We start from the raw sequence: 72,089 nt of genomic DNA on the forward strand, positions 1-72,089 counted from the left end.
TTGATTATTATATCGGGTATTAAGCTGAAACAGTATCTCTCTCACTTTATTTTAACCCTTTGAAACAAAACCTTTGCAGCATAGCCCAACAACCAAAAGTGGGATAACTTTGATGTAAAGAAACAGGAACAAATGGGCACATGCAACTAATTAACAGACTTAACAGATAACATGTTGATTCGTGTTGTTTTAATGATCTTCAAAAAAACTATTTTCATAAAAGTAGGCTGGCAAGCAGTTGTCCTCCACTACTCATCTTCATTATAACTGAAGAGATCTTCAAAGTCTATTTCTTCCATATCCAGCTCTTCATCCTCATCATTTGGTTCATACTCTCCCTCTTCATTGACAGACAAGTTGTTGCTCTTGGAATCAACTACCTTGTCGACTACCTGCTCTTCTGACACTGCTCTCTGAGCCAGTACCTCAACAAGAGAAGGAGGGAGGATGGGTCCAACCGTCCAGATGGGTTCCAACACCTCCTCCTCTCATGTCTTCTCCCAGCCTATGCCTGGGTCATATGGTTTGGGGCTCTCGATTATTGCTTCGTCTGCTCTCTTGTAGCAAGCAACTCTGTAATTGACTCGCTGTACATGTGGGATGAGACATACTTTGGGGGGAGGCAGGTGTTCCAGGTCTACTTTTGACTTTGAGTCCAGGACTTTGTCAGCACCAACCATGTTTCTCAGCATCTTGGCCTGTACGGCATCAACTGATGTCTTCCGTGCTTCGCCATACATGATGCATGTGAAGCACTCCATCTCCTGATGAAGCTCACTGGTGACCAGCCAGTCTCCACCAAGCTTCTTGAAAGCATTGTGCAGTTTAGGATTCTTCTGTAGCTTCTTCAGAGGATTGACCTTTCCTTTGCCTTTAAAAGCACTGGTACAGTCTTCCCCAGTAAAGACATAGAATCCCAGCAGTGTGCTACAGTAGTCAGGGCCCAGTGATTCAGACAGTTCTGTCACATTTACCTGTACGCGATGTTTGCCAGAGCCATGGTCAAGATAGATTGAGAGGTTGATCTTGCTGGCATGGTAGAGGAGGATCATCAAAATGTCTGTGTCAGGTGTCCTCACCACACATGACTTGTACCCCCATTTGACAGCCTGGTGGAGGTAGAGCACAATGCGACTGTCTGTCTCCTCCTGGTTGGACCGCAGTGCATAGATTTCGGAAGTCTGGACCTATAACACATAAAGAAACTAAGTAACTATATTATTACAATATAACATTCACAATTCCAGAGCATTTGGTTTACTTATCAATCCTCCAGTATTGTTAGGGTGACTGCTTATGTCTCCGGTCAACTTACTTTTCCATTGGTTGATGTTATGTCATAGGATTTCCCCTCAACACACACCACTGCTCTCATACTCCTCCCAATCCGAGATGCTGCCTCATTGCTCCCCCAGACCTTACTGTTTTTTTTTTTTCAAAAGAGAGACTTGTTGAGAACTGTGAGATGTCTCCAGGTACCAACTGATGGCCACCAGCTGCCACAGTGCCAATATTAAAAAACTGGCATTCCAACATTCCAAAGCTGTGGTGTTCTTTTTTCCTGTAGGTTACTCTTTTTTATTCATAAAATGTGCTCAAATGAGCTTTTCTTGGTATTTTTGACACTATGGTCCAGATGTCAAATATTCCCCTTGGTCATAGTTGTATAGAAAAATGTGTCTGTTTGTCCCCTTTTGTTTACATCAAAGCAATGCCACTTTATACTCTATTTTGAGTTTTCAGGTTTGATGCAAAGGGTTAAAATAAAGTGAGAGAGATACTGTTTCAGCTTAATACCCAATATAATAATCAAAGTGATGCTGTAAATGATAAATGAAGAGCCAGAGGTGGTGAAAACACACAATAACATTTGAAAGAATGAAAAGACAGTTGTTTTTCTACACATTTTAGGCCATTTATTGCCGTTTTTGTCCAGAAATGCAGTTAAAATGTTGTCAAAAGTCAAAAACAACCACTTCATTTCATTCCTTGGGTCAGTGTTGTATGGGAAAATGTGTTCATTTGTCTCTGTATGTGGTTTACTTCAAAAGTTACCCTACATTCTGACAGTTTTATAATTTTCCGGGTTCCAGTCTAGGGCATTAAAGGGTTAAAAATGTTGACTTTGGGGCATTATTTCAGCTTAATACCCAATATAATAATCAAATGGATACTGTAAATGATAAATGAAGAGCAAGTGGTGAAAAAAGTACACAATAAAACTTCAAAGAATGAAAAGAAAGTTGAATTTCTACACATTTTAGGCCATTTTTTTTTTGCCGTTTTTGACCAAAAAGGCGGTTTAAATGTTGTCAAATGTCAAAAACAACCACTTAATGTCATTCACTGGGTCAGTATTGTATGGGAAAATGTGTTAATTTGTCTCTGTATGTAGTTTACTTCAAAAGTTATGACCCATTCTGTATCCTTTTTTCAATCTGTCGGGTTCCGGTCAGGTGCATTAAAGGGTTAAAGATGAAGCCCTTGGGACATTATTTCAGCTTGGTACCTGTCAGATTCTGAAAGTAAACACTTTAAAGATACAAAAAAATCAGGTGTCATAAAAAAAGCCGGGGGGTGCGCGGACCCCTATTTCCATCTAGACTAGTAAGAATATAACGGACTTGACAATAAACTCGATTCTGATTCTGAATTCCGGAACCGCAGTGTGACAGCGCACGGTTTTACCCGGAGGTATTATAAGTGAGCCCCAACCGGAAGTCGGCAGAAAGCAAGCGGAAGTGTATTTATCGTGCCGGTGTGAAACTCGTTGCTGTTTCGCTAGTTGTGTCGGGAAAATGTCTGACAACGAAGATAAGTAAGTGAAGTTTATAGAGTGATTACAGAGTGAATACAGTGAAGAGTAAATAAACCGAATCCGCTGAATAACTGAGATGAGAGGGTGAATGGCGGTTAGTTTCTGTGAGCTCGGAGCTGGAGTGTGTGGAGTCTCTCTCTCTCTCTCTCTCTCCGGAGGGGGAATCAGGAGAGACTGAGCCTAGGGCTGTGCGATATGGGAAAAACTGAATATCCCGATACATTTTCTCCATTTCACGATATACGATATATATCTCGATATATTTAAATCTCCTCTAAAGGACCCCATGAAATCTAACTTTTACTCTTTACTGTTTTCACTACAATCCCTGCAGATTAAATAACATTCTTGGTTAACTTTACAGGTGGTTTTCAACAACACATTTTACATTGTCATGTTGGTGATTAATCACAATTGAATTGAAATAAGACTATTTTTATTCAACAAAGATGTGGCACAAACTGCAAAAACAATCTTGAAAATTGCAACAAAGGGGCAACACAATACAGAGCTGCTCAGAGCTCAAACCAATAAAGTGCAGCTCAACACTGAGAGAGACATTTAGCCTAAATAAGAAAAGTGCTCATTCATTAAATTATTTTAAAAAATAGATCTCCAAGCTATTAACCTGACTACTGAGAACCACTGGAACATTCACAATAGAGATCTTGCATGTGACGTCACAGCCGATCCAGATTGTGACAGACGCCATCGTGTCGGTCAAACGCCATATTCCGCCTTCTACTTCTACTTCTGGTTCTACTTCTGCTTTTACTTCTACCTTTTCTTCTGGAAAACCCTACTATATACAATTCTACTACAACGGCTGCGGCTACAAGCTCTCCCTACCTGTGCACAGTTTTTATGTTTTTTGTGTGTATTTTTGCGTGTTGTTCGTCTGTACCGGACTTCAATATCCACTACAACCGTATGGACTTACTGGACATTGGTTTCCAGCAGAAAATGACGGTTTGTAGCGATTTCCATCGCATGCACAACATTCCGGACGAGAAAAAAAAAAAAAAACATTCCGGACGAGATAGCGGGGTCTCCGTGGATTGTTATCAGAAGCAAAGCGAAGGAGGCGGCGCCGGGAGCAAAAGCGAGGCTGCAGGCAGCAAAAGCGAGGCTGCAGGCAGAGCCGGCCTGTTGACTAAACTCAGAAAACAGCCACTCAAACCTCCACTGCTAAGCCTCTACCTCTCCAACGCCAGATCCATGTAAACAACACGGACGATTTGGAATTACCTTATTCTATTCTATAATCGGCTGGTCAGTGCTATACTCAATACTTAAGTGACTTACCCATCCAATGAGGATTGTTATTTTCTTGTTACAAGATGCCACATCTGAGTCGCTGACAAATCCTGAATTTCTGTAGAGATAACTGTCCAGAGATTTATAAGCACGCAGTGCTTCAGCACTGAACAGCGAGAGAAAGTTGATGAGGTAATCATACACGTCCGGGTATTCCGCTGGCAGTTCAAAATCCGGTGGTGAAAACTCCGTCCGGTAAGCCATAAGGGTCACAAATCTGCAGATCGTTTATTTTAGACATATATCTAGTTATCTGTGCATTAGAAAAATGAGCTGTGTAGTCCGTCGGTTGAAATTGATCCATTCTGTACACGAGTGCAGCAGTATTCAGCTGTGTTGTTGCCCGACACGATGGCGGTTGTGTACTTTCCGGTCACGTGACTGCAAGATCTCTATAGAGAGAGAGATTGAGGGAGAGAAGAGAGAGATCTGCAAAACATCATTTTTCTCTTTGCACACTTTTGAACTGAATGTTTTCTGGCTCTGCCTCTCAGATGTGTAGAATTCCGGTATTGCCTTCACTGTAAAATGTCTGCGACCAGGCAACTCATATTTGGGATAGTGTGTTTAGTAATTTTTGGAAGCCTGGTTTTTCCACTAGAGGGCAATTCCGTGTAAATGTCAACCTCACCATGCAAAAATAAAGCAACATGTAATACATCAAAACCACTCCCAGAGATCTCACCTAGGCCTGTATTTTACAGATGTGAATAAGTTGAACCAATTTGTAACCAACCTAATATGTCACAGTCAGTCTTTCTTTCTTATAATGTAAACCCCAAGCTAAAATCAACTTTGATCATGTACAATTCTATATTATTGCCACAAGCCACAGAAATGTATGCTAAAATCCACAAAACAGCAAAACAATAGCCATCCTAAATATTATTTAAGAACTTTGATAGTTTTAGCTGATATTTAGAGAGTTTTTCAAAGGGTTATGGTGGTTAAATTGCTGATTTTCTAAACATATGCCATGTCTATTTCAGACGCGTCACATCCATAACGGAATTTCGTCACATCCATAACGCTGACTTTTCCTTCCGAAACTCTGCATGAAATACAAAATATTTTAAACAAAGATTTTTTAATATTCACCTTGGACCCCTCTATCAAACGGATATCTCCATTTTGACATTAGGTTTACAATTTCACAGAGTTTGATAAAAATGTACAGTCACCCAAGAAAAGTGATACTTTTTCTGTCACATCCATAACGCATCTTTTATTGGCGTTTCCTGGCATGCCCTAGATGTACTATGGGAATTGTTCTTGTTCTATCACTTCTCCAGTATGGTACAGCCTTAAAATATGCAACACCTGTTTAAATACTGGGAGACAATAAAACATGCACTGGGTCATTTGTTGCCATTTTGAGTTCAAGTGTCACGTCCATAACGCTGGAATTGCTCTATACTAACTGGGATCATGTCTTCGGCAATGAAGTTAGTGATTGCATCTGTTATAGCTCTCCATCTCTGACTCGTTTTCTCATATGGGGGGCTTTGGAGAACGAGGCCACTCGGGTCATTTGTTTAGCTTGTGGGGGGTTTAGCACGTGGGCAAGTGGTTCGGAATTTAAGAGACTCTTCATACTGTACCGGGTGAGTTTCAGGTGATGGAACATATTTGTCGTGCTGCTGCCTTTCGTGATGACAGGTTTTTTTGCACACTTTACAAACTGGCATTTGCTGTTCCACGTCGTCCTCGCGATATCCAAAAAAATGCCAGATGACTGACTCCTTACTAGTTCTTTCAGGAACCAATTCGTCCGCTTCCATTTTTAATTTGTCGCTGAAATTGACAGAGCTTACACGGTAGCCTATGCAGCACCAGCGATTGCACAAACTGAGTCAGCGCTGTAAACCGGAACCAGGAAATCTTCCCGCAGTGTTGCCAAATACTGCTGACGTTTTCCAGCCCAAAATATGTTCAAAACCCGCCAAAACGCACTTAAATCCACCCAATCTGGCAACACAACCGAAACTAGGAAATCTTCCCGGAAGTTCCTTTCAGCACCGAGATGTCGCCCGGGATTGGTTGGCGAGTGTGTGACGTTATTGTTTTTTTTACCCTTAGGCAGCCTCTCACATTACTGCCTGAGGGACAGGGAGAAAACCACCGGAAAAGGTTTTAAACAAACGCAACAAACACGAAACAAATGCAAGTCGGCAGATGACCATAAAATACTCGATAGTTACGATATAATAATTTTATGTATCTCACACAGAATTTTCGGCGATATATTGAGTATATTCGATATATCGCACAGCCCTAACTGATAGCCCGTTTACACGCAGCCGGGTATCTGTAAAAACAGAAGTTTATTTATGCGGCTGCGCCCATCATTTACCTGTAAACGGAGGTTTCAGTCACTGAAATCGGCTGCTTTCGAAAACTCTGGGCAGAGTGGAGATCTGTGGAAACTCCGTTTTCATGCTGCGTGTAAACAGTGGGAGGAGTTTCAGCATTGTGATCTGACGGTCCCTCCTCCTTGGCTTTTAGATCTCTGGTTGGCTTTCTATTTGTTTGACATGTTTCTGACAGCCTTCCCTGGCTGCTTTTCAGCATTGTGTAAACGGAATTATTTTCTAGTCCGGGGAGGAGAAGATACCCGTTTTCATAAATACCTGGCTACGTGTAAACGAAGTATAATCCTCTCAGGGACACCGTGTCCGCTCCCCTCAGGGACACTGTGCTCGCTCCTCTCGGGGACACCCTGCCCGCTCCTCTCGGGGACACCGTGCCCGCTCCTCTCAAGAAATGAGCTGGAAGTTTTACTGAACAGCTTCCAGAACCAGTCTCAGTTCTAATGGACCCTTTAAGTCTCTCACTTGCTTGTGATTGGTGCAGAAACCCAGCAGCTTTCACCGTGAGTTTATCCGGAGAGTCTCTGACACAACATGCTGCTTTCTGTTCTGACAGACAAACATTTCCCTCTACATTTCACTTTCTGCCTAAAAACTGGTGATTGGAATCGAAAATGTTTTTATACTGAATTCATTATGTAGAAGTACTAAAAAGGGGTGCCAAGACTTGTGTACAGTACCAGTCAAAAGTTTGTACATCCCTAGTCTACAAATTCAGAAGGGTTTCTATATTGTGACTTTTCTCGAGAGATGCTCCGATTGATCGGATGCCGATCATGATCGGCCAATATTGCCTAAAAATTGTTTGATCGGAGGACCCTAAAAGCGCCGATCAAAAAAGTTGATTAAACCACGTGACGTAGGCTACTCGTGCGACGTTTTTTTTTTTTTCGACTGCGCATCGCATGGACTCAGCAGAATGGAGCTCTTACAAGCAGTGTTGCCAGATTGGGTGGTTTTGAATTCTACTTTGCGGGCAAAAAATGGCTTGGGCTGGTTGACAAAAATTGGGCGGGTTTGACATTAGTTCGGTGGGTTTTTATCATTGGCCTAAATTAATCATTAACAATAAACATTAATCTCATTAAGTATTATTTAAACAAAAAAAGTCACTGTAACTGTAAGACTAATATGAATGTGTGTAATGTAGTGCAGAAACTGAACTCATAAACTAGTAAATAAGAATGACGCAATTAGAGGTCGACCGATATGGGTTTTTCTAAAGCCGATACCGATATTTAGAGGTCAGAGTCAGCCGATGGCCGATATGAGCTGCCGATTTTTTTGGGCCAATTTTTAGGGCCGATATGCTATCGTATTGTCCTTAATTGGCATGCTAAAATATCATACTAGTAAGAGGACGCACAACACTTATAAACTTAACACGATTTATTGAAAATTGAACACTCTGAAAAAATCAACATATGAAATAAATATAAAATAAATAAATACCAGTTAAGTCAAAGGCTACTAATGAAATACTACTGAACTCTGAGTCTGAAATAGAGCCCTGCACTCCTGCGGGAGTCCCGCGGGACCCACCGCAAAGCAATGCGGCGTGGGACAAATTTTGAAAGCTCATTGCGGGCGCGGGCGGGACCGGAAGTGCACATATGCGTGCGCGGGCAGGAGCGGGAGTGCACATATGTGGCGCGGGCGGTAGCGGTGATAAGCTGCAGTCCCGCTAACTAAAAACGTGTTTGAAATAAAATTTATAAATTATTAATGTATGTCTATCATATATAATTTGTGCTGGATATTTTATTTGGCATTAATAAAAACATTTTAAGATGCCTAAATTTGCAGAGAGAGTCAGATTGCCAGACTGAGTGAGGAATGGCATCTTAAATTTGCCATTGATCACCCTAACGGGAAATCCTTTGATCACTCTAATGACTTGCCGTTCACACCCAGCCTCCAGTGACCCACACTAACATGATGCCTCAATGACACCTTAGATGAGCTGGTCATCAGAATTCTGATTCTGATCCAGGAGAGGATAAATAACTCTCGTTCGTTTCTCGATTCTTTTTCTCTTCCGTGTTTGAGATCTCCGATCATGGCAGAAGAGCAGAGCTCCTTTACTGAAGCTCACAGTGTACAAAAGTAAGTGCTGCTTTAAAAAGAGGTACATTTACCGTTAAAAAGTCAAGAGTCCTGAAATCAGACATTTGGAAGTCGTTCTCACTCGTGTACGACGCGGATGGAAATCAGCTGCCCTTTGCTTGCTGTGATAAGTGCCAAAAGGTTCTGACATACAACGGCCATAAATCAGGTAGTTAGAAATGCTTAACAAATGTAAACTGGGTTAGCCTAATGTTTTGTATGGCTGAACAAATATACCAAATTTCCACTTGGAATTATGTGCTCGCCTGTCTTTTATTATTATTATTATTAGTGCTGTAAAAAGTGTCGCGTTATCGCGTTAACTTGACTCAATTTTAATGGCGATAATTTTTTTTATCGCGAGATTAACGCTCTGTGACATGATGTAGGTTTTTCATAAGCTTTTGAAACTAGTAGAGATGGGATTTATGGCTCTTTGATGGGATCCGCATCTTTGTGATCCGTTCTTTGAAAAGAGCCGTTCAAAAGACTGGCTCATTTGGCTCTTTTTAAATATTTATTCAGTTTTAAGAAGACAGCGTCTGTAAACTCAATGCTATCCCAGAAATCCTTCCTGTAATATGCAAATTTGGCTGCCTCTGATTGGACAGCGCGACGCATCAACGGGCAGAAAAAGTGTAAAAGTATGAAATGTGTTAAGTGAGATGAAACAGTAAAGATCAGATTCAATGCAATATTTATCAACGAACAACTTAAAGTTAATTTAATAGTGTACTTTATATTATAATCAAGCATGTCAAGCCTACCGTCACTGTGTAACCTATCTCTCTGATTAAAATTGTAGACTAACTCAAGCAGTAAATCACTTCACTGAGTGAAGTGGAAGAAGAGTGAAGTTCACTCCTCTTGCTAGCTCTGCTTTGCAATTAAAAAAAAAACAACACCACCATTGGTACAAAGCAAGCCCATTCGCTTTTTGATACTGATCAGAGAATTACAATGGTTTCTCATGTGATAAAAATGTGCGATTCGCGATTAATCGCTTGACAGCACTAATTATTATTATTAGAGACACTACATGTTGAATTCAGAAACGAGGTAAATAATAAACATGAAGTTCACGTTTGTTATTATTTACCTTGTTTCTGAATTCAGCATGTAGTGTCTCTAATAATAATAATGAACGTGAGCTGTAGATATTTATGCTCAAATCCACTCAAAGTAGGGGGCGGGGCACCATCACGCTGTGTCAAGACAAGAACTTTCCTGAGAAATAACGCGAACGTCTGCGTCATGCGGGATTTGCGGGCGGGAGCGGGACAAAATATGGCAAGTGCGGGCGGGAGCGGGACTGAAAATCATAATTTTTTTGTGTGTGCAGGCGGGAGCGGGACTGAAAATCATAATTTTTTGCGGGCGCGGGCGGGAGTGTGACTGCACAATGCGGGCGTGGGACTGAAAAATCCGACCCGCGCAGACCTCTAGTCTGAAATATTCAATATATAATCAACATAAAAATAAATATGAAATAAAAATATATTAGTGCTGCAAACACACTAGTAACACAGGACGTACTAGCAACATAAAATAGTTAAAGTTGAAGCACACTGTAATGTTTACATTATTTCACAGTTTGGCATGTTTTACTCTTCTCAATACTGCCAGTTCAAGAAACGCAGGTTGTCATGCAGGAAACGGCAAAATACATGTTCAAGTTATACAGTTTCACTGTGGAACTTCCATGCCTTGAACTTTCACACGTTTCCATTTCAACAATATAAAACTCCGTCTCCCAGCATGCTGTGCAGGAAACCGGAAATAGGAACTGCAGAGGTCTAGCATCGGTCTCTGGTTCACAATCAAATCAAACATGTATACATCGCGAAAACGAATGGACATGGGATGGCAATGTTATAATACGTTCACAGGTTAGTTTTGCGTCCTCTTTTTGTTAACTTTTCACTTAGCTTGTCCGTTACTACAGTTTAGATCGGAACATAGCGGTCACCAGCGTTAAGGGGGCTTATATAGTCGACGCATTCCCGACGCACTCGTGGCCACAAGGCTACGCATCGCAACGTTTGGTTTTGAGAGGAATTCTACAACTCCGATGCAGTTGAAATGCTATTCGTTTTTCCTTTCGCTAAATGAAGCAACACATCACAGATTACAACTATCATGAGAGCAAATATACGACTTTAGGACATTGAAATGTAAGAATTGAAGCCTTACCTGTAGGCTATCTCTGCTGACTCCTGAAACGTTTGTTGGCTTGGGTCTTTTGCACGCCACGTTCTACGTAGCTGTCGTGCCTGACTTTAAATCGGGGCGACCAAATAAGAAAATCGGCCAATGCCGATTCATTAAAAATGGCAAAAATCAGCTGATTAAATCGGCCGGCCGATAGATCGGTCGACCTCTAGACGCAATCCATTCTCCATTTTCTCTTCTCATGTTACATTCAGCCATGCATCGGAGCCTTACTTTTTTTTTTTTAATTGAAGTATATAAAACAGGTACAATCTAACAAATACACAAAAATCAGGGTGACAGATGAAGAAAATACATGGATGCAGACAAAAATAAATTAAGCAGAATAACTAGGCCTATAAAATTAATAAAACAGGATAAATAAAAAGATAAATAAATAAAAGACAAATAAAAAATAAATAACCTCAGCAATGCAGATGTTAGATATGCATCGTAGCCTAACATAGCCTACATAATATTATACCTGTGCGCCACCTACTGGTCAACCACTATCTAGCAGAACCCGTAATGCTACGCAGTGGACAGCCACTTGCCTCTTGGCAGGTGAATAAAGGCCGCTTCCAGCACTTGCACAGGCAGCAAGAGCATATCTTTGTTCACCGTGCAGAAGTGTGGATAGTGAGAGACTATTTAGCACAGCTGCAAACGTTATTGATGACGAAAGAAAACGGCTCACCTCAAAAAATGCAGAGATGCTCATAGTAATCAAGAGAAACTTGCCATTTATGATTGGAATCTAAAGGATTTTGTCCTCTGTGGTAGTAGGCCTAGCACATTTTGTTTTTAAACATTTTAATTTAATCAATATATTAAAAAGGCTAAGTTTCCAAGTAGCCTGGGCCTAAATGTGACTAATTGATTGATCCCATCCCAAGTTGATCTAATGTGTGTTGGTAACTATCTGCTTGGCCTTCTTATGTTCTTTATTAATATCATGAAGGATGGCATTGGCATTATTATTTATTTTTTGGTTAAACAGTTGGTTGTTCCTCAACATCAGACATTCATAATGATTGCAGAAAAGTTTGCCATAATTTTCAGTGGCCAGTTTTGGTGTTTACATTTTGCTGCCAATTATTTAATTGTATTCAGTGAGAGGCCACAATTTTCAAGTAGGCCTTAGTGTAACTTCATCCCATCCCATTAAGCTGATCTAATGTGTGTTGGTCTTCCTGACCCCTCTTTGTTTTATGTTTCTCTGCCTTATTTGGGAAAGATGGCCTAGAGTAGCCTTAAGTTGTCTAATTTTCTATAAGAAAATAAAAGCAGTTGGTAGTTCTTCAAGATCTTGACTGTATTTCTACTGGGTTTTTTCCAATACAGTTACTTCATAGTTTCATTTCTACACATTGTGCACACACTGCTAGATTATATATAAAAGATATGGAAGATTCAGATTCGCCTGCCATTCTATGATCGGCCGTGATCGGCAATCGGCAGATCATGATTTTGGTGATCGGAGCATCACTACTTTTTTCTACATTTTTGAACAAAACTGAAGACATCAAAACTATGAAATAACATCTGGAACAATTTTGGAATTATGTGGTAAACAAAAAAAGTGTTTAAAAAACCAAAATATATGATCGTATAAAATATCAAACAGTAAATAATAAAATGCAGTAAACAGTCCGATTCCACAGCTGCAGTAATCCATATTATGTCAAGAACTGAACAACCAAGTAAAGAGAAACGACATCCATCATTACTTTGACAGGAAGGGACTTTTAATTCATAAAAATAAAGAAAAAAGTATGGAATTATAAGGCGTGTCCAAACTTTAGAATTTTGAATGGTATTTGCATATAAAACACGCTGCTGAGTTTTAATTGTTCACGCTGGAGACGTGGATGTGGCCGTGTTTGTGTGAGAGTGCTACAGATTTATAATAACACTGATAAAAAACTGAAAGTGGCTCAGACAGACCTGACGATGTGGAAATGTCATTACACATGATCACACAATCAAATCTGTGTGTGTGTGTGTGTGTGTGTCACAGTTTTGACGATGGAGATTTTGATGATGTGGAGGAGGACGAGGGGCTGGACGACCTGGAAAATGTGGAGGATGTAAGATTTACTCTCAATCCATGGTTCAGTTTAGTTTTCATTCCTGACCAAACTTGCGGTTGACTATACTCTCAATACAGAGTGTATGACCAGGTGTGTGTGTGTGCGTAGGAGGATCAGGAGAACGTACAGATCCTCCCTGCAGGAGAAGGACAGCAGGCCAATCAGAAGAGGATCACTACACCGTACATGACCAAATACGAGAGAGCCAGAGTGCTGGGCACGAGAGCACTGCAGATTGCGTAAAAACACACACACACACACACAGTCCTGTCTCATCGGAACACCTGTACACCTGCTCATTCAGGATATTATTTACATTCCTCTCCCTTACTCGCCCCCCACCCACCCAAAACCCCTTCTGTTTTAGACAGGAAACAGCGGAGTGTTTGAGTATTAAATGTGTGGCTCAGTGTGGGTCTATTGGGATTTAAACTCGCAACCTTCTGATCAGTAACACGGTGCCTTAACTACTGAATCATGTGATTGGATAATGAATACTGTATGTACAGGTGTTCCTAATAAAGTGACCAGTCACTGTATCTGTTCTTTCATATACTGTCACAAGATACACACCATCTCTCTCTCTCCCTCTCCCTCTCTCCCTCTGTGTGTGAACATCCACTGTGTCCGAAATCACTCCCGACTCACTCTTTCGTGAACTGTACAGTGAGGTCACCATTTTGTAGTGCTGTCTGAATGTATAGTGAGAATTATTACACCCTACCGTGGTGCTTGAAAGTTTGTGAACCCTTTAGAATTTTCTATATTTCTGCATAAATATGACCTAAAACATCATCAGATTTTCACACAAGTCCTAAAAGTAGATAAAGAGAACCCAGTTAAACAAATGAGACAAAAATATTATACTTGGTCATTTATTTATTGAGGAAAATGATCCAATATTACATATCTGTGAGTGGCAAAAGTATGTGAACCTTTGCTTTCAGTATCTGGTGTGACCCCCTTGTGCAGCAATAACTGCAACTAAACATTTGCGGTAACTGTTGATCAGTCCTGCACACCGGCTTGGAGGAATTTTAGCCCGTTCCTCCGTACAGAACAGCTTCAACTCTGGGATGTTGGTGGGTTTCCTGACATGAACTGCTCGCTTCAGGTCCTTCCACAACATTTCCATTGGATTAAGGTCAGGACTTTGACTTGGCCATTCCAAAACATTCACTTTATTCTTCTTTAACCATTCTTTGGTAGAACAACTTGTGTGCTTAGGGTCGTTGTCTTGCTGCATGACCCACCTTCTCTTGAGATTCAGTTCATGGACAGATGTCCTGACATTTTCCTTTAGAATTTGCTGGTATAATTCAGAATTCATTGTTCCATCAATGATGGCAAGCCGTCCTGGCCCAGATGCAGCAAAACAGGCCCAAACCATGATACTACCACCACCATGTTTCACAGATGGGATAAGGTTCTTATGCTGGAATGCAGTGTTTTCCTTTCTCCAAACATAACGCTTCTCATTTAAACCAAAAAGTTCTATTTTGGTCTCATCCGTCCACAAAGCATTTTTCCAATAGCCTTCTGGCTTGTCCACATGATCTTTAGCAAACTGCAGATGAGCAGCAATGTTCATTTTGGAGAGCAGTGGCTTTCTCCTTGCAACCCTGCCATGCACACCATTGTTGTTCAGTGTTCTCCTGATGGTGGACTCATGAACATTAGCCAATGTGAGAGAGGCCTTCAGTTGCTTAGAAGTTACCCTGGGGTCCTTTGTGACCTCGCCGACTATTAAACGCCTTGCTCTTGGAGTGATCTTTGTTGGTCGACCACTCCTGGGGAGGGTAACAATGGTCTTGAGTTTCCTCCATTTGTACACAATCTGTCTGACTGTGGATTGGTGGAGTCCAAACTCTTTAGAGATGGTTTTGTAACCTTTTCCAGCCTGATGAGCATCAACAACGCTTTTTCTGAGGTCCTCAGAAATCTCCTTTGTTCGTGCCATGATACACTTCCACAAACATGTGTTGTGAAGATCAGACTTTGATAGATCCCTGTTCTTTAAATAAAACAGGGTGCCCACTCACACCTGATTGTCGTCCCATTGATTGAAAACACCTGACTCTAATTTCACCTTCCAATTAACTGCTAATCCTAGAGGTTCACATACTTTTGCCACTCACAGATATGTAATATTGGATCATTTTCCTCAATAAATAAATGACCAAGTATAATATTTTTGTCTCATTTGTTTAACTGGGTTCTCTTTATCTACTTTTAGGACTTGTGTGAAAATCTGATGATGTTTTAGGTCATATTCATGCAGAAATATAGAAAATTCTAAAGGGTTCACAAACTTTCGAGCACCACTGTATATAGTGAACTCATTGTGTCCCACGATGCATCACAAAAAGTAATGTACAACTGATGGGCACTAACCAAGCAATATATCCCATCATGCACTGCGGTTGCACTGGAAACAAAGTATGTTGGGGTGAACAGACGGAGGAAGAAACACATTATAAACAGACATTCAAGTCCAATTAAAAATAGTAAGAGAACAGAAAAAAGCTAAAATAGAATAAGACATAAAATATTGGAGTAAAAGTTACGTTGCAGAGTGAGGAATTAATCAAAAGCCTCAAATTTTATTTAATAAAAGGCAAAGAAGAAAGTGTTCAGCCTTGATTTAAAAGACCTGAAAGCTTCAGGTACTCTGTATTGATTAACGTGGGAAATACGCTTAGTATAATATGGATTTATCGCAAACACATGCATGTGTTTATTATTTTGAAACCCACCAGCCGACTGATCCGGCACATTTTAATTGTGCGACAGTAATGACGTAAATAACGGTGCGGCATAGTAGCGTTCGAAAGCGTTTTTACATTTTCCCAATGAGCTCACTGTATCGTCCTTTAGATAGCGAGTCGTGAACACGTGAGTGGTTTTGGACACAGCCATTATCATGATAAACCAGTAAGAGTTGAGTGACATCACTTCCTGTCCACACAGGATGTGTGCACCAGTGATGGTGGAGTTGGAGGGAGAGACGGACCCTCTGCAGATCGCCATGAAGGAGCTCAAGTATGACTGACACACACACACACACACACACACACACACACAGTAGCAGTAATAATAACTCGACATTCACACCGTGTGTGTGTGCTCTCTCACAGATGTGCAAAGCAGCTCTAGTTTATCTTGATATTTATTGGATTCAGTTTCTCAGTACAGTGGCGCTACTGATTTGTTTGTGTAGAAACAAAACTCAACAGTTCAGTACTCGTTTTCCACTAGTGTTTACACACTGACAGTTCCAGCATTCACCACCAGAGGGAGGCATCATACACACGCTGAACCGTCTCCATGGTTACTCTGAAGTTGTGCGCTGTATGCCTTGGCACAAACACCGTCCTGAATTAATGTTCTATTTTATTTTCCGTGATTGTATATTTAAGCCTGAGTGTTGATTACTGACCTGCTCTGTAGTGTGTGCGTTACAGGTGTTTACCCCACGCTCTGATCCTCACGCTTTCTGCCTGTAATTCATTATAATAACCAGTTCTTTAAAAACCCTGCGTGTGTGAGTTACAGTGTGGTGTGCTGAAGTTAAGTTAGTGTTACCATTCTGAAGTTGATTATTTTCCTATAACAGCATGTCCCTAAGTGTTTTATTAACATTGTTGTGATGTGCAGCTGCACTACTGTCAGAGCTGCTGTTATAGAAAATTAATCACCACCTTCTGACCAATCAGAGTCCAGAACTCAGCAGTGATGAGACTTTTATAAAGATTTGAATGCGTTGTCTGGTTTACATTTACACACTGTTCCTTTTTCCTCTGCTTCCTGTTAAACAGGAAATGTGTGGCATGTTTGTACAGGCCTCAACGTTAATTTTTGACACCTTTTGCCCTGCAGATTAATCCTGTATCGTTTTTGCCAGAGTAAATAGGAGTGTCTGGGCTTTTTGTCCGCATCTTTGGGATGGTTGCTAGGACGCTACAAGTTTTGGTATCTTGTGTAAACAAATTTTTGCCACTCGATTCCCAATCCTCCCTGCTCTTCTCTTCCAGCAGGCATCACAGATCCATAGAATTACCCACAAACATATCTCTGTGTGTGTGTGTGTGTGTGCACGCGCGATCTCCAGTCACTTTTGATTCTTTTGACTGCTGAGAATCCCCGGTCACAGATGCTACTTGATAGGGGGATGGTAAACACTATAAGCACCACTTTAAGAACACACACATGCGCACGTGCGCCTGAAGTGAGCCAATCAGAATCACCGTTACAAATCGGGAAGAAAAAATCAGAATGATGATCAGAGGGGAGGCGAGGATGCTGGTTAATGCGTCTTGTTTTTTTGTAATGTACTCACTCGAAAATTATTTTTGTGCTTAAAGAAGCCGACCATAGGTGTGCTCGAATGGGCCTAACGCACTCAAATATTTCTGCCCGAATGTCTTGGTCGGGCAGATTGGGCATTAGGGCAGTGCCTGGTGTTGAGGCAGTATCAGAACACTGAAACATTTACTGTGGTGTTCAGACACTGATGTGGTGTTTAAAAGTGATTTCATTATGTGCTTTACAGAGGCAGAAAGATCCCCATCATCATCCGGAGGTATCTGCCTGACGGGAGCTATGAGGACTGGGGCTGTGACGAGCTTATCATCACGGACTAAACACACACACACAGTCAGTATTCTGACTGGAAAGGAAACACCAGTGAATCTGTAAACGGTGATTAAAGCTAAAACATGCGTGTAAACTTAATCATCAGTAAGGGTCTCTGGTTTAAAATAAACACACACCAGTAAACACACTGCAGCTCACACCCCTCAGTACACACGGCCCTGTACAATAGCCTCAGTGTGTGTGCGCGCAGTGAATTACTCTCTCCACTAGAGGGAGTAGTCACATTTTCATTTTGAAATGAATTATAGTTTGTTTTATTAAAGTAACACAATACATCTTTTTGTATAAAAGATATTCGGAGTTATTACATTTTATTTATCTCAATAAAAGAGCTCAATGTTTTTAATAAAGCTGTACTTTCTTGAAGGAATGTTGAAATAAATAAAGTGATGGCTTGAGATCTGGTTCTGAGGCTGGTGTTTGTCATTAAATTTTGACGTAAGATCCAGAATATGTGAGTGTAAAGGTTCTGGAATATAGCCCTGTCTTGTTCTGACAGCTTTGGCTCTGAATAATTAGATCTTTGTATTAAAATTTAAACATGCTTTATTTCATTACGTTACATGGCCTTCAGCAGATACTTATCCAGAATGATGTACAACAAGTGCAAAAGTCAGGTACACAAAGTGCTAAACTTCAAGACAAGAAAGTTCTGGTGCAACTGAACAAGTGACAAAATAACACTGGGTGTAATATTCTGTTGAAATACCAATACTCAGCAAAGCCAAGGAAACAAACCAACCACACAAATTAACTGACAAAGTACAACCAAATAGAGAAAATAAAACTCCAGTGGCTAACCCCAGGCTAGACGGTACACAGCCTGAATTGGTCAAGACTGCTACACAATTACACAGTAGGCAGGGGAGAAGTACAGCCTGAAGAAGTGAGTCTTCAGTTTGCACTTGAAGGTGGTCAGGGAGTTGGCAGTTCTGACCTCAATAGGAAGGTCATTCCACCAACAAGGAACCAGGACAGACAGCAGGTTGGGCAGGAGCGGAGAGCAGGAGAGGCACGTAGGGAACTGGCTGGCGTATAGGGTCAGATCAGTCTCTGGAGGTATGCTGGACCTGACCCCTTGACTGCCTGGTAAGCTAGCACCAATGTCTTACAGTTTTTGCCCATTGCTTGAACACATTTTGCAAAACTTGGCTCATTGTGTCAAAACTCTACACGCAAGCAAATAAGACACAACACTGGGAAATAAACCATTCACATCCATGTCAAATTGAAACTCTGCTATTAAAACCTAACAATCCTTTGTCAAAATGTCACTCTGATGACAAAATGATACCCACTTGCATCATATGAATACGCTTTCAGATCAGCAGCAACACACGAGTCTACTTCATATAAAACTGCAGTCTTTTGTTTCCACTGTTTTTATTCAGTTCCACAGAAGGCACGTTTTCACAACAACCAAAAAATGAAATAATACTGTACATTACAGTAGTGTACATTACAGTACAGTAAATTCAGTTAAAGCAAAAATAAAACAAAAAATACACTACTGTAAACACAGAAAAACACAATTGTGCGTAAGTGGGCTTATGGATCCTGCCGTCTGTTGGGGTCTGGCCACAGGATCTCAACATCACAAGCAAGGTCTTTTCTCACTAAGCATCAGGGAAAATATCCCCTTGTGTGCTGAATCCATCCTTGGATTGACCTTACCTCAATATCTCCACAGGCCTGTTCTATTGCCTGCAGAAGAGGCATGTGGGCATGTGGTTGGCGGTCATATACGCGCCATTTCCAAGAGGGAAAAAAATTCTTCCAAAGGGCTTAGAAATGGCGAGTAAGGGGGCAAGTACACAACTTCAAATTGATCATGGTTGGTGAACCAGTTCTGGACCAGCGCAGCCCGATGGAAACTAACATTATCCCAGACAACAACAAACTTGGGCTGCTCTGGTCTGTCCTGTAGAACTGCATCATGAAGTGCGATTATGTGTTGCACATTACAGGAACCCAGCTTGGCATGATGGTGCAGTAGCCCTCGAAAGCTTATGGCGGCACACAAGGTGATATTTCCGGCACGCTGCCCCAGGACGTGCACATTTGCCCTTTGGCCAATTATATTACATCCCCATCGTCTATTTTTGCTAAGGTTGAATCCAGCCTCATCAATGTAAATAAATTCATGAGGCTGTGCAGCTCCATCCATGTCCAAGATTCTCATCTTGCCAGCCACTGGGTTCGAACTCAGAACCTTCTTGCTGTGAGGCGACCGTGCTAACCACTACACCACCGTGCCGCCTGTCCAAGATTCTCTGTAACAAAAAATACATATTGTGGATGGCATTACTCAAAGCACACAACTACAGTACTACACATACAGAACCGCCCCACCCCACCACACAGGTACCTATGTGGTACTGATCCAATGGTACATATTCATCTGTTACTGGACTGCACCCATTCTGTACTGTAAATGTAAAGGACTGTAACACTTACCTGTACATATTCATGTTGAAGTCCTTTGACCCTGGCACTGTTCTTCTGAAATGGGACCCTGTACAATTGCTTCATGGTCATGTTGTGCTTTACCAAGATGCGTCCAAGTAAGTGGTAATGCTTACTCGATTTATGTTGTTGAATACTTGCCTATCTGCAAGTATTTGTTGCCGTAGCTGGTGGAGACGGATTGCATTGTTTGTTCTGACTAGGTTCACAATGGCAAGTTCCTGCTGTTGGGTGAACAGCCGTTGGCATCCACCCCCAGTAGGTCTTCTAGCCATTCTGTAGAAAAATACAACCACAAATTGTTATTGGTTTGCTTCTTTTTTACAGTACTGTATATACTGTACTTTACTGTATATACCATACACAGTACTGAAACATCTCAACACGTTATCACAGTATGTTTCACAAAACTACCACTTTTGTTCGAAAAGGAGCATTAGCCACCCTGTAATAGAGTACATGTGATACGGTAATGTGATATGGTACAGTACTGTAAATACTCTAGATACAGTCTGAGTAGAGTAGAGAGTTGAAGACATATCTGTTTTCCAATCAGAATGTTCTTATTATGGATGAAACTGTGAAACAGCTTAGATTAGGGTGGACTCTCTGCCCAGCTTCCCTCACAGTCAGACCATGGTTTATGACATGGTCCACCAAAGTTGCTTTTATGTCATCAGAAATAATGGTCCTTGCATGGCCTCTTCGACCATGTCGTCATCATCGTTGTTGTTGTTGTTGTTGTCGTCGTCGTCCTCCTCCTCCTCCTCCTCTCTCTCTCTCTCTCTCTCTCTCTGTCTTCCTCTAACTCTGCCTCTAACTCTCCATGCTTGCAAAGTTCTCAAAATGGCTTCACTGAGGCCTTTTTGTAGCTGGCTGATTGGTGTTCAGTTTTGTAAGTAAGTATTTTCAGGTGTGTGTCTCAGTATTTTCAATTACCCAATGTGTTTTGTATTTTGAATAGATGTGTTTTCCCTGAGATTTCATTTTTGAATGAAGTGTCTTATGTATGAAATAGTGTGTAGTGTGCAGGAGCAAGTGTGTTGCAGAATTGCAACTAAAGTGCAAAGCAATGCTTTTGTTTAAGGTATGGTTACACTTTGTTTAAGGTATAGTAACAACAACTTCAAGTTATGTTACTTTGGTTTAAGCATGTGTCTATAGTGTTCAAGCAATGGGTAAAAACTGTAAATTTGAGGTGAGCTGCAACAGGGAGCCAGTGCAGGTCAGCAACCAGAGGGGTAATGTGGGAAGAATGAGGGAGGTTGTAGACCAGGTAGGCTGCAGTTTTCTGGATGAGATGCAGGGTTCTGATGGCAGAAGCTGGAAGGCCAGCAAGGAGATTGTTGCAGTTGTCAATGATACAAATGCACAAAAAGTGTATGTGACAAGCGTAAAGTGTATGTGATGGGTGTAAAAATGTAAGGAATGGGTGTAAAAGTGTATGTGATGGGTGTAAAGTGAATGTGATGGGTGTAAAGTGTGTGTGATGGGTGAAAAGTGTATGTGATGGTTGTAAAGTGTATGTGATGGGTGTAATGTGTATGTGATGGGTGTAAAATTGTATGTGAAGGGTGTAAAAGTGTATATGATTGGCGTAAAGTGTATGTGATGGGTGTAAAGTGTATGTAATGGGTGTAAAGTGTATGCAATGGGTGTAAAAGTGTATGTGATGGGTGTGAAGTGTATGTGATGGGTGGAAAGTGCATGTGATGAGTGTAAAAGTGTCTGTGATGAGTGTAAAATGTATGTGATGGGTGTAAACATGTATGTAATGGGTGTAAAAGTGTATCTGATGGGTGTAAAAGTGTATGTGACTGGCGTAAAGTGTATGTGATGAATGTAAAAGTGTATGCAATGGATGTAAAGTGAATATGATGTGTGGAAAGTGTATGTGATGGGTGTAAAAGTGTCTGTAATGTGTGGAAAGTACAGTATATGTGATGGGTGGAAAGTGTCTGTAAAGGGTGTGAAAGTGTATGCAATGGGTGTAAAAGTGTATGTGATGGGTGTAAAAGTATATGTGATCAGTGTATGGGTGTAAAAGTATATGTGATCGGTGTAAAGTGCATGTGGTCGGTGTAAAGTGTATGTGATTGGTGTAAAAATGTATGGGTGTAAAAGTATATGTGATCGGTGTAAAGTGCATGTGGTCGGTGTAGAGTGCTTGTGGTCGGTGTAAAAGTGGATGTGATTGGTGTAAAAGTGTATGGGTGTAAAAGTATATGTGATCGGTGTAAAGTGTATGTGGTCGGTGTAAAGCGCATGTGATCGGTGTAAAATTGCATGTGGTTGGTGTAAAGTGCATGTGGTCGGTGTAAAGTGCATGTGGTCAGTGTAACGTGCATGTGGTCGGTGTAAAGTGTATGTGATTGGTGTAAAAGTGTATGTGATCAGTGTAAAGTGTATGTGGTTGGTGTAAAGTTTATGTGATTGTAAACGTGCATGTGATCGGTGTAAAAGTGCATGTGATCGGTGTAAAGTGCATGTGGTCAGTGTAACGTGCATGTGGTCGGTGTAAAGTGTATGTGATTGGTGTAAAAGTGTATGTGATCAGTGTAAAGTGCATGTGGTTGATGTAAAGTTTATGTGATTGTAAACGTGCATGTGATCGGTGTAAAAGTGCATGTGATCAGTGTAAAGTGCATGTGGTTGGTGTAAAGTGCATGTGGTCGGTGTAAAGTGCATATGGTCAGAGTAAAGTGTATGTGATCGGTGTGAAAGTGTATGTGATTGGTGTAATAGTGTATGTGATCGGTGTGAAAGTGTATGTGATTGGTGTAATAGTGTATGTGATCGGTGTGAAAGTGTATGTGATTGGTGTAAAAGTGTATGTGATCGGTGTAAAAGTGCATGTGGTCGGTGTAAAGTGAATGTGGTCAGTGTAAAGTGCATGTGGTCGGTGTAAAGTGCATGTGATCGGTGTAAAGTGCATGTGATCATTGTAAAAGTGAATGTGGTCAGTGTAAAAGTGCATGTGGTCGGTGTAAAGTGCATGTGGTCGGTGTAAAGTGCATGTGGTCGGTGTAAAGTGCATGTGATCAGTGTAAAATTGAATGTGGTCAGTGTAAAGTGCATGTGGTCGGTGTAAAGTGCATGTGATCCTTGTAAAAGTGAATGTGGTCGGTGTAAAGTGCATGTGGTCGGTGTAAAGTGCATGTGATCAGTGTAAAGTGCATATGATCGGTGTAAAGTGCATGTGGTCGGTGTAAAGTGCATGTGGTTGGTGTAAAGTGCATGTGATCAGTGTAAAAAGCATATGGTCGGTGTAAAGGGCATGTGGTCTGTGTAAAGCGCATGTGGTCAGTGTAAAGCGCATGTTGTCGGTGTAAAGTGCATGTGGTCGGTGTAAAATGCATGTGATCAGTGTAAAAGTGTATGTGACCGGTGTAAAAGTGCATGTGGTCAGTGTAAAGTGCATGTGGTCGGTGCAAAGTGTATGTGATCGGGGTAAAAGTGCATGTGATCAGTGTAAAGTGCATGTGGTCGGTGTAAAGTGCATGTGATCAGTGTAAAGTGCATGTGGTCAGTGTAAAGTGCATGTGGTCGGTGTAAAGTGTATATGTTCGGTGTAAAGTGTATGTGGTCTGTGTAAAAGTGAATGTGATCAGTGTAAAAGTGCATGTGGTCGGTGTAAAGTGCATGTGATCCATGTACAAGTGCAAGTGGTAGGTGTAAAAGTGCATTTGATCTTCTGGTACTTTTGGAGCTGAATGTGATGGATTTTCCTTCTTTGGATCTGTTTTTCCTCTTTTCTTTTTTCAGAGAAATTCCCTGTATATGATCAGCTCTGCATTTTCTAATAAAACTCAGTTAATTCTCTCATCTGGGAATGAAATTGAGAAACAAGACCTAATAATGTTCCGGTACCATCTTTCTCTTGCTTATGGGTCTCTGTAAAGCTGCTGTCTCCCTCCTCCCTCTTTCTCCCTCTATCCCTCACTTCATCTCTCTCTCTCTCTCAGAGCTGAATGGTTCTCTTTGTTTAGTGTAAAGTATCACAGCTGATTAAATGAAGGGAATTAGAAATCAGGCTAACCCCCCCTGCCCCCCCGACACAAAAGCTTGTTTGCAGGAATGTGTGTATAAAGTGCATGAGGCTGTGGTGGTGTAACACTGCGATGTCTCTAATACAGTCTGACTGCAATATTTAAAAACACAATATATCACGAAAAATGTGTGTGTGTGTGTGCATATGTGTGTGTGTGTGCGCGTTACAGAAAACCCACAGTTTTATTTTTTATAGAAAAGCAGACTGAGTTTTATTTAGTATGTGTGTCGTTAGTCTCTACTGGAACACATTAACAAACAACTCGTACACAAAACAACGTGGAACACAAAAAGTCACTTAAAAGGAAAACAGAATAAAAACAACAATATAAATAAAACAAGCTCCACCTACTGCATGTAGATTCTCTAACACTTTGTATAATTTTTGTATATTTTTAACATATATAATACTACTAAATATAGACGAATGAACACTAAATTTAAAATTAGAAAAGAAATAAAAAAAAGAGAGAGTGAAAATATTAACAAGACGTCCGTGTCATAAATCATTAAATGTTCGTCGTCAGAGTCAAGGAAGGCACATCATGTGACTGGGTGCTCCACCCACCATATACAAGCTCCACCCCTCATTAATTCTGGCAGCTGTATTTCTGTCATTTATGAATGAAATTTTCATTTTAACCTTATACATTTTTTTTTTTAATGACACAAACATCTAAATGAGTTTCAGTGTACTGTAGGCACTCGTGGTTGGCATTTCACATCCTCTCTCACTGTTTACAATAAAACAACACAAAGTTGTTTCAGAAATGAAAATGGTTACAGTAATTTTATCATATCGACACATCGATACTGACATTAACATACACACAAACTCATTCATCACCAAAATGCAGTTCAGTGGTGGTCATGATGACAAACCCATCAACAGTCAAGGATTATAACAACAACAACAGTAAAAAGAACATGGCCTCGTTTTGGTTAATAAGAAAAAATTATTAATTCATAATCACTGTAATAATAATAATAATAATAATAATAATAATAATAATAAAGTTTGATGTATAAATGTGCAGTTAAAAATGTCCTTCAGAAACACTGACACTCAAATTCCATTCCACATGAGCAACAAAGAATGTCCTGTTTAAATGTGTGTGTGTGTGTGTGTGTGTGTGTGTAGCATCAACAGGCATGTGCGCTGTGTTATATTTGTGTCCTGTTAGACCCGCCCACCCATGTGTGATCATCCACAACAACAGTTAGACAAATATTCATCATCATCATCATGTTTGTTCTTTACCTGTGTGTGTGTGTGTGTGTGTGTGTGTGTGTGTGTGTGTGTGTGTGTGTGTGTGTGTTGCTAGTGGCCTCTCAAATGTTTTTCCCCATTAAAGTTGTGATCTGTGTGTCTGAGACAACACTGTTATCATCATCATCATCATCATCATCATCATCTCATTTCTCTTTCTCTTGTCTGTGCATGCACATGTGTGTGTGTGTGTGTGTGTGTGTGTGTGTGTGTGTGTTACGGTCGGGTCAGGGTGGTATACACAGGCTGTTCCCAGTGGGTGGGGCTATTCCCAGGGGCGGGGTCAGTGATGGCAGTGTAAATGGGCCTCTGGGCGGTGCTCATGTAGGAGAAGGCGGAGTAAAGCCCCGATTGGCCAGAGTGTGTGTAATATGATCCAGATGCTTGATGATCTCCGTATTCGGCAAAGGGTGCCGCCCTGGAAGCCAAAGATGGGAAGGCAGAGCCATAATGAGGCAGGCTGAGAGGTGTGTATGTGACATGCGCTGATGCTCCACCTCCTGATGTGGAAGCCCCGCCCACCGAAGCGTCAGCATTACCCGAGAAATGCGTCTCGCTCTTGATCTGTGGTTTCCCACCTTCTGAGCTCAGCTGCTGTTTTGACAGCCAGTAGGAGTAAGGAGAAGGAGACGGGGCGGGGCAGGAGGCAGAGCCTGAGCCTGATGGGTGGTGTCCATTAGGAGGCAGGTATTGGTCAAACTCATTGACATCAAACGGCTCCATGTTGGCCATCACTTCATGGCTGATCTCGCCGATGTCCACGTTCACGAAATCCAGGTGTGGCTTAGAGGAAGCGGCAGAAGCTGAAGAGGCAGAGCTTCCATCTGCCCCGACTCCCAGCCCTCTGGCCCCACCCTCTCTCTTCCCCTCACCTGATTTGCTGCCCTGGAGCTCTGTTTTGGGAGTAGTGGGAGGAGTTGGGGGGCTGTGGTTGGAACCTGAACACGGAGAGAGGAACAGATTTAGCTCGAGTTAAACAGTTTGTGTATAAAAGGAAACACTGTGTATGTGTGTAAGTGTGCAGTGTCTCACCTGCAGGGTGTGTGTGGTGTCCATCAGAGAGAGGAGACCCTGCCCCAGCACTGTGCCCCGCCTCGAGGTGGAGGCTCTTGTAGTGTGATTGGCTGTGAGTGACATCACCTTCAGAGTGGGCGTCGCTGTCAGTGCTGGATCCCGGCTTCCCGTTCTTCCGTCTCCTGGGTTGGTATTTATACTCCGGATAATCTTTCTTATGCTGCTTCCTCAGACGCTCCGCCTCCTCGATGAATGGCCGCTTATCATTCTCATTCAAGAGTCTGACACACACACACACACACACACACACACACACACACACACACACACACACACTATGTTGCTATATTTGCTCTATAGTTCATGAACACCCTGTGAAATGTCAATGTGCTCCTGTGTTTTTGTTGTGTGTTGTGGCCCAGTAAAGGGATGGGTGTAAATTTGATGTTTGCCTCACCCCAGTTTCCACTTCTGTACTTCACTGTGGGCGCACTTGGTGTTCTCGGGATCATACACATAACACTTTTTTCATATAAACATGATGCGCTGAATTACTGGCAGTTCTGTTTTTTTTGTTCTGAACAGAACATGTTCCAAAATAGCCCTGATTTGTCTCATGCTTGTAAATGTTTAGCGTTTAACGTTAAAGGGTTTAGCTTGAAGTGTAGCAGATGATTATTGTTCCTGCTGCTTTCAGCCCGTCCTGCAACTCATTTCGAGTGACTGCTGGTGTCTGTTACTTTCCTTATCATTCGTCTGAAGGCGTGGTGCCTAGGGACATTGCTTTCTTGTGACTTTATAGCTTTTTTCATCCTAGTGTTGTTTAATCATAGTTTCTCTGAGAACTTTATCAATGGCAACATGACACCAGGTACAGTACGTACAGACAACTTGCACAAGAACATTTTTCACAGCGTTTATATTTGGAACTTGATTTATTTTGATGTAATCTTGATATATTCATGCTGTATATGTAAAATAGCATCTACATATGTTTATTCTTAAGCAATTTTGTGTTTTAAACATCTAATAAACATAAAATAAACATATTCTTATGAATACATACACTTTTGTTCCAACTGTATTTTCAAATCAAATGATATTGTGTGTAAATGTGGAGTGGAAAAGCTGTCTGCACCGGTTTCTGAACACTTTCAATAGAGGATATGTCCAATCCCTTTACTGTACACGGCCAGATTAAACATGATAATAAACCCTCATTGTTTTTGGAATGTTGTGCTCAACGCTGCTGACTCCAGAACAGTGGTGTGTTCCAGTCTACTGATCAGTGCAGTACAGACAATAACCCCAGTTACAGCTTGACCTTTAACCCCACCAGGGGCAAAACACACAATAATTAACACATGCTGCTGAAGAGTTGTATACCCTGTGTGTTACTGTGGAGAAATGAGACAGACAGACAGACAGACAGACAGACAAACAGGAAGGCAGGCAGACAGACAGAGGAACAGACAGACAGGCAGGCAGACAGACAGGCAGGCAGGTCCTCACCTCCACAGTTTGCCGAGTGTTTTGCTGAGCTCAGCATTGTGTAGATGAGGGTACTGGTCCGCGAGTTTGCGTCGCGCAGCCTGAGCCCACACCATGAAGGCGTTCATGGGCCTCTTGACGTGTGGTTTGCTCTTGCTGCCTGTGTTGACACGCACTGGCATGGGCACGAGCGTCCAATCATACCCATTCAGAACCTGACTGACCGCCTCGCGGATGCCAATGGGGAAGCGCTCGTCCTCGTCATCTGATTTTACCGAGACTCCTGCGTGAGACAGTCCTGCCCCTTCCTCCTCTGCCCCACCTCCTGACACCAGCTGAGAGTCTCCTGTGTGACCCACCCGCCTCGGGGACACAGAGCCGCCATCATCCGACACTCCGGGACTCAACTCCACCTCTGACAGACTCTGTTCTTCAGCCGACATTTTCCACCCTCAGCAGGTGATCTGACCTGTTCACCACAATGATGAGTAAATCTCTCACTCTCTCTGACCTCTGACCTCTTCCTCAGGAGAAAAATCGACTGCACAGGGGATATTTTATCTCTGTTTCTGGGCTGATGGACTTTTATGAGGATGATGTGTCCATCCAGGTTCCTGATATGGTTCTCCTGGTGCTGTGGAAAGATGAGTCCATTCAGAAGCCAACTCACACTCACCTACAAGGAAACACAGATATATAAAGTGTTTGTGTAACACTTAGTTCATTATGAGATATTCCTAAAACTAAAGGTGCTAGCATGGGTCCTTCAGAGCAACGCTGTAGATTTCGACATGATGGAAACTTCTATTCATGCTGTTATAGAAAAATAATCAACTTCACTGCTGGGAAGAGTAAACACACTCCATCACACCATTCCAGTGTTGATTATTCTCCTCTAACAGCAAGTGGTTTATTCCTCTTATACCACATCACTTTGCCAATTTTTAACTCATTATGAATGATGTCTTACTTTTTATTTATTTATAGTTACAATTAATATTAATACGGTTAATATGGCAAAAAAAACCCACAGCGTGTCGTGTTCCTGAGAAACTGTAAAGAAATGTAAACTCCTCTGTCCGGAAGATATGAGAAAACTTAGTTACAGCTTCACCTCTGACCGTTACACAGCGCTCACACTGGGGACTCCTTCCAGAGATGATACACACACACACACACACACACACACACACACACACACACACACACACACACACACACACACAGTTCTCCTGACAGATCAGTGATTACACACATTTTATAAACCTGTTTATTATCAGTGGAGCATCTGCTGGACTCGCCCCTGTGAACGAGCTGTTACTATAGAAACCATAACGTATCAGAACGAGTGCATTAATATAAACCTGCACTACAGTCAGAGCTGCTGTTAGAGAGAATTAATCAACACTTTCTGACCTATCAGAGTGCAGAACTCAGCAGCACTGTGGAGTAAACAAAGTTAAAAAAAAAAAAAGAAAAAATCTATTCTATGTGATGTTGATTCAGAGAGAGATGATGTTCATTATTCCTGTATAACGGCGTCAACCTGCGGCCTGGGGGAAGTGTGTGTGTGTGTGTGTGTGTGTGTGTGTTATTCCGGGTTACTGTGTAAGGTTTAGCGGTTATTTCAGGCTCCCAGGAGAGCACGAGCAGCACAGCACTCCACTTCATGACGGCTAGACAGGATAAACACACACACACACTTGCCACACCCGTTCAGGAGGGCTCAATCGCACAGTGTTCAAGAGTTTGACATACTGCACAGTGTTTCCCCAGTGTACACACACACACACACACACACACACACACACACACACACACACACACACACCCATATTACCTTAATGAAGGGTGTGTTCATAAACTGATGTGCAGAATCAGCTGTGTGTTCAAACAGGAAACACACATGGATAATATTCACTAAAACATTATACACGCATAAATATTCATTATACACTTATTAATATTGTAATGCATTTGATTGTTTAATATATTAAGTAATGTGTAATTTAAGTACACAGCCCTGAATCATGTACCTGTTTAATGAGATTAATAAATTTAGACGACGGTTCCTGTCATTAATCAGTAAACACACACACACACACACACACACACACACACACACACACACACACACAGAGCTGATCAGTAATTACAGCTGGAACAGTTCCTGCTCTCATCCAGTCGCCATGTGTTACTGAGCACAGAGCTCACATTACTGCTGTCTACGGTTCAACACAGAGAGAGAGAGAGAGAGACAGATAGACAGACAGACGGGGAGAAGCATGTGTCTGTCTCATTTAAACAGTTCTTTAATCACAGACAGTGGATCAGATCACAGACACGTCATCCAATACGCACCGCTTTTAATTAAGCACATCAAAGCCTCTGTGTGTGTGTGTGTGTGTGTGTGTCTCTCTCTCTGTCTGTCTGTCTGTCTGTCTGTCTCTCTCTCTCTCTCTCTCTTTCTCAAGTCTGATATCAGGATTAGGGTTAATTTATTATTATTGAGTGACAGAGTGACGCTGCTGTGATGCCTACACAGAACCGTTGATGGTTCCTCCATAAAGCTCCACTGAAGAACTTTTTCAGGAACTCAGTGGAACCATGTCCCCTCAGAGCAGTCACTCACAGGTTCAGAACCCACATCGTTCACACTCATTCAGATCATGAGAGGAGTTTTACAGGACCCTGAAATATACTCTCTGAATGAAGAGCTCTTGAATGGTTTAATGTCAGGATAACAGCTCCATCGAGGGTCTCCCTGGAACTGGCTCTAAAAGGGAAGAGCTCAGATTTAGGTTTCTACACGGAACCTCTCAGAGGGACGAAGCAGAGTACAGATTCGTGTGATTATTTGGGTCTGTTCTTTTACTCAGTCCAGGGGCGATTTCTCAGAGACAACAAGGGAAGCCGAGCTTCCCCTAAAATTCTCTCCCCAAACTGCGGCATCTATGACGTTAAATTCTCATTAAAACAATAACTTGCATAACATAATATATGCCCAAGATTGTATTTACGTTCATAACTATCCTGTAACTTATTTGAGTGATGTCTGACGAACTTGCAGTTCACTACAAGAATCACCTTTGCTGCCAGGCTGTAACCAGCGTTGCCAGATACTGCTGACATTTTCCAGCCAAAATATGTTCAAAACCCGCCAAAATGCACTTAAAACCACCCAATCTGGCAACACTGGCTGTAACCTTTCTTATTTCAATGGGCTCTATGGCTGGCAGCCGGGTATCCATTGCAGTCTATGAGAGGGCTCTGAACAGCCAATTTCGGCTAGTTGTTATTGGTTAAATTCGACAAAATCGTCACTTCCAGGGAAGCCGGGCTTCTCTGGGACTAACGAGACAGTGGGAGGGACAAGAAGCCGGGCTGATGAAGGATTATTGGAGGTAGTGTTTGAAAGACATGAGGAGGGCGGGCTCTGTGCTTCAGCGTCGGTGAGGAACACGGAAGTATGATCAGTCAGTCCCTAGCGGATGTCGAGAAAGTGTAGTCGTGTGCCAAAGTGCTGTCCGAATTTCTTTTCATATAAACATTATTTCTCATTGATGTCTCTGTACATTACTCTGTAAATAAATGTAAATATTACTCGTTGTGCTCCGTTAACTTTCATCCATTCTATCAGTTTGATCATTCGTGAATTCACTCGTTTATTTCATTTGTAGTTCAATCTGGTTGTAGGCTAGCTTGAGCCTTATTGGGATCTGCAGTGCTAGCTGCTAACAGAAATCGGTGAAGTCTCTGGAAAGCACAACCAGCTGGTATGACAGGGTCACAGACCATTTTCTGGAAAAGGAGCAGAGGGCAGAATTTGTGTATAAATAGTGTGCATCATATAATGTTCATGAATCTGAAGTGTGTATATTGTTCAGTAATGTTAAGAGAATGGTGGGCTCTGTGTTATAGGTTATACCTGGGTATAATATTCAAGGTTCTGTATGTTGCATAGCCTACCTGGTTATGAATTTCCAGACTGTGTTGCAGAAGATGTTCAAGGATGTGTTGCACAGCTGGGTGTTGTGGTAAAGACTCTGTGTTGCATATCAGGGTATGATGTTCAAGGCTCTTCGTTGAATAGCCAGTGATTTTTGGATGTTTGATATTTTTGATTAAGGATATGAGGCACTAGCCTGGCAAGCCAGACTATAACATTAAATGTACAAGCAAAAATACTTTCTGCCACTAGGTAGGGTTGTCTAGTTCACTATGCTAATGGGGCACACCTTTCTATGCTTTGATATCCGGCCTACAGGTTTTACGATGAATGCATAAAATGGGCTTCCCCTGTTTTAAAAACCAGCAGCCGCCACTGACTCAGTCATAGAACTGGCCCTGTTCCAGAACCCTGACTCTGCTAACAAGAGCAGGTCCAATACCCAGTGGTGTGGGTCTAACGAGAACCCGCAAGAGTGAGAACCACAGAACCCCTGCGGTGTGGAATCAAACTGCTCAGTGGACAAAACTGGACATGAGAATGACAGCTGTACCTGAAGAAGTGTAAGAGAATAAAAGTGGGCATGGCCTATAGCTGTAATCTGACCTGTCTCAGGTGTGTTAGAGGACGTCCAAATAAATCTAATCTCACCTCATCTAATTTATTGAAATCGGTTCACTCACTTCAGCACACAACGTGCAAACTTTCATTATAGCTCCTAAACAGTAACACACACACACACACACACACACACACACACACACTGTACACAGACATCCTCATGGGTCAGATCCACATACCCCTCTTTATTCACACGTCATTTCCATGGTTACGCTGGGCTACAACCTGGGGCTCTTAGTAAACAAATAATACACAGTCGTGGTTCTGTACCAGGAACATGGCTGAGGTTCTGCAGGTGAGTCTCCTGTGCTCTCTCTCTCTCTCTCTCTCTCTCTCTCTCTCTCTCTCACACACACACACACACACACACACACACACACACACACACACACACACACTTCTCAACCCTAACACACACACTAACACACACTGCTCAACACTAATACACACACTAACACACAATAACACACTTCTCAATACACTCACACACACAATAACACACACTAACACACAATAACACACTTCTCAACACTCACACACAATAACACACTTCTCAACACACACACACACACACAATTACACACACTAACACACAATAACACACTTCTCAATACACTCACACACACAATAACACACACTATCACACAATAACACACTTCTCAACACTCAAACACAATAACACACTTCTCAACACACTCACACACACACTAACACACACACTAACACACAATAACACACTTCTCAACACTCACACAATAACACACTTCTCAATACACTCAAACACACAATTACACACACTAACACACAATAACACACTTCTCAATACACTCACACACACAATAACACACACTATCACACAATAACACACTTCTCAACACTCAAACACAATAACACACTTCTCAACACACTCACACACACACTAACACACACACTAACACACAATAACACACTTCTCAACACTAACACACAATAACACACTTCTCAACACTAACACACAATAACACACTTCTCGACACACTCACACACAATAACAGACACTGACACACAATAACACACTTCTCAACACTCACACACAATAACACACTTCTCAACACTCACACACAATAACACACTTCTCAACACACTCACACACACACTAACACACACACTAACACACAATAACACACTTCTCAACACACATACACACAATAACACACAATAACACACTTCTCAACACACTCACACACAATAACACACACACTAACACACAATAACACACTTCTCAACACTAACACACAATAATCACTTCTCAACACTAACACACAATAACACACTTCTCAACACGAACACACAATAACACACTTCTCAACTCTCACACACAATAACACACTTCTCAACACACTCACACACACACTAACACACACACTAACACACAATAACACACTTCTCAACACTAACACACAATAACACACTCACACACAATAACACAGACACTCACACACAATAACACACTTCTCAACACACTCACACACACACTAACACACAATAACACACTTCTCAACACTCACACACAATAACACACTTCTCAACACTAACACACAATAACACACTTCTCAACACACTCACACACAATAACACACACTAACACACAATAACACACTTCTCAACACTCACACACAATAACACACTTCTCAACACACATACACACAATAACACACAATAACACAAAATAACACACTTCTCAACACTCACACACAATAACACTTCTCAACACTCACACACAATAACACACACACTAACACACAATAACACACTTCTCAACACTCACACACAATAACACACTTCTCAACACACATACACACAATAACACACAATAACACACTTCTCAACACACACACACAATAACACACTTCTCAACACTAACACACAATAACACACTTCTCAACACTCACACACAATAACACACACACTCACACACAATAACACATTTCTCAACACTCACACACACTAACACACAATAACACACTTCTCAACACTCACACACAATAACACACACACTAACACACAATAAGACACTTCTCAACACTCACACACAATAACACACTTCTCAACACACACACAATAACACACACACTAACACAATAACACACTTCTCAACACTCACACACAATAACACACTTCTCAACACTAACACACAATAACACACTTCTCAACACTAACACACAATAAGACACTTCTCAACACTCACACACAATAACACACTTCTCAACACACACACACACACACACAATAACACACACACTAACACAATAACACACTTCTCAACACTCACACACAATAACACACTTCTCAACACTAACACACAATAACACACTTCTCAACACTAACACACAATAACACACTTCTCAACACACTCACACACAATAACACACACACTCACACACAATAACACACTTCTCAACACTCACACACAATAACACACAATAACACTTCTCAACACTCACACACAATAACTCACACACTAACACACAATAACACACTTCTCAACACACTCACACACAATAACACACACACTAACACACAATAACACACTTCTCAACACTAACACACAATAACACACTTCTCAACACACTCACACACAATAACACACACACACACAATAACACACTTCTCAACACTCACACACAATAACACACAATAACACACTTCTCAACACTCACACACAATAACTCACACACTAACACACAGTAACACACTTCTCAACACACTCACACACAATAACACACTTCTCAACACACTCACACACAATAACACACTTCTCAACACTCACACACAATAACTCACACACTAACACACAATAACACACTTCTCAACACACTCACACACAATAACACACTTCTCAACACTCACACACAATAACACACAATAACACACTTCTCAACACTCACACACAATAACTCACACACTAACACACAATAACACACTTCTCAACACTCACACACAATAACACACACACTAACACACACTAACACACTTCTCAACACTCACACACAATAACACACTTCTCAACACTAACACACAATAACACACTTCTCAACACTAACACACAATAACACACTTCTCAACATTAACACACAACAACACACACTTCTAAATACCCACACACACCAGCTCACATTTCTCAACAATAACATAGACTTCTCAACACTCACACACAATAACACACTTCTCAACACTAACACACAATAACACACTTCTCAACACACTCACACACAATAACACACACACTAACACACAATAACACACTTCTCAACACTCACACACAATAACACACTTCTCAACACTAACACACAATAACACACACACTAACACACAATAACACACTTCTCAACACACTCACACACAATAACACACACACTAACACACAATAACACACTTCTCAACACTAACACACAATAACACACTTCTCAACACTAACACACAATAACACACACACTAACACACAATAACACACTTCTCAACACACTCACACACAATAACACACACACTAACACACAATAACACACTTCTCAACACTAACACACAATAACACACCTCAACACTAACACACAATAACACACTTCTCAACACTAACACACAATAACACACACTTCTAAATACCCACACACACCAGCTCACATTTCTCAACAATAACATAGACTTCTCAACACTCACACACAATAACACACACACTAACACACAATAACACACTTATCAACACACTCACACACAATAACACACACACTAACACACAATAACACACTTCTCAACACTAACACACAATAACACACTTCTCAACACTAACACACAATAACACACCTCAACACTAACACACAATAACACACTTCTCAACACTAACACACAATAACACACACTTCTAAATACCCACACACACCAGCTCACATTTCTCAACAATAACAGACTTTTCAACACTCACACACAATAACACACACACTAACACACAATAACACACTTCTCAACACTCACACACAATAACACACTTCTCAACACACACACAATAACACACACACTAACACACAATAACACACTTCTCAACACTAACACACAATAACACACACTAACACACAATAACACACTTCTCAACACTAACACACAATAACACACTTCTCAACACACTCACACACAATAACACACACACACACAATAACACACTTCTCAACACTCACACACAATAACACACAATAACACACTTCTCAACACTCACACACAATAACTCACACACTAACACACAGTAACACACTTCTCAACACACTCACACACAATAACACACTTCTCAACACACTCACACACAATAACACACTTCTCAACACTCACACACAATAACTCACACACTAACACACAATAACACACTTCTCAACACACTCACACACAATAACACACTTCTCAACACTCACACACAATAACACACAATAACACACTTCTCAACACTCACACACAATAACTCACACACTAACACACAATAACACACTTCTCAACACTCACACACAATAACACACACACTAACACACACTAACACACTTCTCAACACTCACACACAATAACACACTTCTCAACACTAACACACAATAACACACTTCTCAACACTAACACACAATAACACACTTCTCAACATTAACACACAACAACACACACTTCTAAATACCCACACACACCAGCTCACATTTCTCAACAATAACATAGACTTCTCAACACTCACACACAATAACACACTTCTCAACACTAACACACAATAACACACTTCTCAACACACTCACACACAATAACACACACACTAACACACAATAACACACTTCTCAACACTCACACACAATAACACACTTCTCAACACTAACACACAATAACACACACACTAACACACAATAACACACTTCTCAACACACTCACACACAATAACACACACACTAACACACAATAACACACTTCTCAACACTAACACACAATAACACACTTCTCAACACTAACACACAATAACACACACACTAACACACAATAACACACTTCTCAACACACTCACACACAATAACACACACACTAACACACAATAACACACTTCTCAACACTAACACACAATAACACACCTCAACACTAACACACAATAACACACTTCTCAACACTAACACACAATAACACACACTTCTAAATACCCACACACACCAGCTCACATTTCTCAACAATAACATAGACTTCTCAACACTCACACACAATAACACACACACTAACACACAATAACACACTTCTCAACACACTCACACACAATAACACACACACTAACACACAATAACACACTTCTCAACACTAACACACAATAACACACTTCTCAACACTAACACACAATAACACACCTCAACACTAACACACAATAACACACTTCTCAACACTAACACACAATAACACACACTTCTAAATACCCACACACACCAGCTCACATTTCTCAACAATAACAGACTTTTCAACACTCACACACAATAACACACACACTAACACACAATAACACACTTCTCAACACTCACACACAATAACACACTTCTCAACACACACACAATAACACACACACTAACACACAATAACACACTTCTCAACACTAACACACAATAACACACACTAACACACAATAACACACTTCTCAACACTAACACACAATAACACACTTCTCAACACTAACACACAATAACACACTTCTCAACACTAACACACAATAACACACACTAACACACAATAACACACTTCTCAATACACTCACACACACAATAACACACTTCTCAACACTCACACACAATAGCACACACTTCTAAATGCCAACACACAGTAGCATACACTTCTCAACAAAAACACATACTTCTCAATACTGATGCACACTAACACACTACTGAACACTAACTCACAGTAACACACACTTTGAAACACTAACACACACTTGTAAACATTAACACACTGAAACACGAACACACACTAATACACACTTCTAAAAATTAACTCACACTAACACACGTAAATACAGACTCATTCTCACACACTTCTAAACACAGACTTACACTAATACATGCTTTTAAACACTAACACTCACTAACACACACTTCTAAACACAGACTTACACTAATACATGCTTTTAAACTCTAACACTCACTAACACACACTTCTAAACACAGACTTACACTAATACATGCTTTTAAACACTAACACTCACTAACACACACTTCTAAACACAGACTTACACTAATACATGCTTTTAAACACTAACACTCACTAACACACACTTCTAAACACAGACTTACACTAATACATGCTTTTAAACACTAACACTCACTAACACACACTTCTAAACACAGACTTACACTAATACATGCTTTTAAACACTAACACTCACTAACACACACTTCTAAACACAGACTTTCACTAATACATGCTTTTAAACACTAACACTCACTAACACACACTTCTAAACACAGACTTACACTAATACATGCTTTTAAACACTAACACTCACTAACACACACTTCTAAACAGACTTACACTAATACATGCTTTGAAACACTAACACTCACTAACACACACTTCTAAACACAGACTTACACTAATACATGCTTTTAAACACTAACACTCACTAACACACACTTCTAAACACAGACTTACACTAATACATGCTTTGAAACACTAACACTCACTAACACACACTTCTAAACACAGACTTACACTAATACATGCTTTTAAACACTAACACTCACTAACACACACTTCTAAACACAGACTTACACTAATACATGCTTTTAAACACTAACACTCACTAACACACACTTCTAAACAGACTTACACTAATACATGCTTTTAAACACTAACACTCACTAACACACACTTCTAAACACAGACTTACACTAATACATGCTTTGAAACACTAACACTCACTAACACACACTTCTAAACACAGACTTACACTAATACATGCTTTTAAACACTAACACTCACTAACACACACTTCTAAACACAGACTTACACTAATACATGCTTTGAAACACTAACACTCACTAACACACACTTCTAAACACAGACTTACACTAATACATGCTTTTAAACACTAACACTCACTAACACACACTTCTAAACACAGACTTACACTAATACATGCTTTTAAACACTAACACTCACTAACACACTTCTAAACAGACTTACACTAATACATGCTTTGAAACACTAACACTCACTAACACACACTTCTAAACACAGACTTACACTAATACATGCTTTTAAACACTAACACTCACTAACACACACTTCTAAACACAGACTTACACTAATACATGCTTTTAAACACTAACACTCACTAACACACACTTCTAAACAGACTTACACTAATACATGCTTTTAAACACTAACACTCACTAACACACACTTCTAAACACAGACTTACACTAATACATGCTTTGAAACACTAACACTCACTAACACACACTTCTAAACACAGACTTACACTAATACATGCTTTGAAACACTAACACTCACTAACACACACTTCTAAACACAGACTTACACTAATACATGCTTTTAAACACTAACACTCACTAACACACACTTCTAAACACAGACTTACACTAATACATGCTTTTAAACACTAACACTCACTAACACACTTCTAAACAGACTTACACTAATACATGCTTTTAAACACTAACACTCACTAACACACACTTCTAAACACAGACTTACACTAATACATGCTTTTAAACACTAACACTCACTACTAAACACAGACTTACACTAATACATGCTTTTAAACACTAACACTCACTAACACACACTTCTAAACACAGACTTACACTAATACATGCTTTTAAACACTAACACTCACTAACACACACTTCTAAACACAGACTTACACTAATACATGCTTTGAAACACTAACACTCACTAACACACACTTCTAAAACTAACACACAACTTTAAACACAAGTCCACACTTCTGAATATTCACACACTCGGAGTGTGGACTCACACTAGGAGCGATTTCCTCGTCCCACTCCTGAGGGTAACTGCCCCCTCCCCCCTCTGCACTCGTTCTGGTCCCGAGTGTGTTTGCGTCATCACCGTGCAGCGTCACTCACCCTCTGTCATTCACACGCATCAATAAGGTGAGATTCAAACCCATTATCACCCCAAACATTTTCCAGAGAAGTGAAACGTGAGCGCTGTAGGGCTCGAGTTCCGCGAGGTTACTGATCACTACGGGCCCAAGTGAAGCACATCGAGTGCCAGACGCAGCGATCGCACTCCTCAAACGCACTGCACTTCAGGGCTCAAACACACTCGGGTGTGGCTCAGATCACCTCGTGTCAGTACACCTGAACACACACCTGAACACACACATTAACACTGACACACACTTTAACACAGATTAACACTAACACTCTCTAACACACACATTAACACTAACACACACTAACACAGAGATTAACACTAACACACTCTAACACACAGATTAACACTAACACACTCTAACACACAGATTAACACTAACACACTCTAACACACATTACCACTAACACACTCTAACACACACATTACCACTAACACACTCTAACACACACATTAACACTAACACACTCTAACACACACATTAACACTAACACACTCTAACACACACATTAACACTAACACACTCTAACACACACATTAACACTAACACACTCTAACACACACATTAACACTAACACACTCTAACACACACATTAACACTAACACACTCTAACACACACATTAACACTAACACACTCTAACACACACATTAACATTAACACACTCTAACACACATTAACACTGACACACTCTAACACACACATTAACACTAACACACACTAACACAGAGATTAACACTAACACACTCTAACACACACATCAAAACTGACACACATTCTAACACACATTAACATTAACATGCACTCTAACACACATTAACACGAACACACACATTAACACACATTAACACTAACACACAATCTAACACACACTAACACTAACACACTCCAACACACACACACCTAAACACAAACTCTAACACACATTAACACTAACACACACTCTAAAACATATTAACACTAACACACTCCAACACACACATTAACACTAACACACACTCCAACACACACATTAACACTAACACACACTCCAACACACACACCCCTAAACACAAACTCTAACACACATTAACACTAGCACACACTCTAAAACATATTAACACGAACACACTACAACGCACACATTAATACTAACACACACACTCCAACACACACATTAACACTAACACACACTAACACACACACCCCTGAACACAAACTCTAACACACATTAACACTAACACACACTAACACACACACCCCTGAACACAAACTCTAACACACATTAACACTAACACAAAATGTATCACACACATTAACACTAACACACACTCCAACACACACACCCCTGAACACACACTCTAACACACATTAATACTAACACACATTCCAACACACACATTAACGTTAACATACAGTCTAACACACACATGAACACTAATACACATACTCGAACACACACATTAAAACTAACACACATTCTAACAAACACACACATACATTAACACTAACACATGCATTAACTCTAACACACATGAACAGTAACACACACATTAACACTAACACATACTCAAACACACACATTAACACTAACACACACTCCAACACACAAATTAACACTAACATACACTCCAACACACACATTAACACTAACACACGAACAGTAACACACACATTAACACTAACACATACTCCAACACACACGAACACTAATACACATACTCGAACACACACATTAAAACTAACACACACTAACACACATTCTAACAAACACACACATACATTAACACTAACACATGCATTAACTCTAACACACATGAACAGTAACACACACATTAACACTAACACATACTCAAACACACACATTAACACTAACACACACTCCAACACACAAATTAACACTAACATACACTCCAACACATACATTAACACTAATACACATTTGAACATACACACACACCCGAGTTCACACTCCAACACATGCATTAACTCTAACACACACGAACACCCACATTAACAGTAACGCGCTCTCTAGCACACACCTTAACACTAACACACACTCTAACACACACACCCCTGAACACACACTCTAACACACACATTAACATTAACACACAGTCTAACACACACATTAACACTAACACACACTCGAACACACAAATTAACACTCGCACACACTCTAACACACACATTAACAAACACTCTAACACACGCATTAACAGTAACACGCACATTAACACACACACACGTTAAAACTAACACACACTCAAACACACACATTAACACTAACACACACCCCAACACACACATTAACACTAGCACACTCTCTAACACACAGATTAACTCTAACACACACACATTAACAGTAACACACTCTCTAACACACAGATTAACTCTAACACACACAATAACACTCACACACACAATAACACTCACACACACATTAACACGTTAAAACTAACACATTAACACTAACATACACTCTAACACGCAATAACTCTAACACACACATTAACACTCACACACATTAACACACACGTTAAAACTAACACACACTCAAACACACACATTAACACTAACACACACCCCAACACACACATTAACAATAACACAGATTTTAACACACAGATTAACACTAACACACTCTCTAACACAAAAATTAACACTAACACACACTCTAACACACATTAACACACACACTAACACTAGCACACACTTGAACACACACATTAACACTCACACACTAACACACAATAACTCTAACACACACATTAACACTCACACTCTAACACGCAATAACTCTAACACACACATTAACACTCACACTCTAACACGCAATAACTCTAGCACACACATTAACACTCACACTCTAACACGCAATAACTCTAACACACACATTAACACTCACACTCTAACACGCAATAACTCTAACACACACATTAACAGTAAAACACACTCCAACACACACATTAACACTAAACACACTTTAACCCACAGATTAACGCTAACACACACTCGAATACACATATTAACACTAACACACATTCTAACACTGCCACCCGTATCCCGCTGCACCAAAGTAGTTCCAGGCCCGGTTCGGAGCTGCTGTCTAATCTCAAACCAGTTCATTGTGTTTTGACAGCCAAAGAACTGGCTCTTGACCAGGAAAACTGGTTCCACAGCAGCACCAACTCTTTTCTGGTCTAGAACCAGAACGGCTTATGTCAGGAGCTGGGGCCCGGGTTCACATGACCAACAAGACCAGCTAAAACTTTCTGACCAACATTTTTAAAGGACCAGAACTAGTGTAGAGTCCATTCTGACTAATCTGAAGAAGAAGAAGAAGAAGAAGAAGAAGAAGAAGAAGAAGAAGAGATGATGTCGCCTGTCACTGTCGTTGTGTTTGGTGGTAGCAGGGCGGGGTAGAGCTGGAAAAGTGCAGATATGTACAGTGACGTAATGACATGACACTTTAACCCGAGGAAAAGCAAAGCAGTCCTGAAAAGGTTCACAAGTTGAACCAGATGTGAATCAGCACTAACATCAGCGCACTACTAGCACCTGGATCACGCTGGTGGAAAGGAGGAGTGTGTGTGTGTACTGGGGTCTCGTGCACGCTCCCGCCCTCCCTCTCCCAAACAGAACTGCTCTTGTGCCTTCATAAACTTACACTCAGGTCTTTTTTCCCCTTAATACACACATTTCAGCACAAAGCCGCCGTTTTCCCTGAGTTTACTGCAGAAAGGGTCCGGGTCACGTGACACAATAATCATCCGACTTTAACCGGAGTCACAGAATCACCGGGAACTCGCACACCGCAGTCAGAACACAGGCTACATATAATAAACAAATTATTATTATTATTAGTAGTAGTAGTAGTAGTAGTAGTAGTAGTAGTAGTAGTATATAAACAATAAACAAAATCCTCTTGCTACAATTTCTTTCTACACAAGATTCATGTGTGTGTGTGTGTGTGTGTGTGTGTGTGTGTGTGTGTGTGTTCTCGTGCGCATGTTTTCCATCACCCTTTGCCTATTTGTCCCCGTTTATAATCATGCTCCGCTTAGCAATAATTTGCCCCTAATTCCCTCATGCCACAACACACACACACACACACACACACACACACACACTCAGAAGTAATACTGCTGGAATTCAGAATCTTTAAAGCGCGACAGTTTACACTACACTTACACACAATACACTACACAGGTCATAAACAGGTTATTAACAGGTTATAAACAGGTTATAAACAAGTTATAACAGGTTCTACAGCAACATTAAAAACACAGTTACCATCATCATGAAAAGCACGACCTGTCCTTCCTGCCCCTGTGTGATACTTCACCCGACACACACCAGGGAGACAGGAGGTTCTAGGAGGAGAGAAACGCTGTCCCGGGCACTGGGATAAAACCGCGACCTGTCAGGAGATTTCGCGCACACTGTGACGTCATAATGTGGAGTTCGACCCACACACTGCGGAGTATGATGAGTGTAAAATATTTCTGTTAAGTCTAATCCCAGTGACGATGGAGTGATGAGCCGCAGAGCGGCAGGAGGAGGGGAGTGGGGAAGGGACGGACTTCAGCGCCTTTAAACCAAAAAAGTATTTTATTACAGAAAAATAAAAAAAAGAATAATAATCACAGCAATAAAGTTTCATTATACAATTCATTTCCTGGAGGGAAAAAATGTGTTCAATTCAATTAACCCGGCGGGAGTGTTCCTGTAAACACTGATCCCCGAAAAATGCACTTATATCTCAAAATTAAACAAACAAAGAAACAAACAAATAAATAAACACACAAATAAATCAATATCCGACCCTTCCTGTTATCAGCTGTCTGAAGTCACATGTTAGATGCTCAAACAGATAAATAGACAAACAAATAAATACCCAACTTTTCATTTATGGAAACTTTTAAAACAACATACAAGCGCTCTACTGTCTGTTTATTTATCTATTTATTTATTTGCATTTGATTCGTCCATAAAAGTTTGTTTGCTCCTTTGAGAGTTTCAGTAAACTTTCTAATCTCTGATTAGAGCAACAACAACAACATTAATAATAATAATAATAATAATAATAATAATAATAATAATAATAATAAGCACCTGTTGAAAGACTAAAACACGCGATGTGTAAAACATAAACATGATTAAATATAAAGTAGACTCTCTCTTACTCTGTAACGGCGCTGCACCGGAATCACGGCGAACGCGCGCGCGTGTGTGTGTGTGTGCTCTCGTCCGCTCACGCGCTCTCTCTCTCTCTCTCTCTCTCTCTGAGCGGCTCGCGCTCCTGCGGCTGTGCGGAATGAATGGCTGCTCTGTGTCGCGCGCTCAGCAACTTAAAGACCCCGTTGTGTGAGGAGAGAGAGAGAGAGAGAGAGAGAGAGGGAGAGAGAGAGAGAGAGAGAGAGAGAGAGGGGGGGGAGAGAGAGAGGGGGGGAGAGAGAGGGAGGGGAGAGAGAGAGAGAGAGAGAGAGAGGGAGAGAGAGAGAGGGAGAGAGAGAGGGAGAGATAGGGAGAGAGAGAGAGAGGGGAGAGAGAGAGGGAGAGAGAGGGAGAGAGAGGGAGGGGGGAGAGAGAGAGAGAGAGGGGAGAGAGAGAGAGAGAGAGGGAGGGAGAGAGAGAGAGGGAGGGAGGGAGAGAGAGAGAGACGGAGAGAGAGAGAGGGAGAGAGTCGAATGATGTAAAAAAAAAAAACGCGCACGCGCTGTTGCCCTGATGCCCAGCTGGGCGCTGATTGGCTGCTGCCGCTCCTCCTCGTTGTCCAATCACAGTCCGCCATTCTGCTGAGAAACATCGAGTGAATGTTCTCCGCGCGCGCGCACACCCACGCACAGTTTCATTTACAATTCGATTGTGGGGAAATAAACTAACGAATTGTTCGTACTGTGACGTCATTACGGTCGGAATCACTTCATTAAAGCATTATAATAAAAATCCTTCACTATGGCACAGGAATAAACACTCAGTCAGGCGCTCGGGGTAAAGATCAGGTGTCCAGACGAACACATCAGTGACTCGGGTTTATTAATCTGATCCAGTACTCATAAATCATTTATTCTCTCAGTGATGACGTCATCAATGCGCTGCTGATTGGTGAGTGAGGTGATTGTGATGAGTGTCTCGGTGTCGGTGGGACTGCGCTGAGCTTCACCATGTGATTGCTAATATTTATAGCGACATGGAACTGGAACACTACGGTGTTTATACACAGTGTACAGTCAGGGTGAACTCCGTAAACACCCTGTCAGTAATACTGGGGACTCACTGAACACTCTGTCAGTAATATTGGGGACTCACTGAACACTCTGTCAGTAATATTGGGGACTCACTGAACACTCTGTCAGTAATATTGGGGGACTCACTGAACACCCTGTCAGTAATATTGGGGACTCACTGAACACCCTGTCAGTAATATTGGGGACTCACTGAACACCCTGTCAGTAATATTGGGGACTCACTGAACACTCTGTCAGTAATATTGGGGACTCACTGAACACTCTGTCAGTAATATTGGGGACTCACTGAACACTCTGTCAGTAATATTGGGGACTCACTGAACACTCTGTCAGTAATATTGGGGGACTCACTGAACACCCTGTCAGTAATATTGGGGACTCACTGAACACCCTGTCAGTAATATTGGGGACTCACTGAACACCCTGTCAGTAATATTGGGGACTCACTGAACACTCTGTCAGTAATATTGGGGACTCACTGAACACTCTGTCAGTAATATCCAGGGACTCACTGAACACCCTGTCAGTAATATTGGGGACTCACTGAACACTCTGTCAGTAATATCCAGGGACTCACTGAACACCCTGTCAGTAATATCTGGGGACTCACTGAACACCCTGTCAGTAATATTGGGGACTCACTGAACACTCTGTCACTAATATTGGGGACTCACTGAACACTCTGTCAGTAATATCCAGGGACTCACTGAACACCCTGTCAGTAATATTGGGGACTCACTGAACACTCTGTCAGTAATACTGGGGACTCACTCAACACTCTGTCAGTAATATTGGGGACTCACTCAACACTCTGTCAGTAATATCCGGGGACTCACTGAACACTCTGTCAGTAATATCTGGGGACTCACTGAACACTCTGTCAGTAATATTGGGGACTCACTCAACACTCTGTCAGTAATATCCGGGGACTCACTGAACACTCTGTCAGTAATATCCGGGGACTCACTCAACACTCTGTCAGTAATATTGGGGACTCACTGAACACTCTGTCAGTAATATTGGGGACTCACTGAACACTCTGTCAGTAATATTGGGGGACTCACTGAACACCCTGTCAGTAATATTGGGGGACTCACTGAACACCCTGTCAGTAATATTGGGGGACTCACTGAACACCCTGTCAGTAATATTGGGGACTCACTGAACACCCTGTCAGTAATATCCGGGGACTCACTGAACACTCTGTCAGTAATATACGGGGACTCACTCAACACTCTGTCAGTAATATTGGGGACTCACTGAACACCCTGTCAGTAATACTGGGGACTCACTCAACACCCTGTCAGTAATATCTGGGGACTCACTGAACACCCTGTCAGTAATATCAGGGACTCCACTGAACACCCTGTCAGTAATACTGGGGACTCACTCAACACCCTGTCAGTAATATCCGGGGACTCACTGAACACCCTGTCAGTAATATTGGGGACTCACTCAACACCCTGTCAGTAATATCCGGGGACTCACTGAACACTCTGTCAGTAATATCTGGGGACTCACTCAACACTCTGTCAGTAATATCTGGGGACTCACTCAACACTCTGTCAGTAATATTGGGGACTCACTCAACACTCTGTCAGTAATATCCAGGGACTCACTGAACACTCTGTCAGTAATATCCGGGGACTCACTCAACACTCTGTCAGTAATATTGGGGACTCACTGAACACTCTGTCAGTAATATCCAGGGACTCACTGAACACTCTGTCAGTAATATCCGGGGACTCACTCAACACTCTGTCAGTAATATCTGGGGACTCACTCAACACTCTGTCAGTAATATTGGGGACTCACTCAACACTCTGTCAGTAATATCCAGGGACTCACTGAACACTCTGTCAGTAATATCCGGGGACTCACTCAACACTCTGTCAGTAATATTGGGGACTCACTGAACACTCTGTCAGTAATATTGGGGACTCACTGAACACTCTGTCAGTACTATCCGGGGACTCACTGAACACTCTGTCAGTAATATCCGGGGACTCACTCAACACTCTGTCAGTAATATTGGGGGCTCATTCAACACTCTGTCAGTAATATTGGGGACTCACTCAACACTCTGTCAGTAATATCTGGGGACTCAATGAACACCCTGTCAGTAATATTGGGGGACTCACTGAACACCCTGTCAGTAATATTGGGGGACTCACTGAACACCCTGTCAGTAATATTGGGGACTCACTGAACACCCTGTCAGTAATATACGGGGACTCACTCAACACACTGTCAGTAATATCCGGGGACTCACTCAACACTCTGTCAGTAATATCCGGGGACTCACTGAACACTCTGTCAGTAATATTGGGGACTTACTGAACACCCTGTCAGTAATATCCAGGGACTCACTGAACACTCTGTCAGTAATATCGGGGACTCACTGAACACCCTGTCAGTAATATTGGGGACTCACTGAACACCCTGTCAGTAATATTGGGGACTCACTTAACACTCTGTCAGTAATATTGGGGACTCACTGAACACTCTGTCAGTAATATTGGGGACTCACTGAACACCCTGTAAGTTATATCCGGGGACTCACTGAACACTCTGTCAGTAATTATCCGGGGACTCACTGAACACTCTGTCAGTAATGCTGGGCACTCACTGAACACTCTGTCAGTAATATTGGGGACTCACTGAACACCCTGTCAGTAATATCCGGGGACTCACTGAACACTCTGTCAGTAATATCCGGGGACTCACTGAACACACTGTCAGTAATATTGGGGACTCACTCAACACTCTGTCAGTAATACTGGGGACTCACTGAACACTCTGTCAGTAATATCCGGTAATAAATATCAGTAATAATTCACTGAACTCGCACCTGCATTGGGATAGATCCAAAATTACACTTATTATTTATACATGTATAATTTATTCATTTATTATTATTATTATTATTATTATTATTATTATTATTATTATTATTATTATTATTAATAAATGACATTACGGTAAAACTCTAATGTCCAGTTTTACTTGTTAAATCGCACTGTTTCTGTCTGTAAATTATTGACCTGTATGTTAATGAAGTTAAAGATTTCCTTCTATGAAGTCAATATCACGCTAAATGATCTTAAAACGAAAAGGAAGCTTTTGTGTGTGTGTGTGTGTGTGTGTGTGTGTGTGTGTTAACAGTGGGTTAACAGTGGGTAATAAAAAAAAAAAATAAAAAAAAATAAAAACACAAAAAAATAAAAAACAAAAAATAAAAAACATAAAAAATCACAAGAAAAACTAATGAATAAATCCTTTGAATTTCTGAGGATATTTAGAGAGCTCGTGCTTTCTCCAGGTCTTTGGGGGGAGGGGGATTGAGGGTGGTATGGGTAGTTGGGGAGGGGGATTGAGGATGGTATGGGTAGATTGGGGGGAGGGGGATTGAGGGTGGTATGGGTAGTTGGGGGGAGGGGGATTGAGGGTGGGATGGGTAGTTGGGGGAGGGGGATTGAGGGTGGTATGGGTAGTTGGGGGGAGGGGGATTGAGGGTGGGATGGGTAGTTGGGGGGAGGGGGATTGAGGGTGGTATGGGTAGTTGGGGGGAGGGGGATTGAGGGTGGGATGGGTAGTTGGGGGGAGAGGGATTGAGGGTGGGATGGGTAGTTGTGGGTTCAGACCCTGGAGGTCATGCGGGGCAAAACTCTACCGGGTCTCGAGCCCAATGGCGACACAGCGATCGCGTGCGCACCTGCTGCATCCAATGAAACATCACCATCATCATCATTATTATTATTATTATTATTATTATTAGTAGTAGTAGTAGTAGTAGTAGTAGTAGTAGTAGTAGTATACTTGTCCAGTCAAATACAACTTTATTTGTCCCCAAAGTGGCGATTAGTTTCGCTTTAGATTTATAAATTTTTAAATGAATAAATTAATGTGTTTATCTGTTTTAATTTAGCTTGCAAACAAATAACATGAATAAACACTCCGATAAACGTGTCGTGGATCTTTAGTGTATCAACTGAGCTAAAAATATAATGAAGAAAAATTTAGAGACGAAACACAAGGAATCTGCAAGTGCAGGGAAAAACCTTATTTATTTATTTATTTATTTATTTTCGATTTAGTTCTTTTTGTTTACATTCAGTGTGAGAAGAACACTGTGTGGATTCACAGACACTACATGAATTAACAGCTTTAAGATTTTCTTAAAGGATTCTAAAAGTTGATTAAAGGCTGAATTTCAGTGTATTTACTGATCACTTAAAACATTCTGACAGTTTCAGTTTAAGTCACTTCCCCTGAATTATTAAAGAGAACGGAATGCTGTTAACAAGAATGTTTAAGACGTCACTTTACTAAAGTTAGTAAATTTAACATTTACATTTATTTAAAGTCACTCCTACTTTTAATAATAATAATAATAATAATAATAATAATAATAATAATAATAATAAAGGGTTTTAAAGTTCTGAGTATATTTAATGAATTTAAAAAGTGAAGTAAAGGAAATTAAATACACACTAAATGTAAAGCTCCTTTAAGGTTTGGATTAAATGTAATTAAATTCACATTTTCCCCGAGTCAGAGCTGAAGGTTTAGTATTTATTCAATAAAAAAAAACGTGTATTCACATTAAAACTCACAGGAACAATATTTTACTGTTTTAAATTAATAAATAAACAATTAATGTGAAACTGAAGAAAACATTATTTCAGTAAAAATTAAACTAAAGGTTTATAAATGAATGCGAAAAGTTTTACAGGCACGTCATCATCCTCATTATTATTATTATTATTATTATTATTATTATTATTATTATTATTATTATGTTGTTGTTGTTGTTGTTGTTGTTGTTGTTAAAGTAAAATGTAATATAGCTGTCGTGCTCAATATAATATAATATAATATAATATAATATAATATAATATAATATAATATAATATAATATAATATAATATAATGTTCCTCTGAGTGACTTTATTGTGATTATTTTCACAGTTTAGTGTTTGTTGATTCTCTTTTGTCGGATTTTTGTGGTTTGTGTTTTCGGGACACAGCTCTCTCTCTCTCTCTCTCTCTCTCTCTCTCTCTCTCTCTCTCTCTCTCTCTCTTTAGGGTGTAACATGGCGGATAAACACGTGTTGTAAAGAGTAAACTGTAATCAGTAAATAATCAGTAGTGCAGTTCTGCAGGAAGTGAGAGGCGCGCGCGAGGCCGGTGGATGAACACAGACAAACGCGCGCGCTGTTCGATGTGAAACAATACGGCCTTGTGTTTCCTCCTCACCAATAACACCATCACCACCATCACCATCACCACCATCACTACCACCACCATCACCATCATCATCATTACCATCACCATCATCACTACCACCACCATCATCACCACCATCACCACCATCATCATCACCATCACCATCATCATCATCACCATCATCATGACCCCCTCTCCTCTTCTTCTCTCCTTCAGCGGTTTTTTTTCATTCTCCATGAATGTTCAGTTTGATAAAGGAGTCCTAACATCTCTCTCTCTCTCTCTCTCTCTCTCTCTCCTTCTCTTTGAGCCCTTTGTTTTATCTCAGGTGAATTGTAATCATGTGATCAGAAGAACAAACCCCTCTCTCACTCCTCCATTAGCCCCTTAAATGAAAAAATCAGGAACAAAAAGCAGTTCTGTGTGTTTATAAAAAAAAGAGAGAGAAAAGACAGAAAGACGAGTGTGTGTGTGTGTGTGTGTCTTTATTTCTCCTCCAGTGTCCCTGTACAAACGCACATAAACTCCGCACAAACACGCACCTTTCCCCGCTCAGCTCTCACTGCACGCGCGGGGAGGAAGTTCATCCAGACCGGCTTCCGCCCTGAGCGCGCGCGCGCTTCCTCCTTCCTCCTCTTTCCTCCTCCTCTTCCTCCTGTTCCTCGGGACCCACTTTACCGTAAGTTTATTATTATTATTATTATTATTATTATTATTATTATTGTAAGTGTGTGTAATGACCGCAGTGAAGCTGTAGGCACCTGCTGACTCTACCTGAGACAGGTGTGTGAGAGCTGCAGCTCACACTGCACTGATGTGGACCGGTCCGAAACCGCACTCCACTCCACTCCACTCCACTCCACTCCACTCCACTCCACTCCACTCCACTCCACTATACTCCACTCCACACTCCTGCATGCAGTGCTGTGTGCACACCTGGAAGTATTGATGCATGTCCTTCAGCAGCTGCGCACGCAGTGTGTGCTGGAGCTGGAAGTGATATTTGTGTATTTATTTTATTTTATTTTATTTTTCTGTGTGTGTGTGTGTGTGTGTGTGTGTGTGTGTGTGTGTGTGTGTGTGTGTGTGTGTGAGAGAGAGAGAGAGAGAGAGAGAGAGAGAGAGAGAGAGAGAGAGAGGACACTTTACACGAAGCTGTGTATGAGGGAGACACAGTGGAACATTACAGAGCAGAAACTTTAAGGTTCCCCAGAGGGACACAGCATGAAACCCCTTCAGGACTGTGTGTGTGTGTGTGTGTGTGTGTGTGTGCGTATGTGAGACAGAGAGAGAGAGAGAGAGAGAGAGAGAGAGAGAGAAAGACTCTGTGCACTAACAGCAATAATAATAATAATAATAATAATAATAATAATAATAATAATAATGGAGGTTGTGTTGTGTTGTGTGTAATTATGAGACGGTGTTTTATTTCAGTGTCTCGCGCGCTGTTGTCAAAGGATTCATAAAAATGTTTATAATGGAACTCGCGTGCGTGCGGATAGATAGATAGATAGATAGATAGATAGATAGATAGATAGATAGATAGATAGATAGATAGATAGATAGATAGATAGATAGATAGCCGGTGCTGACAGTGTTTGCTGCGGTGTTTGTGTTTGATTATAAACTCCTCTCTTCTCTCCGCGTTTCATTTCGCGGCGCTTTAAATCCGCATTAAAACTGATTCAGAGCTTTATTTTAATATTAAATAAAATTATTCAGAGCTTTATTTTAAAATTAAATACAATTATTCAGAGCTTTATTTTAATATTAAATAAAATTATTCAGAGCTTTATTTTAATATTAAATAAAATTATTCAGAGCTTTATTTTAATATTAAATAAAATTATTCAGAGCTTTATTTTAATATTAAATAAAGTTATTCAGAGCTTTATTTTAATATTAAATAAAATTATTCAGAACTTTATTTTAATATTAAATAATGTTATTCAGAGCTTTATTTTAAAATTAAATAAAATTATTCAGAGCTTTATTTTAATATTAAATAAAGTTATTCAGAGCTTTATTTTAAAATTTAATAAAATTATTCAGAGCTTTATTTTAATATTAAATAAAGTTATTCAGAGCTTTATTTTAATATTAAATAAAATTATTCAGCGCTTTATTTTAATATTAAATAAAATTATTCAGAGCTTTATTTTAATATTAAATAAAGTTATTCAGTGCGTGTAAAGACTGTGTAGGACTCAGACTATCAGACTATCAGACTCGGATCTCAGTTATTCAGACCCGATCATTATAAATAATAATCAGTGCACTGTGAGCTCGCGCGCGGCTCCGGCGGGAACATTTACTTTATTAACACCGCGGTTCTGTGTGGTTCTGAGGTTCTGTGTGCGGTTCTGAGGTTCTGTGTGCGGTTCTGAGGTTCTGTGTGTGGTTCTGAGGTTCTGTGTGTGGTTCTGAGGTTCTGTGTGCGGCACAGGTTCGGATTTACAGAAGTCTTAAACTGCAATGAACATTAATAATAATAATAATAATAATAATAATAATAATAATAATAATAATAATAATAATAATAATAAATGTGTGTATATTGTGTAAATGCGCCGAAATATGAAACCTAAAAAAACAACAACTGCGTTTGTTGCAGAGAAATAAGGGGAATAAATGTTCCCGCAAATAAAAAAAAAATCGGGCGAGAAAATAAAATTAAAAATAATTGTTGTTGTTATTGTTGTTGTTGTTTGATCATCATTGCGGTAAAACAAACAAACCAACGCGTTAATAAACAAATTAATAACGAAAGAAAGAAAGAAATTGATAAATCAATAATAAAAATATATAATAATGATAATAATAACTGCACTGAGCGATCTATCTATCTATCTATCTATCTATCTATCTATCTATCTATCTATCTATCTATCTATCTATCTATCTATCCCACTCGGATACTGGGAATATTCACACACACACACACACACACACACACACACACACACACACACACACACACACACACACTCTACTATTTCTACTACTACACTATCCCACTTTCCCCAGTATACCCCTGTGTTTACTCTCCCACTTTCCCCAGTATACCCCTGTGTTTACTCTCCCACTTTCTCCAGTATACCCCAGTCAGGACTCTCACTCAGTCTGATTAACACTACTGCAGTCTGTACACACACTCACAGTGTGGATTATTATTATTATTATTATTATTATTATTATTATTATTATTATTATTATTAAACATTTATTGATAATAGTTTGTGCAATTGATTCTGAGTCTAAATGAAATAATTAATTCTGATTGTTTCTTTTATCAATTTCTTTTAATTCCGACATTTTTATCACGTGTTCATGACGTCACGGCAAGATAATCTATAGAAGTATAAATGGAGCGAAAAAAGTAAAACAGTGTGTGTGTGTGTGTGTGTGTGTGAGAGAGAGAGAGAGAGAGAGAGAGAGAAACGTTTTGATAAATATTGATATAACACTGATTACTCCAGTGTGCCTATAAAATAATTTTATTCCACTGTATGCTTTCCTTTCACGTTAAACGACTGATACACAAACACTGCAAGCAGCAAACACTGCAAACAACAAACACTGCAAACAGCAAACACTGTAAACAACAAACACTGCAAACAAGAAACACTGTAAACAACAAACACTGCAAATAACAAACACTGTAAACAACAAACACTGCAAACAGCAAACACTGTAAACAACAAACACTACAAACAACAAACACTGTAAACAACAAACACTGCAAACAACAAACACTGCAAACAACAAGCACTGTAAACAACAAACACTGCAAACAACAAACACTGTAAACAACAAACACTGTAAACAATAAACACTGCAAACAACAAACACTGTAAACAACAAACACTGTGAACAACAAACACTGCAAACAACAAACACTGTAAACAGTAAACACTGTACATCACCACAACATGTCAACAAACAGCTCTAACTAATAATAATAAAAGCCAAATATCATGATAGAAATCTGATTGTGCAGATGAATGTGTGTGTGTGTGTGTGTGTGTGTGTGTGTGTGTGTGTGTGTGTGTGTGTGTGTGTGTGTGTGTTAACATGTGACTGTGCTGTGGTAGTGATGATGATGATGGTTGCCATCGGAAACAGTTGTTCAGGAGATCCTCGTGAGTGTAGGGGTCATGGGGTCACACTAAACACACACCATGAAGGGTCTCATGACAGGATGATACTCACACACACACACACACACACACACACACACACACACACACACACACACCTGATCTACCACAACATGGTGTGCTGGAGGAAAATGGAAAACTTGGATCACTTTTTGGAGTGATCCAAAAAGATGAATAAGAGAAAGAGTGAGACAGAGAGAGTGAGACAGAGAGAGTGAGACAGAGAGAGTGAGACAGAGAGAGTGAGACAGAGAGAGTGATGGAGACATTTATCATTTTTGTCAGAGAACGAAAGGTTGCCCTTTTGTCCATTCTGTAAACGGAGGAGAAAATTCCTCGGGGAATTCCTGAATTCAGATCAGGAGAGAGAGAGAGAGAGAGAGAGAGAGAGAGAGAGTCTACATGTGGGAAAGTAAAGGGCAGGAATGAGAAGTGTGTGGACTGGATGATGACCTGATGATTGTGTTGGGGCAGAATCATTATGTTCCAGAACTTTCTGTGTGTGTGTGTGTGTGTGTGTGTGTGTGTGTGTGTGTGTGTGTTTATTACACTGACTTTTATAGTCATATGAGCCATACTGATTCCTCCGGACCACCAGGGGGTGAGTTCCCTTTAACCTTTAACCCACTAGTGAGTGCAGCGTGTTCGCTCTGCTACACAGACTTATTACACTCTTGTAATATGTTTCACTCATGTAATTAACAGCAACACAAACAATAATGTTACCATGACAACCCACTGCTAACAATAGCTAAGTTAGCTAGCGAGATTAACACACAAGTTCTAGGGCTAAACGTTTACAGGTAACCCTTTGACATCCTCCTATAATCTCAGACATTTGGTCCAAAGCTGGAGTTTATTTAGTGACATCACAAACCGAGCTCTGACTTAGCCCCACCCACAAATCAGGCAATAAATCTAAAAAAAAAGAGGACACACATACCCAAGTACAGATACCGGATTAAACAGACTCGAAAATCAGATTGTACACCTCAGCCTACAGGGGTCAAAGTGTAATGTTACAGAAATAACGTCCCTGCAACATTATAATAACATCTGCTCTTTCGACAACATTGTTGAAATATTTCACATGCTATGGACTAAAATATGGTACAGCTCAAACACACAGGAATGTTCTGAGAATGTGAACTTGTCCATATACAGTCCTACTAAGACGGGACATTACGGTATGTGGACATCGCAGGACATTGAGGTCCCGTCCTCCTGCTCTGTGGAGGTTGTTGGCGATGTCAGTGACTGTTGTTTTGGGGTTTCTGTCATCATTTGCTGTGGTTTTCTTTGGTACCATGCAGTTGTGATGCCAGCGTTTCTGTGTTTCTGAGGAAGCTATGCTGGTAATTTACATCGTATGAACCATCGTTAAGTAACGTGTGTTTCACTAAACCACAATCTGACTGACTGTTCACAAACACTGTCTTTAAGTTGTGTAGTTCGAACTATAGCTCTCAGGGTTAGAAGTTTAGTTCCTGGTGACCACGTCATCGATGGGAGAAGATGCAGCTTAGAAAAAAGAACTCTCCTATTCTGTGGCTATAAATTGCAGCTTATGCACCAGTGCCATTTTGACTTTGGCTCTACGACGTCTTGTCACTAGCACAAGGGTTTAAATAATGTCGAGATTCTACAAGTAGCAGGTGTTTTCTTACCTTTTTCCCGCCTGTTCAAAATGATTTAATTTACTGAAGTATTCACCTGGAGGTAAAAGAACAAAACAGAGTGTAGCAAGAAAAAGGACAACTTTTTAATACTCCCTTTATGTTGCTCTGTGTGTATTTCTAGGCCTCTGAAGAAGATGGAATGTTCTTAAGTTAGTCTTCATTACAAACAAATACCAAAAGAGACAACCTAGGAATCTTTAAAGCACTTTAATGTGTCAATTCTTAATCACTGGGAATCGCTTTGAAAAAGATGAAATGCCTCATCACTCAGGGAACAAACACGTTTCTCTGTAATCGAGAAATGACGTTGACCAAAGCAGGGTGTCATGCACACCTGTCTGTCCCACTGAGGCACTAATGCACTGTGTTCAGGAAAGTCAGGGCAGGAATTCATACGGATTTATAGTTTAAAAAGCGTTTAAAAAAAAAAGTATTTACAGATCAAGCTTATTTCACTAAATACATTCTAACAGCTAATAGTTATTTTATTTTTGCCTTCTGCAAAACGTGTATCATATTATTGTTTTTGTTTTTATAGGATTACAACATGAATAGTGTAAATAGTACATTAATAAAGTAATATCATCACAACTGTCATATTTAATAATATTACAGTAATATTATAAAGTTTGTGAGTTTTTGCAGGCTTCCTGCTGTGAAATTTAGACCCAGCGCACTGTAGTTCAAATGATATTTTCAGTGCACTGAAAACTTGTATATGAATGTATTGACAATAAAGCTGTCTTGAATCTTGAATCTATGGTGGATCAAACCAGCATGCTTCAAACTACAGTGATACAGTTTTCAGAAACTGTTCTATTTCAGATGTTGGTTAGTTTAATGATGAATCATACCATGTTAGCTCAATGTTAGCATCCGTTGTTGTATGGGAAACACACACCTGTTCCATGTCTGGTTGTTAGTACACCAGTGGTTTCTTTCTTTTTCAGGATGTTCTATATTGTTGAATATTGATTTCCTCTCTTCTCTCAGCTTCAAAAGAGTTTACTTTTCTCCCATACACAGCTCCCTGGACTTCATGTTGGTTTATCCTTTTGAAAAACAAATGCATTCTTCACAAGTGAAACCCAGGGCTCAAACCAAGAGTAGACTTTTTATTAATTGTTTAAACAGTCAGTTCAACAGGACAAGTCAGTCATGTGTCCCAATTTGATCCCTTGAAAAAATTGGTGGGTTCCAACAAAAAGGGTGCCATGATCTAAGTTATGTAACACATCTAGATGTAAATAGCAGGAAGTGAAAGCTGAAACTCTGATCTATCATCTCATATTCAGCTTTTGATCTCAAGCCCAGATGTTATCAGTGTAAAGCAAAAACAAAAGAACTGAACTTGTTGTTCCAATACTTTTGGAGGGGACTGTGTATCACCGAAATAACCTACAGCCATAACATTCAGGGCACTTAGTATTGTTAGTGGGGACACCTCTCTCTCTCTCTCTCTCTCTCTCTCTCTCTCTCTCTCTCTCTCTCTCTCTCTGTCTCTCTGTGCACCTGTATCATGAGGACTGCAGGTGTGGGAACTTTCTCTCACTGAGCTCCCACACAGATACTCCCCGTGTGTGTGTGTGTGTGTGTGTGTGTGTGTGTGTGTGTGTGTGTGTGTGTGTGTGTGTGTGAGAGAGAGAGAGAGACAGAGAGAGAGAGAGAGTGAGAGAGAGAGAGAATGTGTGAGCTCCTGCTTGACATTCCAAGTTTGAATTTTCAGCTGCATTTCTTTATATATTATATTCAGAATTAAACAATGATAAAGAATCATTTAGCTGATGATGACGATGGTGATGATGATGATGACGACGATGATGGTGCAGGCATGTGGATGTTTGTAGTCTAATTCTGATTAATGCACTGATTAGTATGACTGAGATTTAAAACATTTTTCATTAGAAGGTGTGTAAATGAGTGATGTTTCACCCTGACTCATGTGAGTGAAGACAATAGAGAGTGTGTGTGCGTGTGTGTGGGGGGGAGGGGGGGGCTTCATGGTGAATATTAATGACTCGAGCTCATTAACATGTCAGCCCAGACCATCTTCAAAGGGTTAATAAAAATAATTCAGCATTCCGTGACCCTTCATGACCTGGCGCTTCTCTCCATCTTTTTAATAAATCCATGCAGCTGCGCGACGTTTAAATGGGTCCCCCTCTCTCGCCTTCCCCTGCCTCTGTGACCATCCATGAATCCGGCCTTTGTGTGGAGTTTCCTATCCTCCACTACTCCTTCTCTCTCTCTCTCTCTCTCTGTTCTGGGGGCAGGGTGGTGGAGCAGGGTGGCAGTCATGGTGGTGGTGGTGGTGAAGGGGGGTGAAAACTTGGATGGAGGTCCTCTGCAGCTGGGGAAGAATAGAAAGAGAGAGAGAGGGAGAGAGAGGGAGAGAGAGAGAGGGATGGTGGTATGAATGGCTCATTGTACTGGCCGGTGCGTATCAGTGCTGAGAGGCTGAAGGAAAGAGTCCAGTTACTGCAATTGTGTGAGAGAAACATCTAAAGGAAACTGATAGGGGAGAGCTGAGGACTTACACCAGGGAGTTTAGGGCAAAAACAGAAAAACAGGAGAGAGAGAGAGAGAGAGAGAGAGAGAGAGAGAGAGAGAGAGAGAGCTGCAGGTATTTCTAAGTCATCCTGCTACAGGTGTCGTCAGTAAAGTTTATAATTATCCTGATCAATACACAAACACAGATTTAGATTTCATCCTGTTTTAAGCTGCCTGTTTATTTTAATTCTGTTTGTAACTAATATCCAGAGGCCAGACGCCCTCTTTTATCAGGACAAGCCCTCTTTTTAAGATCTAAAATATCAGCCCCTGTGGAGATTTCCAGAATTCTTAAAATGACCCAGGACTTTGGGGTCCATGTAGACAGTATTTTTTGTATATTTCTGTTGGTCTGATGGTCTGCACAATGCTGGACAATGTTTGAAATGTTTTTGTCAGTGAGAGGTTTTGTGTAAAGGAACCTTAGAGCGGAAAATTTATAAATGTAAAACCTTAGAGACCTGTGTTTTTAACCTGGATATGAAAAACAGTGTATTGTTTAGTGGATTTCTAGAATGACTGGTCATGACTGAAGTTTAAGACCTTCAGAGAGAGAGAGAGAAGAAATGTGAAGGTTCTTCTACCATTGCTGTGATGATTCTGGAAAACTCAGCCAATGAGTCAGAGTGGGAGAGTGAATTAAATCTGATTATTTGTGTTAATATTTCTGCATATTTCACGTTTGGTCTGCGTGACATGATAATCACTCAAATGCTGTTTTTAAAAATGTGAAAATCCCATCAGTCCTCGCGAACAGCGTCCTGTCATCTCTCTGTAACTCTGTCCATGCAGTGTGTCTGTAAATGTGTTCTCCTTGTTTGGTGTGATTAAATGAAGACACAGGAACATGTTTAACTGATATGATAGAATTCCACAGTGGAAGAGTCTTACATCACTGAACTTACAAGACGTTTAGTCCTTTTACATGTATTCATGTGGCAGATTTTCATACTTGATTTATACCTGAGAGTCCCTGCAGTCAGGGGTTAAAGGTCGAGCTTGAAGGGCCAACAGCAACTCTCCCAGTGTTCCACTGACTAACTCTGAGCTGTAACCACTGAGGCACTGCATTCACACACTTAAACCTTCAGAACTGGGTTCTAGAGTCAGGTTTCAGGGAACTACAATAATTATTTGTGTTGTATGGAGCTGTCACTCTCACAGTGAGCACTGTGGATCTCCTGATTAAACTATTAAATATGTAAACAACTCTGAGCTTCATCCCGGCTCATCAGCAATGTCATTATTTCATTATTACATCGCAGTGTGTCACACCTACACACAGTGGCACACACAACAGACTTTCTTTCATGCATGCTCTGAACAGTGTGCACAACAAACTGACACTCACACGTTCTGAACAGCGCATGCCTCTAATGACTGACACCTGCCTCAGATTAAGGTGCAATCAGCGCACTCATATAAGGACGCTGAGTACTCACTCACTTCGCAAAGTATTGCACTGCTAGGCACCATTACCAAGCCTTGTTATTCGTGTTGTTCTCCTGGTTCCCTGATTCCTGTTCTGTGTTATTGATTCTGATACTGTCATACCTCATCATTGATTCAGCTTGCCATTTTGGACTGTTTGCACATGTGTCTGTTTTCAGTAAATCACTCTCTTTCTGCACTTACATCTGCCTCCAATCTACCTGCATCCTACTGACAGAATATTTTGCCCTGAGTGACAGAATACTTCACCACACCATGGATGTAGCAGAAGAGAACTGGCATGCTACTCAATGCTATGCCCAGGTTTTTGTGCCTCTACCTGGATCTATATTTTTCCTGCAGCAACTTGGGTTGGCCATTCTGGCACCCTACGATGGGGTGGAATATCCCCCAAAAGGGCTCATATTGCAATGTGCGCTCTCTTTTGCTGACCTGGTGGAGCCCAAGCCTCCAGAGCACATCTGGGTCGGCTGCATGATACACTGGCTCATGGGACAAGCACGTCGATGGGCCAAGTACCTGATCCAAGTGGAACACCCATGCCTCAGTAACTACCAGTCATTTGGTGCCATGCTCTGGTACTTGTTTCAGGCTCAGGATAGAGGATCCCCATAAATTTTTTTTTTTGGCGGGGGGCTAAGACTCCAGAGACTGATGCAGCTGAGGAGGCTATTGCTCCAGAGCTCCCTCCAGAGGCTGACACAGCAGAGGAGGCCACTGCTCCAGAGCTCTCTCCAGAGGCTGATATAGTGGAGGAGACAGTCATTCCAGTGCTCCCTCCAGAAGCCTCAGTCCCAGAACCAGTGCCAGAGGCCAACAGGGTGGCCTCTGCCCTACTGCCAGTCCCAGAACCTGTGCCAGAGGCTGACAGGGCAGCCTCTGCTCCATGGCCAGTCCCAGAGCCAGCACCAGAGGCCAATGGGGTGCCCTCTACTCCACTGCTAGTCCCAGACCCCATACTAGAGGCCAAGGGGGTGGCCTCTGCTCCACTGTCAGTTCCAGAATCAGTAGCAGAGGCCAATGGGGCAGCCTCTGCACCAGATTTCAGCACAGATGAGCTCTTTGTCCCGCAACGCAGGTTTGAAGACATTGTCCTGCCACCAGGCTTTGAAGATGTCGTCCTGCCGCCCAGCTTTGAAGATGTCGCCGCCACACTGCTTGGCCTTGAGGACATCACCACCATGCCGCCTGATGTTGAGGACTTCACTGTCGCACTGCCTGGTCTCAAAAAGGACAAGAATAGTGCTCAGACAGAGCCTATGCCTAGTCCCAAGAACCTGAGCCCTCATCCATGCCCTAAAAGGAGCCCAAGTCCTGTCCAGAGCCTGAGCCCATGCTTGAGCTCATGTCCAATCCAGAGCCCAAGTTCTGTCCAGAGTCCATGTCCAGGCCCTGTCCAGAGCCTGAGCCCAAGCCCCCATCTGAGCCGAGAATCCGTTGCCACGTCTGCCCGGAGTGGAGCACCGAGGGGACAGCATCCGACACAATGCCCTCATTCTGGGGCCATTGAAGATGGGTTTAAGCTCCCAGAGGGAGCTCTTTTGGGGGAGGTTCTGTCACACCCATGCACAGTGACACGAACAATAGACTTCATCTCATGCATGCTCTGAAAGCACTGCTTCATCACCCTGCCCCATTACTGTTACAGCAGCTCTGCTTCATCACCCCACCCTGTTACTGTAACAGCAGGACTGCTTCATCACCCTGCCCCATTACTGTAACAGCAGGACTGCTTCATCACCCTGCCCCATTACTGTAACAGCTGCTCTGCTTCATCACCCCATCCTGTTACTGTAACAGCAGCTTTGCTTCCTCACACCGCCTTGTTACTGTAACAGCAGAATTGCTTCATCACCCTGTGTAACAGATCTCAAGCAGCACAGAGACAGGAGTTCTTGGACGACAGTTTATTTCCTTAGACAAAAAATATTTAACAGAACAGCACTCTCAATCAGCGTGACTGCAGCGTCCAAGCCAGGATAACTTTCTTCTGGCGCATAACTGTATTAATACTGATGCAAAAAGCTACATACATTTTGGCAAATGGAGACACATACCTTAGACAAAAAATATTTAACAGAACAGCACTCTCAATCAGCGTGACTGCAGCATCTCTACAATCAAAATAAGCAAACAAATAACATTATGTTCATTTGTGTTGACGTATGCAATGCCACCGTCTCAGAATACGGGAGATGGGACAGACAGAATGTTCATGCATGAGTTCAGTAGTTAATTAGCGTTTGGAAACTGAGTAAACATTCGGAATTCCTTCACGCCCATATAACAACAATGCATGCACAATACAATCTTGATGCTTAATACATGTAAAGCTAAATGGATTTTGCATGCATACTAGGATATTACCCACAAAATGAACAGAATGCTAATGCATCAAATGCGAAAGCCATCGTGAGGAATGAGCTAGTCACTCATGGTAACTCGTGGTGACAGGAAAAATTAATAAAACTTCTTAACAGTTTGGCTAATTCCAACCATATCCTCACAATGTGCACACAATTACATAAATCATAAGATGTATTGAATTTACAAATTACAGTGCATTTTAACATGAAGAAGCATAGAATAAAATGAGAGTGCTTAATACAATGAACCTTACCCAAGCCAGGATAACTTTCTTCTGGCTGGGAGTACGGTGACCACGAAGGGTCAAAGCGACAGACCTGCAGTTCTTTCAGCGTCCAAAGGTGTCTCCAACAACAATTAACCAGAACACTGCTGTGCTCAATAATGGCAAAACTCACACAACTATATCATTTATGAACAGTATTTTCTTACTCTGTTACACCTGCCCCATTACTGTAACAACAGCTCTGTTTCATCACCCCACCCCATTACTGTAACAGCAGGACTGCTTCATCACCCTGCCCCATTACTGTAACAGCTGCTCTGCTTCATCACCCCACCCCATTATTGTAACCAGGGCCGCTGACAGCTTTGGCTGGGCCTGGGACAAAATGCTCTGAATGGGCCCCCCCCGGGCCAACCCACACACACACCCACCTCTCTTATCCCAGTCTCTACTCACTCCAACCCTTAAATGACAGGTATTCAAAAACCATTCAACCAGTCAACAACCATTTCATTTTAGCATTTCAACATTTTTACAGTTTTAACATTTTAACATTTCCTTAGTCTGCAACTATTCAGGTGCGAAATGCAATGCGCCGGACTTTTGTTGTGTGTGCGTGCGTACTGTCCAGTGTGAAAAGCAGAGAAGAACACACCGCTCGAGAAACGGTGGGATATGATTGCGGGCTAATGTGAATATTCTTAGCTTCAATCAGATATATGAAACACAATGTTATTAAGCCGTTGTGGTTATGAAATGATTCAATGCCCTGTGCGTTTGATATGGTGTTCAGTGTGACTTGCTCTCCCCTCGTTTGTAACATGAATTGCGTGCCGCGCGTGCCTTGGTTGGGGTTACTTTACGGGGCTGGAAAAAGTTGGCTGTGTCTTACCCAGTGATGGGAATAACGGCGTTAGAAATAAACGGCATTACTAACGGCGTAACTTTTTTTAGTAACGAGTAATCTAACTAATTACTTTTTACATCGTTATAACGCCGTTCCCGTTACTTACAATAAAATACTATGCGTTACTTTATTAAAGCTGTTCTCATCTGGCACGCTGCTCGTTCAGCCTTTCTTTACTCTGCTTTCGTGTGGGGCGGGGAGACACGAGACAACGGCACAGTAAGCCAATCAGAGTAGATTTGGACAACATACGTAGGTAGGCCACGCCTACTGCACTACTGCGTGCTCTTCCAATCGGAAGACACAGCGATGGCGAGCGGTGAGCCCAGCACTGCATTTTCACATTGGAAATACAGCCATTACTTTTCATTACTTAAAATAAAAGGCAAGAGTGTTTACGTGCAATGCACATTATGTCGAGGAACAAAGCGTTTGTCCTCGTCAGTGGCCAGTAATTAGTAACATAATTTTAATAACTACAAAAATATTAATATAGTGTAGATAACGTTACTAATTGGTTCTGTTAAGTGTCCATTTCAGTCATTAAAGACATTTAACATTCACTTTTATTATGATTACACTAATTGAATTTGATTTTTTTGAGGGGGAACAAAATGTAATGGAATAATTACTTTCCCTGGTAATTAGTTACTTTTATGACAAAATAACTCCGTTATTAACTCAGTTACTTTTTGGGAAAAGTAACTAGTAACTATAACTAATTACTTTTTGAAAGTAACGTGCCCAACACTGGTCTTACCTGGCTCAGCTGCCCCACTGCCTTTGCTAGTACCTGCTGCATCATCCGAATCTTTTTTAAAATATTTATGCAGTGAGCCCCTGAGTCTCTTGGTTTCTTCCTCTCTTTTTCTCTTTTCTTTTCTGTGCTCCGTTGTGCATGTTGGCAAATGGCACGCACGCTGATTGTCGAAGCGCTATGATCGAACTATGTAGTTTTTTTCCCCTTAATCAAAGAGTCAGACCAAACCATTTTTGCATTAGGGGTGGTAGGGGGTTCTTGACGCCTTTTTCAAAGACAATAAAGGCAAAAGATCTAGAAATCATTTATTGAATGCAAATATAGCACATTTCTCCCCCAAATCAACACATTTTGAAATGAAATAAAATAATCGCAACTTCATGAGAGCCCAGTTCTGGGCCCAGGACAACATACCCGTTTGTCCGTGTGGCAGCGGGGGCATGGTCAAGCGCCGGTCTGTGACAGGAGGGCGGAGCCAGGGAAGGTGAGTGGCAGAATCACTACACCTGATGGTAATTAACCTGTGTTTGTGTGTCTTCCCAGTACCGCACCCTATTTAAGGAGGCAGAGGGAGAGCAGAGGAGAGCTCTTCCCGGGACAAGAACGCAGCATGTGTGCGTGTATTTACACGAACATAACAGTTGCTATACTGAAAAGTCTGGCAATAAAAGCCTATTTCTTACCTGAAGCTTTGTCCTGCCGTCCTCTGTGCTCCACTCACCTAAGAGCTCTACAGTGGTGCCAAAACCCGGGAGTAAGGTGGAGCACCAACTCAGCAGCCCCATGAAATCCTCCCCATTCACGGACCTGGTCCACGCCCTCGCCACGGCTCAGCAAAGCCAGCACCAGGCGCTCATCACACTCCGAAAGGAACAAGAGCGGTGCTTCGAAGCCCTGGTGCTGGCCCAGCAGGAAGATCGCGAGGCATTCCGGCATCTCCTCGCGTCGGCGCGGTCCACCAACACCCCAGCCGCGGGCCCGTCTCCCCTCATTGTGACCAAGATGGGCCCGCAGGACGATCCCGAGGCGTTCCTCGCATTGTTCGAACAGGTCGCCGAAGCCTCGGGGTGGCCGATGGAGCAGCGCGTGGCGCGCCTCCTCCCCCTCCTGACGGGAGAGGCGCAGCTAGCCATGCTACAGCTCCCCGCCGACCGCCGGCTGGCCTACGCGGACCTTCGCCAGGCCGTCCTCCAGCGCATGGGGCGCACACCAGAACAACAGCGCCAGCGCTTCTGCGCGCTACGGTTGGAGGAAGTCGGCCGGCCGTTCGCGTTCGGCCAGCAGCTCCGGGACGCCTGCTGGCGGTGGCTGAGGGCCGACGTTTGCGACACCGAGGGAATCATCGATCAGGTGGTGCTGGAGCAGTTCATCGCCCACTTACCAGCCAGAACCGCGGAGTGGGTCCAGCGCCACCGCCCAGCGTCGCTGGATCAGGCAGTAGGACTGGCGGAGGATCATCTGGCGGCTGTTCCGGCGGTAGGACAGCCGACGACGTCTTCTCTTCTCTCCTCTTCTCTCTCTCTTTCTCCCCTCCCTTCTGTGTCCCGTCCTCGCCCCATTCCCCCACCATGGAGACAGGGACCGGCTCCACCCCAGCCGGCCCGCCGCACCCATGGTGCCCTCTCGTTTCTCCCTTCTGTGTCTGTCTCTCCCCCCCCTCAGGTGAGTGAGCCCCAGAGCACCGGTGCAGAGGGAAAGCCCAGGGCGGTTTGCTGGCGCTGCAGGGAGCCGGGCCACCTGCAACAACAGTGCGCAGCAATGGAGGTGGGCGCGGTGGTACGAATCCCCGATACGCCAGAAGCTGCCCTCGATCGGGCCGGGGCGTATCGCATACCGGTGAGTGTCCAAGGGGCTACATATCAGGCATTGGTGGATTCTGGTTGCAATCAGACCTCGATCCGCCAAAGCCTGGTGCAAGACGAGGCATTGGGGGGAGCACAGGGGGTGAAGGTGTTGTGTGTGCACGGGGATGTTCACAGCTACCCTTTGGTGTCGGTCCACATATTTTTCAGAGGGGAAAAATCTATAGTGAAGGCGGCGGTTAATCCTCGCCTTACCCACTCTTTAATTTTGGGGACTGATTGGCCGGGATTTCGGGGTTTAATGACGTGCCTAGTAAAGAGTGGGTCCTGCCATTTGACAGGGGGAGGTCCCGGTGTCGCTTTGGCTGGAGCTGCTGTCGCAGAGCCGTCTACATCATCTCCGTGACAGAGTGAGGAGCCGCCGGCTCCTCCTCTTTCTGTTGGGGAATCCCTCGCGGATAACCCATTAGAACAATCGTGAGACGAGACTCTGCGACATGCGTTTGATCAAGTGAGATTAATCGATGGTCAAACGCTCCAGCCGAATGGCCCCCCGTCCTTCCCCTATTTTTCTATTATGAAGGATAGATTATACCGAGTGACGCAGGACACTCAGACGAAAGAGCGAGTCACACAGCTGTTAATTCCAAAGAGCCGCCGGGAATTGGTATTTCAGGTGGCTCACTTTAATCCCATGGCTGGACACCTAGGGCAGGATAAGACACTAGCCCGGATAATGGCCCGATTCTATTGGCCGGGGATTCGCGGCGATGTCCGTAAGTGGTGTACGGCGTGCCATGAATGCCAGTTAGTAAATCCAGCGGCCATTCCAAAAGCGCCTTTGCGCCCCCTACCATTAATCGAGACCCCATTCGAAAGAATTGGGATGGATCTTGTCAGGCCATTAGATCGGTCAGCATGAGGGTACCGCTTTATATTGGTTCTGGTGGACTATGCAACGCGATACCCGGAAGCGGTGCCTCTTCGCAATATCTCAGCATGCAGTATTGCGGAGGCCCTCTTCCGCGTCATCTCCCGGGTTGGAATCCCGAAAGAGATTCTGACTGACCAAGGCACCTCGTTTATGTCACGAACACTGAGCGAACTGTATGGGCTATTAGGTATTAAGCCGATCCGCACCAGCATTTATCACCCACAAACAGACGGTTTAGTTGAACGGTTCAATTGCACCCTCAAGAATATAATTAAAAAATTCGTAAGTGAGGACGCACGTAACTGGGATAAATGGCTCGAACCCTTGTTATTTGCAGTGTGAGAGGTCCCCCAAGCCTCCACGGGGTTCTCCCCGTTTGAATTGTTATACGGGCGTAAGCCGCGCGGCATTTTAGATGTGCTGCGAGAAAATTGGGAGGAGGGACCTTCACAGAGTAAAAATGAAATTCAGTACGTTATGGATCTGCGTGCAAAACTCCACACGCTCACTCACCTAACTCAGGAGAATTTGCGGCAGGCCCAGGAACGGCAAGCCCGCCTGTACAACAAGGGCACGCGCCTTAGAGAGTTCACTCCGGGAGATAAGGTACTCGTACTGTTGCCCACGTCGAGCTCCAAATTAATCGCCAAGTGGCAAGGACCCTTTGAGGTCACACGGTGAGTCAGGGACGTCGACTATGAGGTAAGGCGAATGGACAGGGAGGGGGCGCTACAGATCTACCACCTCAATCTGCTTAAACTCTGGAATGAGGAGGTCCCCGTGGCGTTGGTGTCGGTAGTTCCGGAGAAGGCGGAGCTGGGGCCGGAGGTTCAAAAAGGGACATTGGCATCATGTACCTCTCCGGTCCCCTGTGGAGACCACCTCTCCCTGACCCAACTCAAGGAGGTCGCCCAGTTGCAGGCCGAGTTTTCGGATGTGTTCTCGCCCCTGCCCGGCTGCACTAACCTCATAGAACACCACATAGAGACGCCCCCGGGGGTGGTAGTGCGTAGCCGCCCTTACAGGCTACCCAAACACAAAAAAAGGTGGTTCGGGAAGAACTTCAGGCCATGCTCGAAATGGGCATCGTTGAGGAGTCCCACAGTGACTGGAGCAGCCTGGTGGTCTTGGTACCCAAGGCCGACGGGTCGGTCCGGTTCTGTGTGGACTATAGAAAAGTCAACGCGGTGTCTAAATTCGACGTGTACCCAATGCCTCATATTGACGAGCTGCTCGATCGACTAGGCACGGCTCGCTTTTACTCGACACTGGATTTGACAAAGGGATATTGGCAGATCCCCTTGACTCCATTATCCCGGGAGAAAACGGCCTTTTCCACACCGTTCGGCTTACACCAATTTGTCACACTTCCTTTTGGGCTGTTTGGGGCGCCTGCTACGTTTCAGCGGCTGATGGACAGGGTCCTCCAGCCCCACGCCACCTATGCAGCCGCATATCTTGATGATATTATCATCTATAGTAACGACTGGCAGCGGCACCTGCAACACCTGAGGGCCGTCCTTAGGTCGCTGAGGCGGGTGGGTCTCACTGCCAACCCGAAGAAGTGTGCGATTGGGCGGGTGGAAGTACAGTATCTGGGCTTCCACTTGGGCAACGGGCAGGTGCGTCCCCAAATTAATAAGACAGCAGCGATTGCGGCCTGCCCGAGGCCCAAGACCAAAAAGGGTGTGAGACAGTTCCTGGGGCTGGCTGGCTACTATCGTAGGTTTATACCTAATTATTCGGACGTCACCAGCCCGCTGACTGACCTCACTAAAAAGGGGGCGCCAGATCCGGTCCAGTGGACGGATCAGTGCCAGTGGGCTTTCTCTGAGGTAAAGGCTGCACTGTGTGGGGGGCCACTATTACACTCCCCTGACTTTTCTCTCCCTTTTGTGTTGCAGACCGACGCGTCGGACAGAGGGCTGGGGGCGGTGTTGTCCCAGGAGGTGGAGGGGGAGGACCGCCCCATCCTGTACATCAGCAGGAAGCTGTCGGTGCGTGAGGGGTGCTACAGCACTATTGAGAAGGAATGCCTGGCGATCAAGTGGGCGGTCCTCACCCTCCGTTACTACCTGCTGGGGCGCCCTTTCACCCTCTGTTCGGACCACGCGCCCCTCCAGTGGCTCCACTGCATGAAAGATGCCAACGTGCGGATCACCCGTTGGTATCTGGCACTCCAACCCTTCAATTTCAAGGTGGTCCACAGGCCGGGGGCGCAGATGGTCATGGCGGATTTCCTCTCCCGTCAAGGGGGGGGAGTCGGCTGCGGGCCGGACGGGCGCCCGGCCTGAGTCGGGCAGTGGGGGTATGTGGCAGCGGGGGCATGGTCAAGCGCCGGTCTGTGACAGGAGGGCGGAGTCAGGGAAGGTGAGTGGCAGAATCACTTCACCTGACGGTAATTAACCTGTGTTTGTGTGTCTTCCCAGTACCGCGCCCTATTTAAGGAGGCAGAGGGAGAGCAGAGGAGAGCTCTTCCCGGGACAAGAACACAGCGTGTGTGCATGTATTTACCCAAACATAACGGTTGCTATACTGAAAAGTCTGGCAATAAAAGCCTATTTCTTACCTGAAGCTTTGTCCTGCCGTCCTCTGTGCTCCACCCACACCTAAGAGCTCTACAGTCCCCCCCTGTCGGCGGGCCTGATTGTAACAGCAGGACTGCTTCATCACCCCGCCCTGTTACTGTAACAGCAGGATTGCTTCATCACCCCGCCCCATTACTGTAACAGCAGAACTACTTCATCACTCCGCCCCATTACTGTAACAGTAGGACTGCTTCATCACCCCACCCGGTTACTGTAACAGCAGGACTGCTTCATCACCCTGCCCTGTTACTGTAACAGCAGGACTGCTTCATCACTCCGCCCCATTACTGTAGCAGTAGGACTGCTTCATCACCCCACCCCATTATTGTAATAGCAGGACTGCTTCATCACCCCGCCCCATTACTGTAACAGCAGGACTGCTTCATCACCCCACCCCATTACTGTAACAGCAGGACTGCTTCATCACTCCGCTCCATTACTGTGTAACAGGGTCAAGACACCAGCAATGTTGTTTAACACCAAAGAAGACAAAGACACGTTTGCAAATAATGTGGGGTTTATTAAAAGCTTACAGAATAGAGACAGAAGAGGGGTTGGGGGGGAGACAGCTGCTCACCTTCAGGATAGCACTACACACACAGCAACCAC

General features: G+C 42.2%; 2 protein-coding genes across 3 annotated transcripts; one reads left to right on the forward strand and one right to left on the reverse strand.

The window, feature by feature from the left end:
• Window positions 1–2,720: 2,720 nt before the first annotated feature.
• On the forward strand, window positions 2,721–17,970 carry LOC132870340 (DNA-directed RNA polymerases I, II, and III subunit RPABC2). Its single transcript, XM_060903970.1, has 5 exons — window positions 2,721–2,818; window positions 12,842–12,911; window positions 13,023–13,153; window positions 15,885–15,956; window positions 17,467–17,970. The coding sequence occupies exons 1-5, from the start codon at window positions 2,799–2,801 to the stop codon at window positions 17,555–17,557; spliced, it is 384 nt and encodes a 127-aa protein (XP_060759953.1). The 5' UTR covers window positions 2,721–2,798; the 3' UTR covers window positions 17,558–17,970.
• A 6,328-nt stretch (window positions 17,971–24,298) lies between these two features.
• Window positions 24,299–45,883, reverse strand: LOC132870497 (transcription factor Sox-10-like). Of its 2 annotated transcripts, none has more exons than XM_060904156.1 (4): window positions 45,762–45,883; window positions 27,883–28,495; window positions 26,389–26,651; window positions 24,299–26,294 (listed from the first exon to the last, which is right to left on the reverse strand). In XM_060904156.1, exons 2-4 carry the CDS (start codon window positions 28,302–28,304, stop codon window positions 25,573–25,575), a joined length of 1,407 nt encoding a protein of 468 aa, XP_060760139.1. In that variant the 5' UTR covers window positions 28,305–28,495; window positions 45,762–45,883; the 3' UTR covers window positions 24,299–25,572. The 2 variants fall into 2 exon arrangements, with proteins under 2 accessions (XP_060760139.1, XP_060760138.1); XM_060904155.1 differs by having other exon boundaries at window positions 27,883–28,537.
• Between the last annotated feature and the right edge of the window lie 26,206 nt (window positions 45,884–72,089).

Source organism: Neoarius graeffei, chromosome 22, assembly GCF_027579695.1.
Source record: "Neoarius graeffei isolate fNeoGra1 chromosome 22, fNeoGra1.pri, whole genome shotgun sequence".
Lineage (NCBI taxonomy): Eukaryota > Metazoa > Chordata > Actinopteri > Siluriformes > Ariidae > Neoarius > Neoarius graeffei.

What these genes read in the sequence shown, in the direction of transcription:
- LOC132870340 (XM_060903970.1), top strand. Translation starts at nt 2,799, where the DNA reads ATGTCTGACAACGAAGATAA. An exon ending in ACGAGAGCACTGCAGATTGC is followed by an intron (nt 13,154 to 15,884) that starts GTAAAAACACAC and finishes CTGTCCACACAG; the next exon opens with GATGTGTGCACCAGTGATGG. An exon ending in ATCGCCATGAAGGAGCTCAA is followed by an intron (nt 15,957 to 17,466) that starts GTATGACTGACA and finishes TGTGCTTTACAG; the next exon opens with AGGCAGAAAGATCCCCATCA.
- LOC132870497 (XM_060904156.1), bottom strand. Translation starts at nt 28,304, where the DNA reads ATGTCGGCTGAAGAACAGAGTCTGTCAGAGGTGGAGTTGAGTCCCGGA. An exon ending in ACACTCGGCAAACTGTGGAG is followed by an intron (nt 26,652 to 27,882) that starts GTGAGGACCTGC and finishes TGTGTGTGTCAG; the next exon opens with ACTCTTGAATGAGAATGATA. An exon ending in ACACCACACACACCCTGCAG is followed by an intron (nt 26,295 to 26,388) that starts GTGAGACACTGC and finishes CTCCGTGTTCAG; the next exon opens with GTTCCAACCACAGCCCCCCA.